At 29.1% G+C, this 63068-nt stretch overlaps 5 protein-coding genes across 5 annotated transcripts; 3 read left to right on the top strand and 2 right to left on the bottom strand.

Annotated features, from left to right (window-relative positions):
* Positions 1–3765: 3765 nt before the first annotated feature.
* LOC105790186 (uncharacterized) lies at positions 3766–7735 on the top strand. Its single transcript, XM_012617654.2, has 3 exons — positions 3766–4112; positions 6080–6220; positions 7123–7735. Exons 2-3 carry the CDS (start codon positions 6083–6085, stop codon positions 7627–7629), a joined length of 645 nt encoding a protein of 214 aa, XP_012473108.1. The 5' UTR covers positions 3766–4112; positions 6080–6082; the 3' UTR covers positions 7630–7735.
* A 2682-nt stretch (positions 7736–10417) lies between these two features.
* Positions 10418–16337, bottom strand: LOC105790185 (putative glucose-6-phosphate 1-epimerase). The gene is made up of 9 exons (XM_012617653.2): positions 15995–16337; positions 15710–15784; positions 14750–14806; positions 14509–14669; positions 14270–14410; positions 13080–13182; positions 12897–12996; positions 12118–12363; positions 10418–10727 (listed from the first exon to the last, which is right to left on the bottom strand). The coding sequence occupies exons 1-8, from the start codon at positions 16085–16087 to the stop codon at positions 12149–12151; spliced, it is 945 nt and encodes a 314-aa protein (XP_012473107.1). The 5' UTR covers positions 16088–16337; the 3' UTR covers positions 10418–10727; positions 12118–12148.
* Positions 16338–17570: 1233 nt separating this feature from the next.
* LOC105790184 (uncharacterized) lies at positions 17571–19565 on the top strand. Its single transcript, XM_012617651.2, has 2 exons — positions 17571–17751; positions 18646–19565. Exon 2 carries the CDS (start codon positions 18737–18739, stop codon positions 19334–19336), a length of 600 nt encoding a protein of 199 aa, XP_012473105.1. The 5' UTR covers positions 17571–17751; positions 18646–18736; the 3' UTR covers positions 19337–19565.
* A 948-nt stretch (positions 19566–20513) lies between these two features.
* Positions 20514–29602, bottom strand: LOC105790182 (villin-4). Its single transcript, XM_012617650.2, has 24 exons — positions 29374–29602; positions 28034–28162; positions 27698–27797; positions 27322–27390; positions 26963–27199; positions 26697–26874; positions 26453–26585; positions 26092–26254; positions 25860–26007; positions 25622–25722; positions 24827–24982; positions 24539–24607; positions 24374–24442; positions 24142–24279; positions 23671–23799; positions 23342–23489; positions 23185–23195; positions 22800–22940; positions 22462–22587; positions 22318–22383; positions 21674–21998; positions 21382–21590; positions 21133–21306; positions 20514–21030 (listed from the first exon to the last, which is right to left on the bottom strand). Exons 2-23 carry the CDS (start codon positions 28087–28089, stop codon positions 21193–21195), a joined length of 2886 nt encoding a protein of 961 aa, XP_012473104.1. The 5' UTR covers positions 28090–28162; positions 29374–29602; the 3' UTR covers positions 20514–21030; positions 21133–21192.
* Positions 29603–40342: 10740 nt separating this feature from the next.
* On the top strand, positions 40343–49102 carry LOC105790179 (GDSL esterase/lipase At1g29670). Its single transcript, XM_012617646.2, has 5 exons — positions 40343–40642; positions 42747–42871; positions 43827–44072; positions 45702–45936; positions 48781–49102. Exons 1-5 carry the CDS (start codon positions 40393–40395, stop codon positions 48990–48992), a joined length of 1068 nt encoding a protein of 355 aa, XP_012473100.1. The 5' UTR covers positions 40343–40392; the 3' UTR covers positions 48993–49102.
* The last annotated feature ends 13966 nt before the right edge of the window (positions 49103–63068 follow it).

Here is a 63068-nt window from a genome sequence, read left to right as displayed (position 1 = left end):
GGTTTGTTGTTAAATTAAAATAATCGAATATACATTTTATTTTATTTTATTGGTCAAGAAGTCATATTTGGAATCTGATGCAATGTGGTGAAGTGGATGCAACATGTTTTTAGCCCTTTTTTTGAAAGAATAATGTCTTTTTGAGTTTCAAGAATATTTCCCTTATTTGCTTATTTTGAACCGTAAAATAGATGAAAACACATTTAATTGTATTTAAAATTTAAGAAAAATATATATGATCATTTGGGTTTAGACCATTTCGTTTATAGGTAGTTCGACTTTGCTAGTCAATTTTTTGGGATGGGTTTTTTGAGTATCGGATTTGACACTTGAGTTTGGTCATTTCAAGTAACTTTTTTCGGGTCTAAGTCATTTTTTAATTTGTGCTGAGTGGGTTCTGGTTGTTGATTTATGATCAAATTGAATCATGTCAAATTCATATTTAAATTAATTAAGTTTAGTTTTTAAATTTAAACCTGCACATGTCAAAATTTATATAATATAAAATTTTAACGTATTAAAATCAATATAAAATACTTCAAACACATCGTAACACAGAAATAATATAAAATAAAAGACATTAATTATCATATCTAAGCTACAGTAACTTCAGCCCACCTTTATATATATATATATATGTTGGTGAATTATAAGAGGAGGACAAAACCCTAAGAGTAACGTGATTAATTGATATCTTTTACATCTTTTTAATTTTTAAATTTATTTTGATGAATAACTATGGCTTCATCACATCATAAGTTCTTTTTAATTGATAATAAAGTCTTAGCTAAGGTAATAACATGTTTGGAATTACTATTTTGAGCTATTTTATTGTTGATTTAAATTATATTTGAAAATTGATAAAGTAAATATAAAATATGACCAAATTAAATTAAGTATTTTAAATTTTTAAATATCGATTAAAACATACGATGATTTCTTAATTCCTTAATCTCGCCACTAATATTGTATACTTATTATTGATAGGTTGATCGGATATGGGTCACGCATCAATTAGGTCTCAATCCAATTGTACATTTATCAAAAATCTATTTTGTCGACAAAGCAATAAATATCATTTCAAATGTATTTATGTTTTTTTTTATATTTTGATAAATATTGAAAAAATACATGTATATAATGTTCAACCAAGACACATTTAATTTTTATAAATTTATTACATAATTTTTTTTCATCTACATTAGAATTGTGCCATAATTTAGTATTACATAATAATTATATTTGAAATAAATGGGGTTTATTGTTGATTGAGTCTTAGTTTGATTGGCATGAGTATTTTGTCAATACAGGAGGACGTGGGCTTGAGTGCGCTGAACCGCATTATCCTCTTATTTATGGGTTGGGAGGGGCTACAGGTAATTTTAGTATTGTGTAAAAAAAACAGATATAATCAGAAATTATTCAATAAATAAATAAATGGAGTTTACTTAATTAATATGGTTAAAGTATCCACTAATAGGTAACAAGAGACATTTGCTAACTTTTTATCTTTTGAAAAAAAGTTGATGCTTAAAAAGCTTGATAAGATTATATAATTTGTCAACTAATAAATAGTGCATTAGTGGGCTTTAAAACTCTAAATAAAGAAATAGGAAGTTTTAGTTTTTGGTGAACATAGGGGTGAATTTAGAAGTTGTTTTAGGGTTAAAATTGATTTATAATTTTAAAGGATTAAATTAAAATTTTATCATATTTAGGGAGTAAAGTACAATTTTATCTTTAATAATTTAAAATTTTAAAAAATTTAAAGGGCTAAAATAGAAAATAAAAAAATTTTCATTTTAGGGGGGCTGGCAGGGATTTGCCCCTGACTTTCATGGTGCTTAAAGAATTACATCCTGGCTTTGTGAAAACTTCACTAGATTCAAGTTTTGGAAAAAAAAATGCATTTTTTATTTAATTAAGAGTAAATTTATATTTTGGTCACTTAATTTTGAAAAATTACAAAATGATCATTGGATTATTTGAAAAAGTTACATCTTGGCTTTTGAAAATTTTCAAATGATTCAATGATCATTTTGTAATTTTTAAAATTAAATGGTCAAAAAGTAAACTTATTAATAATTTAATAACCTTGAATTTCATTTACCCTTTAATCCATCTTAAATTGAATATTTTATTTTATTTTTAAAAGAACTAAAAACCTTTCTTTTTTCAACTAAGGAGGCAAGCACTACAATGTAGATTCAATATTTTGTTTATACATTTGTACTAAAAAAGTTTATATATATAATTACAAGTACAAATTACAAATATAGAATAAGTATAAATAAAATTACATCAATTATAATATAAAATCTAATCAATACGCTACACAATGAACAAAAAAACTAAGTAAAAGTCGAAATAATCCGAATTTTTATTAAAATATTCACACAAAATGAAAAAGAGACCCACACATTATAATTATAAATAATATATTTATTAAAATATCCCATATTTTTATTTATTAAATGTATTATTTTAGACAAAACATGCTTATCTACTGGGCTGAATTGCTTGTTTAATCAGCAACCTTTTGAAGAATCTTAACTAATCTCCTTATCTCCATTAATGTCAAATCATGAACTGAAAACACTACATCAATCTTCACTTTGATGATTAAAATATAAAATAAATTTCATTTTTTAATGCAATTAAATTCAAAATTTATTGAATAAAATTATACAAAATCGAAATTATCTCTGCTCTCTAATTTCAATTTTAAAGCATGCGATCTTAGAGTGGGTATCCGGTTTTTTTAATCGATTTGGTCAATTTTTTAAACTTAATTGACTTAACCAACAATCTACAGCATTAAACCAAATTGATTGTCCAAACTATAGTTAACCTTTTTATTTCTCTTTCCCATAATTTCTAACCCTAAAATTAAAAGAAAATAACGTGTTTAAGCACATTTAAACTCACGTCTTCTTAATTGTTACAATAGCAACTGAGAGGCCACCTACTTATTTTTCATCTATTATAAAAAAATACATTTATATTATCTATTATATTATAAATACATTTTAAATAAATAAAATTATAATGTAGATAAAGTTGGTTAAATTGATAAGGTCAATTATGAATTTTAATAAGCGATAACGATCGACTTAACCATCTTAATCAAGATTATACCTGATTAAAACAATTAAATCAACTTAATAAAATAAATCGATTAAATTAATTTTCAACTGCTTACAAATATTTTAAAAATAGCAAATATTTGAAATTGTGGACCTAACTTATAATTTTCAGCTTTTATCAAGAATTTGCAAAAAAAATGTGGTTATAAATTTAGCAATGAATTAGGCCAAGTGATCCCTTTTAAACACAAAACACACATATATATATATATATATATATATATATATACTCATTGTCTAGAATGTCTTTATCATAGTCATAAACCCTTTCCTTATATTTGGGACTACCATTTGTTTCCATATATATAGATATGGCCTCCCATTCTTTGATATTCCTTCATAATGCAGTTTTACAACTTTATTATACAAATCCAAATTATAAAATACATAATATTTTTGTATAAAAGACATAAAAATAATTACTGATATATATTTTTATCTGTTCTTTTGATATAATATTTAAAATTACTCATAACCCTTTCAACCTTTTAATAAAAGAATAATACGCTTTAATACACTCAAACTTAATTTTTGATAGAAACTCCTAATTGCATGAACTAAGCTATGGAATATATATATATATATATATATGAATTCAGCTTTCTCTCTGAAAATATAATATTACTCTTATTTACAAACACATTTCTAGTCCAGTTTTATATTTTTATTTTTGCTTAGTTCTTGCTCTTGCCACCTTCTTTTCACAGCCTGTCAAAGCTTTTTGAAATTTATTAACATTTCCATGGCTTTAACAAAGAGAAGATTTGTTTGGGGGAGTGATGTTTTAGATAACTCCGTCCATTAAAAAAAAAAAAAGGGTTTCATGATCGTTGGCTGTTCTACTTTGGGTGTTGTTTGGATTTTGCATTTTGATTACAAGATACAAAGATCATCTATGCTCTTTTGAGCTTTGAAGAATATGTTGGATGAATATAAAGCCTCTTTGAAGAAACTTTTTTCTTTCAGGTAAAACAAATTTCAGTTCCTTCTGCTAATTTAGTTTCGATCTAATCTTGTAAATCTTTGTTAGATTTTCTCACGGGATAGTTTAGCTGATATCCAAAATTATGGTAGAATTTTCTTTTTGCAGTTTTTTGATTGATCCGTAAGTGTTTGATTAATTGCCTCTAAGGTGTTTGATTAAATGTTTGATAAAAATTTGCAGTTTAGCCTTAATACTGCAAATTACTGTATGAAACTGAATTTTCTCTACTTCAAATTATCATGTTCTTGGGTGAATTATTTAATGATTTTTATTGCCTTTGTGCTAAATTTCATCACATATTAGCTTCAATCTTCAGTGTAACATGACATCCCATTATGAGTTTTAGTAAATAAATAAAAAGACACTTTTTTAGAACAAACCAGATAGAGTTAGTGACTGAGAGATCCACAATCCATTTTTGGGTAGCTTTATTTGCTCATATCCCATCTTCTTTGCCTTCCTTCTTCATTGTTTGGATACTTTTTTTGAAGGTTAAAATATATGTTAGGTCTCTCAATGTATATATTTTTAAATTTGGAATTTAACTCTTATATTTTTTATTTTTAGAAATTTAATTTTATATACTTTTCAGATTTCAAAATTCAGATTTAATTGTTATTACAGTTAAATTTTTTCGCTTAAATTTATAGGAGTGGCATTTTGAATAATAATAATAATAATAATAACTGACTTGGTAGCAATGTAACTAGAAAAATGACGACATAATTAAGGCCAAAGCCAAAAATATTTTTAGGGTTGAGATTAAATTATATATTTTTATGAGAGTTAAAATGTAATTTCACCCTTTTTTGGCTTATATCTTGATAGTTTTTAAAGGAATAAATCAAAATACTAGCATTTTGGGGGGGCAAACTATAATTTTGTCATATATTAACTTTAAATTTTATAAATTCTGGGGATTAAAACAACAATTTTCCACTTTTGGGGGACCAAAGCCTTTGCCTACCCCTTACCTTCATCCCTAGTTGTAGTGAACTTGAATTTAACAAAATAATTTTAACAATATTATCAGTTAGACCTGAATATGGGATATAATCCCTATAGACTTTTTTATTTTGGTTAAAATGTGTTATTAGTCCTTGTAAGTCTCTCGAATTTGGGATATAATCCCTATATACTTTTTGTTTTGGTTAAAATGTGTTATTAGTCCTTGTAAGTCTCTCGAATTTGAGATATAATCTCAGACTTTAAAGTTAAAATTCAATCATCTTGTTTTCAATTTAAAATTCTAGTCCAATCATTATCATTGTTGATAATTTCCATCAAAATTTATCAACTTAACATGTTTATTTTCCGTCGATCATATGATTTAATCATGCCAAGTTGATAGATTTAGACGGAAAATTACTAATAATGATAATGATTGGACTAGAATTTTAAATTGAAAAACAAGATGATTGAATTTTAACTTTAAAGTACATGGACTAAATTTCAAAATTTGTCAAAGTACAAGGATTGATAACCCGTTTGAGTTTTTATTTTTCTTAAAGCATTTAAGTTTAACATCTTTTTCGATTAATATTCAAATATCCGTATATTCATATCCAAATCCAAGTAACATAGATCACTGCAAAAGAAGGTTGTAAGAATAAACAAAGTTCTCAAAGAAAATTATTGTCTTATGCTATAGGTCTAATTCTAATTTTAAACCCTCTATTATCGTAAAATTTAGAATTTAATCTCTTTACTTTAATTTACCGTAATTTGGGTTCTCTACTTTTTATCTGTTGCTGTTAAAGTATTTGCTGTAAATTGATAACATTGTTAATAGTACTAACGAATTCATATAGATTCATCCATGTCATAACTTATGCTAAATTAAAGTAAAAAAGATTTAACTCTCAACATAATAGAGGGACTAAAATCGTAATTAGACCTATATTTTGTGACCCTCCAAGCAATAATTTCTGGTTTAAACCATTTTCAGGCAATGGGAACCGAACTTGAGCACTGTGGTATAAACCCAATAATAGGAAGCTCAGAAAGTAATTCCATGGAAATTAGGGTTAATAACATGGAATCCATCAAAGAGACGATGCAAATGCATGAAGACATGTTCCAACACCAGGTATGGACTGTGAAAACATCAAGTCTTTTTTTTTTTTTTTGTTACAATTATTTTCATTAATGGTTAAAAAATGTTGTTAGTCCTTGTACTTATATAGAATTTGAGATTTAATCCATGCACTTTGAAAATTAAAAATCTACTCCTTCTACTATTTTAATTTAAAATCCCAATCCAATCCTTATTGTTGTTAGTAGTCTCTGTCAAAATTTGTCAATTTATTATGTTTATATTTTGTTAATCATATGACATATTATACGAGGATAATCTAATCAAAATTTTAAGTTGACAAATTTTGACAGAAAATATTTACGATTTTAATGATTGGATCGAGATTTTAAATAAAAAAAAAGTAAATGGACTAAATCTTAAATTTTGTCAAACCAAAATCATTCTCAAAACATTATATATATATATATATATATAACCAGGGCATATTCTAATATTAGTTACATTAAAATTTTATTTGGTAAAATTACATTTTGACCCTTTTAAAAGTGAAAAGCTTATAATCTAATCCTTTTGAAATTATAAATTCTTTTACATTATTACACTTTAGCTCTCTCAAAATTTATAATTCAAATCTTACCCTTCTAAAAAATTTCTAACTTCATCCCTATCTATATATGATATTCACCTTAAATCCGAGTAACATAGGTGCAAAGCTTAAAATTATCCGATGTGTATGAGAAAATGCAAATTTGTAGAGCTTTAATCAGAACACATATCTATATTCTATATTTCCGTCGTAACAAAATTCGATTAAAATCGAATTAATCAAAATAATTCGATTAATTCGATCTCGGTTTTGGATAATCTTGTAAATATTTAAATCAATAATTTTTTTTGAAAATTTCGATGGATTATTACTGTTTCTTTTTCAAAACTGAGAATTGAATTTGCAGGTACGGGAACTTCATCGGGTGTACAGCGTTCAAAAGGCACTAATGGAGGAACTGAAGAAGGGGATTAAATCAAACAGGTTGTGGGCAACTCCAATGGTTACCTCTTCTCATATCAGCCAATCCCAACTCATTAACCACCACCAGCATTCAACAACACCGCTGCAAATTACCTGTGGGTACAACCCCAATCTCGAAGCTGATCCGAGCTTAAGGGAAAGGACTAGCGGTTGCTCCGGCGATCACATTCACGCCATGAAATTGGCCAAGGGATTCGACCTGGAGAGACCGGCCGGGGAAAACTCGGATGAAGATAGTGAAGTTGAACTCACACTGAGTATCGGCGGTGCAAGCAAGAAGAAGAAGTCAAAAGGTGGGGAAATTAGTAATAGGGGTTCGTTTAAATCAGAGAGTGGAGATGATTTCATTGGTCCCAACACTCCTCCATTGTTGAGTTTTCCATGGCTTAAGCATAAACAGGACTTACACTTACCTCTGAACAATATTTAATTTTCCTTTTGTCTTTTTCACTTTCTCTTAATTAGTTTGTATTGTAAGTTTTGTATCATTCATAGATAAAATCCAATTAAATTTCTTCCTTTTTGGTACAATCAAAGCTACTTAAACTCCCAAGGTGCGAACGAGAATTGATCATGGAACTCCACTTGAAAAATAGGTTTAAAATTTAATCTAAGTTTGGTCTAGATTAAAAATACTAAATTTGAGTCCTATCCAGCATGTCTGTATTAATTTTTTAAAATTATTTTATAAAAAATAATTTTAAAAACATAATATATTAATATATTTCTAAAATAGTAGCAAAATTAACAATAAAATAAGTTATAGAATGTCTAAACAATAACAACAATATAATAACAATATAATATCGAAATGACAATAAAATAATAACAAAATGACAGCAAAAAAAAAGTTTAGGCTAATTTAAGTTGGGTCGAGGCCAAAATCCTACTTGAAGCCCAATCCATATTTTTATCCAAACACTCTCACTTTTCGAATAGGACTTCAAATTTGAATGGATGGCCTAACCTATGATCAAGTCTAATGCGAATACATAGTTTTAACAACTTTTTACATATAATTTTTTACACATGTTACAAATATTAAAAATTAAAAAAAAATTAAAATGTCTAAAAATTATTAATTTAAAAAAATAAAAATATATATTAAAATGATTAAAGATCAATGATCAAAAGTCAATGATAAACGACTGCTCAACCTTAGGTAAGGGTCGGTCACCTCTAATTAATGATCGATCATTAGTCAACCACACTATTGGTCAATGGTCGTATCACCAAAGACATGGAATGGAAAAAGGCACATGTGGTGTCATAATAGACATCGATAATGGTAATAAAATGACCACAAAATAAGAAAAATAAGAACACACAAATTTTACGTGGAAACCCTTTTAAGAAAAAAATCACAGGCAGAGGAGAATAAATTCATTAATGTTGAAAAACGAATGATACAAGAGGAGTTTCGACCACATCTATTTAAAGGTTGAAAAACCCTATTCTAATCAATGTCAAATAGAAGAAGTATAATTCTATACGGATTCTACTTGTTCAACTCACAGGTCCCTTATTTCTTTAACAATTGATAGGTTTCAAGTCATACAATTTTAATATGTGAATGTATTCTTTTGATTGTGTGTGTCACTTATTTTTTAACATCCTTAATGTTTTGAATAAAAGAAAACTATATCGAAAGAATAGTTTAAGTATCAAAATAATTAAAAAGTTTAAAAACGAAAATAAGAAAATTAATATAGCTCAGAAGTCAAATAGCAATGAAAACATTTTTCTTATATATTCATTAAATACCAAAATAAAAAATATTTAAAGAGCATTTTTTAAAACATAGATGACTCGTAAATCACATTAAACTTAAAATTAGAAGAAAAAAAGAGAGTAAAATCAATTATTTTGAAGCAATTCATTGCTTTCTAGTTTTATTTATTTATTGATATTAGAAGAGAATTTTTTAATAAGTACATATTTACAATTTAATATGTGTATTTTTTTAAACACTTTACTAGATTCAATTGGTATTTAATGTTTAAGTTGACAATTAAATTACGAAAAATTTGATTGATAAAATATTAATATTTAATGTGTAAATTGTGAATTTAGTCTCTATTAATTTGATCGCTTTTATCCTTGTACTTCTTAAATTTTGAAAATTTAATCTGATACAAACAATAGTTGTTAAATTTTGATGCTTTTAAAATCTTATACAACAAACATATTATCAAACGTAATGCGATGTGAGCTTATTATTTTTACGTAATACTCACAAAAAAAAGTCATTATTTTAAATAATAAAACTAACAACTACCATTTAAATTAGGACTGAATCCGAGAAATATAAAGATCAAATTAGATAACAAATACTCAATCCAACTTACTCATAGTACGTGGTAAATACCAAAGTTTTACCTAATAAATTTAATTGTTACTGTTTAAGTCGAGATTAAAATTTTAAAATCTAAAATATACAAAGACAAAATTTAATCAAATTAGAATACATTTACTACAAAAATAAAAATTAATTTTTTTATTTTTTATTTTTAAGGAAAATCTCAAAACTATAAATGAACTTTGATTTAATGTGCAATTTGATACATGAACTTTAATTTGGTACAATTATACACATGAAACTTTGAATGTGATTCAAATATATACATTAATCCTTCATTTTAATTAAGTTACATACATTTAAAGAAGTAAATATATCCAATTATTTTTATAGTGAATAAATATAATTATTTGTCTATGCAACTTATAAACTTAAAATGATGTATTAATAATCGTGTTAATATTTTGAGAGAATCAAATCATATCAAAATTTCATATATAAAATTATACCCTTTTATTTAACAATCAAAACTTACATTTTCTAAGAGAAAAGGGTTTCACAAAGAATTTAACCAACATACAAATTACCAATGTATTTTTTAAATCGGATCAATGATCAAATTAATCATGCCGCCAATTCGCCGATCAAATTAAAAAATATACATAAAAACTTGATTCAATCAATCTCTACTAATTCTCAATTTAACTGATTCAAAATCACTCTTTAGACCTAGACTGATACTCCAACTGGTTCTCAAACCACCCAACATTGCTAAACTAGTTGCTTGTTGATTTTAAATTCCAAAACAATTCAACCGTGCAACCTATCCATAAATTAGTTAATTCGTGGAAAGAAGATAATAGATGATGTTGGCTAATGAAATTTGAAATAGATTAAAACAAAAACAAAGTCGTAAAAATTAAAATAAAATATTTTTTGTTTAATTGAACAATAACCCAAATATAAATTCAAATTACAAAATATTTTATCCAAGTCCAATTCGTGAAGAAAATAAATCCCATATAGGACAAGGCATAATTTTGCACTATATGTAATTAATACAAAGCCCCTTTAACCCAAAATGAAATGAAAAGAAGATAAAAATAATCCAACTCAAATTGAATTAAGGAAATTCTTACAAAACGGGGAAGCTGGTGTTGAGAGAGAGAGGCTCTGAGAGACAATTCAAAGACAGCCCATAGACAAATAATAGCTCATCCATAGCATAGCTGAAAAATAACAGTGCTTCAACATATCAGCAAGTAACAATATTTATTGTTAATATAGTAGGGGTAAAAGTATCATAGAGGCTCCTATATTAGAAATCAATTTGCATTTTACCCATTTACTCAAAAACTGAACAAATTAATCTTTGTACGTTAGATCGAAGAGCAAATTAATCCTTTCTATTAAACATCGGCCTGGATGATGAAATAATCAAACAGGTAGACATACATGGACTATTTTTTAACAATAAAAATGGATAAAATTTTTATCAGAATGATTTAATGTACAAGGACTAACTTGTCCATTTTTTTAGTAAATGGGACAAAATACAATCCAACTCCTAGTACAAAAACTTCCATAGTCTGTTACCGTCTCTTATTTCATTAAATCCAAAAAAAAAAAAATCTAGGATTCACCCACATAACATGTTGCATCATGATACCAGTATGTTGCATTATAATTATAATTCGTAAAGACATGATTTGCAATGAGTAAGCAAAGTAGCATAAATTGCAAGCTAAAGGAAAGCAATCTATCGGTTGAGTAAAAAAATCGACTTAATTGAATAACTCCATATGTTAACAGACTAAACCGCCTAAGTTAAGTCAGTTCAGCCATTTTTCTTTTTCTCTCTTGTTTTCTTCCTAGTATGAAAAATAAAACACAAAATAAAGGTCAGTTCGGATTTTGGTTAAAATTTTATATGGTATATATATTTATTATGTATTATAAATATATTGAAGAAAATAATATACATCAGAAGTCGGTTAAATTGGTTATAAAAATTTAGACCTGATAACAAACCAACTTAACCTATTTTAACCTTACCCCAAAAAAAAAAAAAAAAACTAAACCTAGTTTAACTGCCCACAAAACCGAATTGACCATCATAAACTGCTTGGCTGAACCAACTTGACCGAAAGCTATCGGTTAAATTGGTTTGAACCAACTTTTCGTTTGGCCCTAATTGAAGGGAATAATAAACAACACCAGCTATACTAGTAAAACAAGATCACGGTTGTACAAAACTGTTCTTGAATCTACTTATACATAGCTGCAAAGAAAGAAACAAAAAGGATACTGGATGCAAACGACCAGAAAGCCAAAATTACAGCAGTATAAGAATCGTCATGTTATATATATCCTACAAAATTTTGTTTCTTTATGTGTGGTTGAGCAGTTTAAAGTTTGGGTTTGAAAATCAAGTTCAGGACCAGACACCAAAAAACAGAAAAGCATGGAAGCAGTAAGGCACATGTATCAGGCCTTCACGATAAATGCATGTAGATAACAGTAATGACCCAAACCATTCCATATAGGTCGATAAGCAACATGGTGATTACAAAATAAAGAGAACTTAAAGTATAGGTTTTAAACATTCAGCATAATTACCTGTACATATATTGACCACGGTAAAGGATCTTCAGCTACCCTGGAGGACTCTCCGAGGATCAAGTTGCCCACTGCAGTAACTGGAAGGAACAGCAGAAAGTTCTTGCCTTCCCCTCCATTCCTCACCGGGTTTCAATGTGATAGGTTTCTCGATGGCAGCAGCCTCCACACAGAGCATATGTTTGTATTCATCATCACCAAAGTCAGCCATAGCCTTTGCCTTTTTATCCCAGGGATTCCACACCACTACATGCAAAAGAAATAATATTAGGACAAAGAACAGCCTAGGAATATTAACATACGAGAAGGCATTTCAGAATACTCTTTGGTGGAATGTTTTTCTGCATTTCATACATGCAAATACTACCAGAAATCGCTATATCTACCTGGTAAAAATCTCAAGCCCGAGTTCAGAATACTTATCAAGCATATAGATCTTAGAAGAGAAAGAAAACGTAATTCACACTAATACTTGAAATCAACCAACAATAATCCATAATTCCATATAAACAGTTTTCATAGGTTGGTAGTGATTGGCGAAATGTCATATAGCTTGAGCAGATAACACAAAATTCAGAGTACGAAAAAAAGACAAAGGTAGCTCCTCTACTATTAAGCAGCAATGAAGAACATGATACTGTTTCCAAGTTCTAGCTAAATAGGAAACACTCTTGTTTGTGTGTTTCGGAGTATGAAGAGAAATCTTATACATAAAAGGTGTCAGGGTCCATATAAATAGCATGGACATTAATAAAAAAGTTGGAGAAAATAAACCTCACCAGCATCAGGGAGCCCATCTTTGCGTAATACAAGAGTTCTCTTCTTTTCATGATCCAGAATTGCAATTTTAGTCGGAGTACTGAGGTATATCTTGTCCACCTTTGTAAGCAGAAATAAAAATATGTCAACAGAACAAAATTTAGATATAAGCAGATTGAGAGAAAAAGTCATTATGCACTCACTTCAGCTTCAAATGTTATTGCATCTCCCTGTTCAGTAAACCGCTGCTTGTTCAGTAAATTATCCAGATAATCAAGTGTCTCTAATCCTTCAACACGAACTTCACTGAACACAAGGAACTAAAGTATTTTAAACCCTGATAATATATAATGGTATAATCATGATATGGGACAAAAATCGAGTGATTGACTAACATATTCTACCATGAATCAGCTTTACTAGTTGAGGTGCAAATATCATAGTAAAAGAGAAAAAGTAAGCGGCAATTCAGTTAGCACCCATATCAATAATTAGAAAACTGTTAAAAGTTAAGAACAAAATCAACAATTTTACAAATCCACAGTTTACTTCCAGAATATAAAATTTCAAAATAAAGGTTCAAGAAAACAAAACAAGCAAATAAAACTTATATCGCAAAATAGATTACAAAAATATTACTTTATTTCAGTTTACATGATCCAAACCTAAGATTTTTTTTGGATGACAACTAAGAATTGTTATTGTTACATTATCATATACCTTATTATTGAAACTAAGAATTGTGAGACAATTGATCATTGGAAAGTAAGTGGCTTTGATAAGCAGGCAGAAGAACATTCATTACTTTCACTACTGGAAATCACAATCAAGACCATCCAATCCAACACACAATTCAAAGGGGGTTGGGGCAAATTAGGTGAGGACAAACAAAGTTGCCCATCTCCTATACCATCAAGAACTAGCAGTTCAAACAAAATCCAAACCACTCATTAATAATGCTCAATTGCTCAAACACAAGACATGCTTGCAATAGTGAACAGAATTTCAGATCCAGACATCAACTAGAACTAGGAATAGGACAGATGTCACCAGAAATGATATTTTACTATGTTGAAGTAGAATACTTAAACTGTGTGGATGGGAGAAGACAAAGAAGCTACGCAAGTAAAAGGAAAAACCAAACCATGTTGTTATTGATAACATCTAGAAGCTAGTAGCATGAGAAGAGATTTAGCCACTTATTATAGCTTAGCTGTCAACATTTAATGTTAATAAACTGGGATATGCAAATGTAACAATGGAAGAAGATAGCGTGATCCGTGCATGTCAAAAGATTAACTCAAATGTATCCAACTATAAACCCAGAAGTAGCAGTACTACAGAACATCACATGACCGAAGAATTAAATATAAAACAAGTCCTTTTGAGTTACCTGATATCGGAAACGGAAAAATATGTGTGATATGCGAATGTGAATGTAAACGGCTTTCCATCAGTATTTGTATTCCTGATGCGAGATGTTAACATTAGATCCCCTCCAGGTCCCAAAGCTACCCTCAGGCGGAACTCATAACTGAGATAGAAGACAAAGCCACGAAGTCAAGTTAATTGGTCAATAAAATAATGTGGTGAAGATTCAGATATGAAAGTCTTTTTGTGAACTGACATTACCTGTGAGGCCAAATCTTCATATCTTCTTCAGAAGGCTTAAGGATCAAATCAATGTAAGCTTTGCTGGATGAGTTTGTCGGAAAAGCAGGAGGGTCAGTGTCAATGCTCCAAAGTTTATTTCTGGCAAACCCATGCGGCTCAAGAGGACCATGATTTGAAAACTGCAAACACAGAGCATGTTTTTCATGACCACAATGATCATCGTCTAAACAAGCTACGACAATAGAAGATCTGCACATACTTGGGGAAAACATATAGGAATTCCTCCACGAATTGCTTTTGGAGGCTTGAACAATGCCTGCAGAAGAAATATATCTAGTACGTTAGAAACAAAAATGCACATAACCTCTAAGTGTTATATTCTTAAACACTTGCATATACTAGTATTCACGTTAGAGATCAACTATAAAAAAAATGAATTCTAGTTACTTGTTAAGCAGATTCATCAGAATAATTCAGGTCATTTATCATTATAGACATCATAAACCAAAAAAATTCTTATTCTCCTTTACCTCGTATGACCACTGAATGGAACAAAAGAGAAAGATATGCGAAGAAAATCAGTTACCAAACAGCAATTTTTCCTACAAGTATCTGAAGTATTTCATTTAATAATAGTGTGCAGAGTTTCAAACAAAGTCTTACAAGTTTATTCAATTTCTTCAAACATGTCATTATTCTAAATTTGATTTTCTGGACGGTTAATCTATGGGTTCAAATTATTGCAAGTACTAACAAATCCGCTCTTTATCTTTCAAAAATGGTTCAGAAAGGTTTATGATCTATAAAACACATAATCTGTCGAACTTTTGCAACTGCTCACACTCAAAAGTCAAAACAGACAGATCTCAGGTTGACAAAGGAAACATGAGAAGCAAAACTGCTTCCATTGAAGATGAAAATTTATATCCATAAAGGCTCTCGTAAAATTTAAGTAATCGTAAGACACCTACGTCGTAGAACCATTTCAACCAAATCTAGTTTATTCACAAGCTATTCCATCATTCTGACATCTATGGGTTAATTAAAAGCATAAATCCACTGCTAAAAAGTAGCTTTTGCAATATCAGCTACTAGGCACTACATACAAAATTTCAGGGGAAATATTAGATTAGGTCTAAATGAACCATCAATTCAAAGGAATGTTCTAAGCAGTATATTTCACATCAAATCCAGAAAATCACTGTCACTGAAAAAGCACCTTACTACTGACGAAAAGCAACTCCTCTCCATGCTCATTCTTCCAAGATGTCACGTGTCCTCCATAAAAATACACCTAGGGAAAAAAAACAGAAATAAAATTAAATAGCCCGAAATCAAAGATCTATCGAAATAACAAGAAGAAAAGAAGAAGAATAACAAAAATCAAATCCAAAGAAACGAAAGAAAACTAACTCAGATCAGATTGAACAGATCGTGAAATGAAAATCTAAATTTCAAAAAAAATAAAACAAAAAAAAAGAAACTGAAAGCTTTATAAAATTACCTCGGCAGAGCTGCCTCGAGTCTCGCGGAGGATGATTTTTTCAAGGCCGTTAACGCCCTTGGATAACTCAACGGGAACTCTCTCGCTCGACATAGAATTTTCTCCCAAAAAAAACACTGAAAGTGATTGATTCTCAGTTATTGCTGCGAAATTCAAATTAAAAAAAGGAAAATCAAATGATTTTCCCCTCTTTTAAAACTAGTTTAATTTTTTAAGCACGGAAACTCAAAAGATTTTCAACTGTGTCAAATCTGTTTCTTTGTGCTTTACTCTTTTTCGCTCTTTCACTTTTTATTTTATTTTCTGTCTTTTTTTTTCTTTTTTAAATTTTACTCGATAAAGACGATGCGTTGAATCTACAACAACAATTGTAGTATGGCGAAATTGTTTAAATGGCCATAATTTGCTACACCACCATTGGCCCAATACCGTGTAGCCTACTCAATCCACACTGCCACGATATTTTTTTTAAAGAAATCATAATTTTTTTAATTAAATTGTTTTAATATTGAATTTAAAAATATATATAACAATAAATTCAACAATGTAAAATAATTAAAAAATTAATTAAATATTTGTAAAATAATTAAAGATTAATTAATATTAGATTTGTCCATAGGTCCCACTTGGCATGAAAGTTCGTTTGAAAAATAAGAAGTCTGGATAAAAATATAGACTCAAAAACTAGGTTTAGACAAAAAAAATCCATCTAGAAAACAAGTCAGGCCTTGGTTAAGGTTTTTTTGAAAAAAAATGATGTTTTGCTACTATTTTCTTATTGTTTTCTTGTCATTTTATTATTATATTGTTATTATTTTGTTGCTATTGTTTAAATATTGTATAACTCTTATTTTATTATTAATTTTGTTACTATTTTAAAGGTATTTGCTTGTTAAGTTACACCTATTTCAGTATTATTTAAGTATAAATATTTTTTAAATTTTTTTTAATTTGTTTGGAAATATTTATTTTAATATATTTAGTGTTTTTGATGTATTATATTTTTTATTTTATATAAAAAATAAAAAATTAATATGATCAGGCTTGAGTTTAGCATCTATAATTTAGGTCAAGCTTAGGCAAAAACACTTAATGGGCTTAGAATTTTGTTAGGACCTAACCTGACCCATGAACAAGTCTAATTTATACTTCCATGTTAGCATTTTTTTCATGTCAATTACCAAATCATCACTTTTTTCATACTATATCTTACATCAGCACTTAACAGTTCATTAAGAATATAGATGGAAACCCATATTCAATGGACTCAATTGATTGTACTTTTCAATAAGAGGCTCAATTGATTTTTTTTAATTATTTTTACTAGGGATATTTTAGTAGTTAAGTCAAAAAAAATATTTACTTGGTAGCCATGTGATTAAAAAATAATATTTTAAGAAATCTGAATTTACAAAATAATTTTATCGGTCTTAACGTTTGGACTTAAATTTTAAAATTTGAAAAGTAAAGGGACTGAAGTAGAGACACTTATGGCATATTTTAACCAATTTATACACATTGACAGAATTTAAGTTGAAAGAGCATTTTTCAAGGCAATTTCACATGCAATAAACTTAGTGCGTTTTTAACCAAAAAAAAAAATCCGTTTCATTCAAAAAAAGTGAGCTTTTGGGACTCTGTTTTTCAACTCCAAATCCATTATTGAAACCGAAGCTTGCGATCTTCCATTGATTTTTCGCAAGCGTTTTCGTGCTTTACAGATTCTTTCATAGCCATAGTTTCCTGCATCTAACCAGGTATATACTTCTTCGCTGCTTGCTTTCTCTTTTTAGCAATTTAATTTCAGCAATCGATTCTCAGCCTGAGTTTTGATCTCTTGTTTGAATACGATTTCCGGTTCTAAATCTGATGAAATAAAGAAACACTGATTGAAATGATTAGCTGTTTCGCATTTTTCTTAATTTTTTCTGTCATTGTTTTGATTCTTGAGAAAATAAAATATCATGTATTTCTTTAGTAGATTCAATTGAATTTCAGTTGGCTTTGATTTTGATTGAACCTTTTTTTTTTCAAATTCTCCGTGTCTGTAGATGCTGAATCGAACTTGATTATGTTTAATTTTAAAGTTCAAATCGCTACTCTTTCATCTATTCTTAAACCGGAACATCTAGGCTCTAGGATTTGAATAGCAAACTTTACATCATTTGTTACTGAGTTTGAATCAATTAAGTTAAACTCTAAGTTCATTGTAAATTTGTTGGTTTAATTCTCCATGTTTCCAACTTCATGTTTCGATTGATTTTTTTAAAGTATAGAATCGTATCATATCATTCCATCACTGCAGCTGTTAATCGTGTGTTAGATAAATTGGATCTCACTTGTTAAAAAATAGTTCTGTTAAATTTTTTGATAGTGTTTTTTAACAAGTTAGAATCAAGTTATGCATAAAATGAACACATTCGTGTTTACAAGTTGATATATATACTTTAAATATGTTTCACGTGAGATCTGTATTTACATTCGTGTTTACAATTAAGATACTTTGATAACTCGATTTAAAATAATTTGAGAATGATTAGTGCATATATATATATGAATTGTTCGTATTACTTGATAACATATTTTACGAGTCATTAAACTTTGAATTTTTTATATATTGATTTTATTTACTCTATGTTTCCAAATCCCAGATTTGAGTTTATTTTGGCAATGAAGTAAAATAGTGGGAGGAGAAAAAGTGCCCAAAATTCATTGCAACTAATGAATAATCTATAGAAGGAGATGAGGAGAAAGTTCTACTGCAAAAACTCAGTTGCTTTTATGTTCTTGGTAGTGTTCTTTTGTTGTATGTCGGTGTTGATCATTTCGATGCTCAAAGTTCCGGATGTCGACACTGGAAACGGAGCAATGTCCATTTATGATGACACGCCGCTTAAATCCTCAGGCAATGACAAATCGGTCGGTACATTCGGGAACATGATGATCGATATGTTACCTGAAGATCTCGCTTTCACCGTTTTCGTCCCTTCAGAAACCGCTTTCGAGCGCGATCTGAGGTTAAGCGCGAACGACAGTCTAGTCGAAGAAAAGATAAATGACACTTACGTGGTGATCTCTCGCGTGTTAGGTTTCTCGGCCATTCCTCGTGTTCTTGATACAGCTACGGTACCAATCAGCGGCGAAGAGGTGTCCTATGATTCATTGTCGGGGTTTGAGTTGTTTGTTTCGAAGTATGCCGGAGGAGTGTTGGTGGTTAATGGAGTGAAGTCAGAGAGTGTTGATATAAAGAGAGGGAAGCTTGTTGTGCATGTAATGGATGGTGTTATTATGGATGCAGAGTTTGAGCAGTCGATTCAGCCTGATTTTGATGGTGATGATTGAGGTAAATGAGTCATGTTACTCGAATTCGGATGTAAATGTTCTATATAAATACACGTCTTAACATGAATATGTTTGATTTTTTATTTCTATCTTCTATGTATTTAGATGTGAAAGTCATATTTATTCGTTGGAGTAAACTACAAAAATAATCACTTTTGTTTGCTTCAGATTATATATTAGTCACTTATATTTAAAATGTTACGTTTTAGTCACTTATGTTACCGTTTTATTATGAAATGGTCAATTTACCGGTAAGTTATGTTACCTCCCTAGCAGCGGTCTTGCATGGCAGTCTAAATGGGTTTTAAATGTCAATTTGGATATCCTACGTGATAGTCCAAATTAAATTTATTTAATTAAAACCCTATTTTCATCCCAACAACTAAACATCCAAGTTGACGTTTAAAACTTATTTAGATTGCCATGTATGACTACTGTTAGAGAGATAACAGAGTTTAACAGTAAAATGATCTCTTTGTAACAAAATAATAACATAAGTGACTAAAACAAAAAATACAACTTAAAGTAAACAAAAATGACTATTTTTATAGTTTATCTTATTCATTGTTCAAATATACGTTTAGAAGCTGAAATTAAGTTGTATATTCTTATAAGAATTAAAATAAATTTCATCATTTAATAACCTGTATTCTTATAATCTTTTCAATAGCTAAATCAAAATTATATCATTTAAAAAAACAAAATACAATTTTATCATATATTAGACCAGAAAGTTAAATATTTCATTTTATAGACCCAAAATAAAAATGAAAATGAGAATTCAAATATAAATTCTTTTATGTTCAGTTATTCAAATTTCTTATGATCATATTTATACCATTTCAAATTCAGATTATCTTAAATTTAAATTATTTTCATATTCAATTAAGCTAATCAAAACCAAATAAATAATGTATTAACGAAAAGAATTAAAACAATAAATATTTAGATGGACAGTACGTTTACCTGTCATGAAAAACAATGCAGTGAAATTAAACACTATAATAATACTAAAATAAAAACAAAAAACTAAACACATCGTACTAAAAGTAAACGCTCATCCTCAAAAATTTTAACATAATATATGTTAAAAAATATTTCCTATTAAAAGTTTAAAGATGGGAAATGTAAATACTAATAAAGATCAAATTTTTCTCTTTAAATTAAAAAGAAGAAGAAAACAGAAGATCACACTTTTATTATCCAAAACAAAAGGCAAAATGAACTAGTTCTTAGTTCTTACACTCAGCTGTACAAACTTTTCATCCTCAAAAGTTAAATACAAAATACACCTAAAATTGTCTGGCATTTTCAAGCTCCCAATATTTGTTCTAATTTTTTAATCATTTTGGAAAACCAAAATAAAAATAAATAAAAAATAAATTAAAAAAATGCAAAAATGCAAACCTCACAACAAAGCACTGTGACCATAACGAATACCAATAAAAAGAAAAAGCTAAAACTCAACCAGAAACAACAAAGAAAAGCCAAGAAGAAAAAGGAACAAATTTTCTAGACATCCAAACAACCAGATGAGAAAAAAAGGGGGAGGGGGTTGAAATCCAGATATTTGTCTATTAATGACCCCAAAAAGAGAAAAACCAAAAGCTTCTTAGGGGAGCAGAAGCAGCTAAATATGCACTGATGCTGTCCCTTTTTTTCGATCCTGAGAAAATGGGTTCGGGTTCTTCCCACTGCAGCCGAACAAAATGAATATAGTTAGAACGATTTGTGGATTCAATTTAAGATAAGAAAGAGGTAAACTTGTACGGATTTGGAAGCATGTTTTGTTCCACCTGCACTCTCATTTGAAAGGGGGTTTTGAATAAATAGCACAGATGAATCAAAGGGGGGACTTAGAACAGTTGAAGAGCCATTTTTAGCTTGTTTTGTTTCCACTTCGGCAATTTATAGAATGAGTCTTTTTTCATCCCGAATTTCTCCTTGAACTCCTCGGATGACAGGTATGTCTGCATTTTTTTCGGTTATAAGAGTCTTGAAGAACAAATGTAATACCATCTTAAAATCATAGTCTTAAATCATACCTCTCGTTTGGTCACATCTATCTCAGAAACCGGATCGGTTGATGTTATTTTGAGACGTTCGTAAGGGTATATTGGAAGGCCTTCCTCGTCTTCAGCTTCACCCTCTTTAGCATCTTCTTGTATAGTGAGGGATTCTAGTTTGCTACTCATGGAATTCTCCTTAGAGTTAGGATCTGGTGTCGGTGTTGTTTTGGGTGTCGGTGGGCTCACTTCATCAAGATACATGCTTCGGTTGTGAGTACAAATACGAAAATAACATAAAATTTGATCTTGAAACACGGAAAATGCATACCTTTCACAGATCTAGGTATGATGGTCTCTCGAGCTGGTGGTGGTTGTTTTTCGAACGATGCAGTAAGAGCTGCTATAGCTGCAGACTTTTTTGCAGAATCTGGAGTCACAGATTTTGGGTACAGTTTTTTAACCACAGGTGGCGGAGTAGAAAGGTTTCTAGCATTAGGGTTCTCAAATGCAGCTGCTAGTGCATTGAAAGCGGGAGACCTTCCCCTCACACGAACTCGCTCAGGGCTGAAGGACATACTTCTAGAACGTTGTGATCTGTCCGGCACACTACTAGACCTTCCACCATATGATACTGGCGTTCTCCGCTTGGGTTTCTAAACATACAATAAGATGTTAATCCGAAAATTAACTCTAAAGATAACCGATAAAGTGGTAACGAGAACACAAAAATGGACGCATGCTATGTTACTCGGACTCCAGCTTACAGGTATGCCTTTGAAAAGTTTTTCCATGTATTTTGAAAGTCTTTCGAGAGTCATATTCTCATATCCATACCCAGATATGTCTTAGGAATGGGTGTCAGACATGGATACTTCAAATAAAATGAAGAGTCCAAGCAACGTAGATAGTGATCACTCAATACCAAAAGCGGCAAAAGTTCAACTAATATGAGAGAGTTAAGTGAAGTCTTACATCGACTGTTGGTGTGCCCCCAGTTTTCACTATGGTAAGTTTCCTTTGAAACGAATTTCCGTGCATCTGCAAGCAAATAAAAACACTAAGATCCTTGCACAGATAAAGCAACCATGATTCCAATGCAGTGGTAGAGATACTTACAGAAGACTTTGCGGAGTCCCATGAGAAAAAGCGCGTGAAAAAGGGTGGCTCACTCCCTTCCATGACTATGTATATCGGAGCTTCACGAGATAATTTTTCTAAGAGAAAATCATGCTCAAGAAATTTCTGTCCAACAACAGATTGAAATGTAAGAACACACCTGGTGGAACAGACCGCAAACTATTCCTAATCCCTAATAGATATTGTACAAACCAACCAAGAACTAGTCCATTTACATGTGCACACTCGACATCCTTAATATGTTGACGAGTGAAGATAGTACCCTTAAAAAGTAGTGTGTAACTATAGTTTCCACCTATATAACCGGATGATCTTACCCGACCAATAGTCAAAGCCTGCAATTTATTCTTGGTATCGACTTGTTGTCCAACCCAGACAAAGATATCTGAGTGACAATCTAGGATAAATATATCTTCAGTCATCAAATCATCCTGAGTGAAGTTATAGATCTCCGTAACCTGCATAAGAACTTGCAGTTTAAGCCGATGATGCAGATAAAAGACGAGATTTTTCTTACTTTAGGCTTCTTTTTCTTTTCTTTTCTTTTTTTTTTTTTTGCAATATAGTAAAAAAATAAGTGCGCTTCACATTTGCGAGCGTGCTAACATGACCAATAAATGGATCATACATATAAAAGTCATGAACGCATTTGATAAAATCGTAGTTTTCAAATTTGGAAGTAGCTGATAAGTAAATACACACCTTAAGATTCCCTACAGATTGGAGTGAAATTTGCAATGAACCATGACAATGAAGAAAGATAAGGAATTAGAAAACTATAATTATGAATAAACATTTTACATTTGTAGAACGAAGACCATAAATTAAAAACCTATAACCATTAAAGAGTTATCAATACCTTTCGAGAACATGCAGGAGAATAGGTGAGGATCACCTTCAGGTTCCCTTGCTGTCTTTTGGCTTGGGTATTCGGATTTTCCTCCAAGCAACTCCCAAAACTGTTCAGATTCCGATCCTTCTTTTTGCGGCTTGGATTGTAAATTAGGCTGAAGATAATCAAAAGGGTATGAATGGAAGCTTAGAGAATCAAATCGGAAACTCAAATAGCTGTTTCTAAAGTGAACTAATTTTCAATACAACAGATGCAAACTATCCACTTAGCCATACTATTCCATCAAGCCTAAATCAAGTTTCGGGAAGGAAGCCTCTAGAAAATACAAATCGAACCTTTATGATATCTAGTTGTCTCTCAACAAGCTCATGGTCATCAGGGGAAGTTAGGTTTCCAGCCCATGTAAAGACAGTGGAACCGCTATGTAATATGTAGCAGTAAGAGGAGTTCAAAGATGATGCGACCTGATAGAAGTTAAGAAAAAAGGGAAAAGAGCATAAGTTCCATCTTGTAAACAATAAATGTACAGCGAAACAAATTTTAAGTCCATCTATTCATTTTATAAGTGGCATAGAGGTAAAAGTATTAGCAACTTTCTCAGGACTCGTGCTTTCAGATTGTCCAGTCATGGAAGGCAGAACATGGTCCAGTCACCTTTTTTCAGAAATCAAAAACAATAAAAACGAGTACCCGACTGCTATCACGTGGAAGATGTTAGACCTCTCGCAAAAAACTAGTTTTATAAGGATCATAATTGCTACGAGTTCTTAAGGAAACAAATATAGTAGATGAAATTTGGGACATACTGCTTCAACTTGTATCGCTTGCATATTATCAGGCCCAGAACCTTGTACTCGGAACAGTGCAAGACCATCTTCTGTGTATGTCCCTTCTGGGATCTCCTTCTCAGCAATGTAGTTCTTGTATCCATCACTAAGACCACCCTGATGAATTTTAAATGATTGAACCAGTTATCTAAGGAGAACTTGGACACATAGTATCCGTTGAAGTAAAATTTACAAATCAAATTCCTCAAACCTTAAACACAATAAAGCTCTGGAAGATCGAAAAGAATTGAATGGGTTCATTTCCTTCGTGGATGCAAGCCTGATGATCGGATAAAATACCATCAGAAGGGAAATACAAACATATACAAACAGTAACTTCAGAAAAAGAACAATGGTCTAGTTTAAAAAAAGCTACCTGGGTAGCCTGGAACTTCATAGATTCAACCATTTTGGTTGCCGAAGAGACTGCGGAAACTCTTTCATCCTGTTAAGCAAAAACTCATAATCAGTAAAGCAACAAAAATAATACACGCATTGTAAGAAAAGGTAGCATGATAAGGAGAAGTCACATCCATGGTACATATATGTGTTCCCTGTTTGGGACAAAAGACAGTTTTGTCATTGAAACTATGGTTGAAAGCTTAAGGAACTCAATAGTTTTCGGAACAGAGAGACCAAAGAGAGTCATAGAATGTTTAATCACCTCAACACTCTGCTTTCCAATCCATGTTCCTATAAGATACTCTTCTTTGTCTTCTCCAGGGTAAGAATATTGAAAAATGTAGCAATCCCCACTGTAAAATTTTGACTGATCAGAAGCTGGAAGGAGAACTTTTTCCTGGCCATTCACACGCCAAACCTGCACGGCCAAATTAATGCCATCATCAGTAAACTGGCTTCAGACCCAGAGACAGTATGTACCATATATTATGTCCAATGCATGAAGAGAAGAGCACCATTGCCACCTGCTACATAAGGACTAAGCTGGCTATATGTTTAAGCATGATAACAAGTCTAAAGATAGAACAAATGAAACTCTTAACAATAACATAAACCCATCATTAGAGCCACAAGGATGAGTTAGCAATATTCTTCAAGAAGCTTGGAATGGCTGCAGAATGCAGATATTCAGCCTACCAACCTAAAAGGTTTTATTGTGCGTGCACATTTGTTTACTATAACTAGCATTGCACATGGCCTTTTAACTCATCATGAATTTTTCTTTCCAATAAAATCAAATGAACAAATTGACAATATTTAGGCAACCAGTTTCTTAATGTGTTAATAACAGAAAAGGTTACCTTATATCTGAATTTAGTGTTTTCAGTTTTTACTTAATGCTTTAATCATATTCAAATATATATTACTTTAATGTCAGTGCGACATCCTCAAGATGAAATTTCTTGCTCCACTGTCTGGGAAGCATGGCAGTAAGGGAGCATGATACATTCAAAAATTCAGTACCTAGAAAAATATAGCTACACAAGTACAAATATACCTGCAAATTTCCGGTGCAATCAATATAAGGTTGGGGTTCTTCCTTTGCAGGAGCAGCTTTTGCAAGGCCCTTGACATTCAGCCCTTGACGTCGTAAAAGTGCTACAGAAACCATTGTAATATATTGATGTTTAAGGTGACAAATGATGATTATTTGATGGCTAAAATAGTATAAAGATTAAGAAAAGACAACTCATAAATCAAAAACAACAAAATTGCAAGATATTTCAGTTACTAACCAGCAACTTTGCTTCTACCATCCTCGGTAACAGCAACATTAGTGGTCTGGGGCCATGACTCAAACTTCGACTTAAATACAACAGTCTCAAACCCCTCAATTACACGAATTATTTGAGATTTTGGTCGATCAGAACCACGGATTAACTCCTGTTTGGTAACATCAACAATGCAAAAGGAGCAAATGAGAAATCCATATAAAAGTTGGTCTAAATCACCTTACAGAGCTATTACCTCAGCCGCTCCGCTTGCAGTCTTTCTTTCATCAAGAGAAGTATTTCTTCCCATCCAAACAAAGACTTCTAACCCACAATCCAATATATAGCATTTATTTGTGTCCAACAACTCCCTTGTCAAGGAATCAGCATCAACAGGCTTTGCCTGCCCCTTCTCAACACTTGAACAGCAAATATAATCCAATGAGAGCATTTCTCAAAGCACAAAATTATAGAACACAAAGAAGGCCTTTTACCAAATGCAAAAGCATTGTTCTTTTCACTCAAAGATGACTAATTGGTCTGTTTAGAGAAAGCGAAAATTGTATTTGCGTAAGCAATTGACCATCATCGCCATTGCCAAACCAAGATAAAATTACCTTAGTAGCTTGGCTGTATGAGACTGAACAGTCCTATCCTCATCACTGGCAGTCTTCCTAGGAAGTGGAGCAAAGCCACCAAAGAATCCCCAAAACTCTCCAGTTTCAGCATCGGCCATCAACTTTCCATCCTCTACATAGAGTAATAAAATAGAATCTATTAGTTTATAAACAATATCCACTTCTCACTCCATTTATCTTATTCTTCCCTTCCTTCATGATCTGTATCTGTTAGTTTACTCACCAATTGCAGCTACCTCACATTTCCCATCATGATAAGTATCTTTAATGTATTGAACAACTTCTAGGGCTTTTGCCCTCTCTTGAATGGATGAATTGGACCCATTAAATTGAAAGATTTTAGACTTTGTATCCAGTATAAAGATATCATCATGGTTAAGTGAGGATCGAGCAAAAGGAACCTGCCATGAAACATGTCATCAACTTCTTGAACGAAAAGTATTGAATCGCACTTGACATTGAGTATTGTTTGTCCTTAGAAAGACTTGCCTCTTTTACATGGACAACATGTTTGCCTCTACAGACAAACATACGTATCTTATGTTCCTCTTCCTGAACATGTTTGAATCCAGATGCTACTCCACCTTCCTGGGGTATGATACATGGCTTAAAATAGGAAAGGAACTTCTCAGTTTCATGGCCCTGCACTTCACGATATTGAACAGCACGCCCTCCAAGGGCAGCATCAAGTTCAACAGTCTTGACTGCAGCAGCACCTGCTTCATCCTATGTTAAAAAAGTTGTGGTCACAAAATTGATCTGATATCTTAGTTCAAAATTCAACCTATTACTTTCTCAAAGGTTAAGAATTGAACAAGTAAAAAGATTTTTGTCGGAACAAGGTTTACCTGGGATGTGTCTTTACCAAGCCAATAGTGTATATCATGACGCAAGGCACCACTTTTTAAGGCAGTTGTCTGAGCCAAAAAAAAAAAGTAATATTAAAGAACATTAAGCTGAGAAGGAAAACTTAGTTGCATCTTAGAGCCTCAAACTACAAGTATAATCTAGTAAATATATGAGTACTCAGTTTTTATAAATAACCCCAATGCAAAGAACAACAACAGCCAAGTGCTTACAACCTTGCAAAGATTATAAATAAAAGCCACAGCAGATCCTTTTCTCCATGGTAGCGATTGCATTAAAAATATTAATAACAAATCCACAAGCTTCAAATTTTGGTGCTAATACAACCAAGCAATATGTAAAATAGAAATGACTTGCCTTCAAAATAACATAGGAATCCCCTGTGAAAAATTTGCCATAAGATGACTTTGGAACTGGAACAGGGCGGAAGTTTTCAATGCGCCAGATTTCAATTCCACTGCGAACTATTAAGGAGAATAATTCATGAAGAAGAGCAACTCAAAAGCAGACATACCAAGATTGAAATGGCAGCAGATGCGATAGTTGTTCTCTTTCTACATTTGTTGTCACCCTACACTAAATGTACAACCTAAATTTACTATAAAAAATTTATTCGACTATCGATCTAAAGAACAGTAAACAATCAGAGTGATAATCCACATAACACTGCAAGTTTCAAAAAGTGAAGGATACGCTTTTTGCCCAGCTCCCTGAAAAGCTGGATCTAAATCTCTCATGGAAACCGCCATACTTCTTACACAGCTTTAAATTTAATGTTTTGATCTTCTAGGTCCCAAGCTTGAAGCAAGTAATAGAGTTAACCTGAAACATTATCAGCACCATCAATTGAATTATCAAATAGATAAATAAAATTACTGCAGGAAGAGAATCTAAAAAAATGAAAAAAGCAACGCTCTCTCACAACATCGTTCATGGTATTGCTGTCGACACAATGATTAAATTTGAGCATCACTTAAGTATGGAACCAGTAATTAGATTAGTTATTCATTAAGTAGAAGAATGTCTTGCACTAAACTCTACAAAGCCAATGCTTAGACCTACAAAATAGATCATTATTTTGCATTTTCACATCGAACACTTTATCAACATGAATAGAAACCACCTGCATCTCTAATTTAGGGTGTAGTTTTCACTTTTTTCCAGAAGCAATTGCCAGCAAAGGACAAGAGTTCAGTTTTATTTTTCTTTCTTTTTCTTTAATTATCTACAAATTTTCATTAAGGGTCCCAAAAAATTGCTACTAGCTGATAAGAGTACAAACAATTAGATCTTAAGTTAGAACTAGTACAGACATTATAGACTCATAACCCTGAGTTCTAACCGGCTATAATTGTTCTTTGCTTAATCAGCTCTCTTTGAAATTCTTAGTCCAATTTTAAGCTGTAGAGCTAATTTTATCAGTCAAATAAAAGACAAATTTCTAAAACTGCATACAGGTAAGCTGAATCAGCTAAGACCAAGCTTAGAATCTCATGAAATCCATTTGATAAAGCAGACTATTGATTTAGCTGTCCAGTCCTACTAGATCCATGTTTGCCATAACACAAAAAAGAATTTTTCTAAATTTATTGGAAATACAACATTCGATCAATGTGTTTTAGATTTTACAGTTTCCCAGATATCGAAATTCAATGTCATGAAAGTGACAAAAACACAATATTTTATTGAAAATTCATATCAAATGAACCCCCCAAAAAAAACATAGCTAAATCATGCTCCTTATAGTCAGTGCCTACTAAAATGAAGTTAAATTCATAAAACATGAGCTTGAAACTTTTAAAGCCCCAACACATCACCAACCAATAGATCAAATCTTTAAAAAAAAAATCAAAAACAAAGTCATAGCAAAATAATAATAATAATAACCCAATATTGTAAAGCTCAACAACCCAGAAAATATATACTTCAAGCTCTATAATCTTCTTTAATTTAGTAGATAGAACATTAGTTCAAAAAAACCCAGACACCAAAAATCCCCAAAAAGTAAAATTATGTTCAAAAAAAAGAATTACCTGGTTGTTGAAGATGATTATCAGAAAGCAAGCAGAACCCAGATCCAAAAAAAAAATAAAGAAAAAAATATATATGAGAGTGTTTTGAGAGTTAAAAAATAAAGGCTAAGAAGAACCCTCAAAAAAAGTAGATTGAAAGGAAAAAAATAGAATTGGAATGGAAGCTTTAGACAGCGAAACAAAGCATGAATTGTAGAGAGGGAAAAAGTTAGAGAGAGAAAGGAACAAAAGAGAGAAAAAAAAAGGGGTTTGAAGGAATTGAAAGGGAATGATGACTGCCAGTCGTGCTTATCACTAATGGCAACCCAAATTTTTTTTTTTTCTTTTGGAGAAAAAAAACTCAAAATGAACTGTAAAATCTCATTAATAATTAATTAAATTAAATTTATGCAGGTAGAAATATTTAAAGATCAATCAAAACTACAGTGAAAACAAAGTTGAAAAAAAAAAACATTTTATGGATGATGATGATGATGGGGTTGGTTGATTTTCCTTTGAAATCAATTAACTGATTACAAATTTGAAGTCAAATTTATTTCAAATGTTAAAAATAAAAAAATAAACTTTAAAATGGAATAATTATATCATATATATATATATATATATAAAAAGATTAAAAGGCTTATTGCCTTTCTTTACGGCTTTTAATCGTTTTACAAAGATTTCATCGTTTTGTTACTGTTGATGTCCCGGAATCTTTGTGTTTTGTAAGAAATTAAATAGCTTTTTTTCTTTTGATAATATAATATTATTAAACAAGTAATTTTATATTTTAAAAATAGTAATTTGTATAATAATTAAATTCTGGATTAATATGTCATTTTATTATTTTTTAATATTAATGTGAAATTATTATTGAACAATAAAATTTTAATTTAAATATTAATCCGTTTTAGTGGAAAAATTAAAACTTGTAATATAAAATAGTTTCGTATAGATAGTGTTTGATAAACAGAGTTTTGGGTCCTTTTTAATTGAATTGTAGGGTTTGGTAAATAGAGGTTTGCAAGAGCTTGTTGAATTAAAACCTCCAAAACTAAACAAAAAATGCTGAGGATGAACAACTTTTTTCACAGCTGATTGGGAATGAACATCTGATCATGCTTGTTAAAAAATTACTTCCTTAACCACATGTTCTTATTTGTGGCATGTTTTTATTTTTCATTTTACACTCATTAACTAAGTTCTACGAAATACTTTTAAATAATCAGTTAATAGAATCAATTGGTCAAATCAACTACTGCAGTCAACAATTAGCTATCAGCTAATTGCCAAACACGATCATAGTTTTTTTTTTTGGATTAGTTCATTTATAGAATATATTTTTACGAAATTATGAATTTGATAATTTTATTTATACTAGGAATTCGTGGCACTCTAAAAATATTATTATTTATGAAATTGAAATTGAAAAATAAATAAATATATATATGTGAAAGGAAAGGAAAAAATTAAAAAATTAAATAAGGGAAATTTTGAAGAAAATCAATAAAATATTTATTTTATGTTAAATAATATTTTTATATTTTTAACTTTTAGTTTTATTTAAATTTTAATGATATGATGAAGAATATATTTACAATCATTCTATATTTATTTTTGGGTTATAATTTTATATTTAATTTATTATATATAAAATATTTTTGAGAATATAAAATGTTAATTTTAAGCATGATATCTTAAAATAAAAAGTGAAAAATTAAACAATATTCAAATATGTTAATATTATGAATTTATGATATATAAAATATATAAACTTAAATTATAATAAAATATTTTAATGCAATTCATTGTTAATATGTTTATATATGAAATATAAATTAGAATTATTTTAAGTAATTGATATAAATTATTTATAAAACTAATTTGCTTATATTTTCAATAATTGTCAATGTCATACTTTTTGCCGTTAATATTAATATTATTGTCAATATAGGAGGGCGTGAGTTTAACTATAAATATTGATTATATACAAAAGAAGTCCAAAAAGAAATAATTTTTTACCAAAAATGAAGTGAAAGATTAATTATTTTTAATACATATTATCTATAAATCCTTGAAGTTCGAACTATTAATTTAACATGTTTAATCGTGTTTATGTATGACCTCAATCGAGTTAAGATTCGATTAACATTGAAAGAGTTAATTTTAATGTGAGAAAAATAATTAAAATATAATAATAGTCTAGAAAATAATATGAACATAGAAATGGATAAAAATTTATTTAAAATAAATTATTATATTTAAAATAATATAATATTATAGGTCTGTCACCGGCCATGATTCAGCATGTAAAGTTTGGTGGTGGGGGCTTTGATTATGCTAATTTCCTTCCCTTATTTATTTATTTTATTTTTTAGGCTTATTTAGGGTCGGATTATTCGTTTAATTTATACGAGTCGAATTTTAAATTAGAATATTTTAATTTTGATTTGTCAAAAATTCAAACTTTAATAATAGTTACATTTAAAATTATTAATAATTTTAAAATATTTTATTATTTTAAATAATAAATTTCGATTCAAATCAAATCGAAATATGACCCGACCCGGTCCATGTACTCCTCCCATTTTCTATTATTATTAGGTACCAACATTCAACACTTTTACCGACCATTTTCCATTTCTAGCCTAGCACATTGCTTTTTCCTTCCTTCAATCACTAACTATATTATATATTTTTATATAATATTGTATAATATTATATTACAATCATAATCAAATAAGTTGGCTAAATTTAATTTTTTTTTTAATGCCCACCTCGTGGCATTTGAATTGAAAGTGGTACATTGAATAAATATTGCGACCCAATCGAATATTTTGAACAATTTTAAGTTTGAATGTGTGTTTAGATTATTTTAAAGTATTTAAATACAATTTAAATTTAAATTATTAAAATATTTAACTCGTTTCGTTTAAATTATCAGTGGAATGGTAAAAGTATTTTTTTAATTTTCGATTGACGTAAGTCTCGATTCGATTATTGGACAAATATTATCCTTTTCTCTTATTAAAAATATTATATATTTAACCATAATATGGTAAAAAGATAAGTAAGAGGATATTTTAGTCTCTCTCAATTTCGATATCGAATAAATTGGTTTATCTAAAAAAAAGAGCAATTTAATCCTTAGATAATTGACCTCTCCGGTCCTTTTTAATTTTAATATTGAGCAAATTGGTTTCTCTCAATTTCGATTCGATCATTGGACAACTTTATCCTCTAAATTTGTTATTATATCAATCGTAATTATGTACAATTGACACAAGACATTAATGTTGTGATTAATTATCCTTAATTACTTGTTTCCAAAATTAGCAGGGATTAAATTACTCTAATTTTTTTTAGAGGGACTAATTTGTTCGATATTGAAATTGAGAGCGTTTGGAGATGTCTTATTACCTTAGAAAAACATGTCTGAACAGCTATAAAGTAGAATCAAACTAATACAAAGCATAAACAAACTAAGAATCGAAATAATCCATATTAAAATCGACCTACAAATTAAAACCCACACATGATAACTGCATATTGTATGACTCAAATTCGAGTACACAATTACTAAATCCTCCACTTTTATAAAAAAAATTCTAATGTCTCATTGGCAAAAAAAATAAACTATTTATTTTCAAAGTTAAATTAATTTTAAATTAAATCAAATTAGAATTCAATTAAACAAAAATTTCAAAGTTGGCTAACGTATGATATAATTTTTTATATTTAATAGAAATGAAATTAAAGTTCTTCATATAAATTCCAAGTTTTAATTTTAAAATAAAAATATATATATTGAATAATCTCATTATAGATTATGATCATATTTGCTATTTTTTACATAAAATCTAGAACTATCTATAACCTCTCATCAACCCATAAATAGGAGGATAGTATGCTTCAGCGCAACTAAACTCATATCCTCTTGTATTGACAACAATACATTAAATTAAAACTCAATTAACAAATAATATATAATTTGCTGAAAGAGAGGATTTTGTTTAATTTTATCGTCAACGTCAAATTCAGTAACCACCAACAAATTTCAAGTGTTTTTATTTATTTTTAATGTGAGAGAAAAAAATAAAATAAAAGGCTTCTATTAGGTGTCGTAATCTCGTGATACCCTTTTCTCAAGGAATATTCTTTTTTTTCTCACCTTACTTAAAAGGCAACATAAGGGTACAACGGTAATTTTCTAAATCTATTACGTGGACAATAGAACAAGAAATGGAAAAATACAAAATCCTAATTTTGCCGCCATTCTGTTGGTCCAGCGCCAACCACAACCGCCAGCGCCGTCAACACCTTCCACCACCGCCAACCCTGGACAGGGTGGCTAAGTAAAAAGTTTGATTCTAATATCTCGAAGGCAAAAGGCAAAATATTTGGGGGTTTCTTTAGTCCCCATTTAGCTAAATTTAAGTATTCCTCTAGTTTACAAAGGTTGAGTCTCCATACTCGAGTTTGAGTTCTACTTTTTACATTTGTAAATGTGCGGAGACGAAGCTAGAAGTTTATATTTGGGAGTTAAAATTAAAATTTAAAATTTTAAAGTGATTAAAGTATAATTTTATTTTTGTATATGTTTGTTATTTTAGAATGTTAAAAGGATTAAATTGAGCTTTTTCGTGGGATCCAAGTAAACTAGCTTATAATTTTAAAATCTTTAAGGGACTAAAAATATAAATTTGCCATTTTGGGGCTAGGGCGCCTGCTTTTAAAAATGTCACTTAACTATGTCTTTTTTTTCGATTTTGATCACCCAACTATTTTTTATTTATTTAGTCATTAAACTTTTTGAAGTTAAATATTTTAATCACTCACCCATTAGTTGTCATAAGATGAGTGACGAAAAGCTAACACGAGCTTTTTTTATTTATTGGTCTAATAGTAAATTTAACATCTATTATTTACATATTCTATCAATTTGATCTTAAGTATAAAAAATACAATAAATTTAGCCCTCAAAATTTACAAAATTCATCAATTTAGTTCTAGTACTAAAAAAATTAAAATATATATTTACAAAAATCATTTTTAATCCTTTATCAACTCTTTAATGAGCCACATTCATTTCCTTTCTCTGCCTACGATACTCATGTGTTTTTTAGCCTTCAAAATTTTCGAATCAATGGGAATATGAAGCTTAGCAAAGGAGGAATTTGAAGCTTCTTGAAGCTAGACTCCTTTGAAATCGGTAAAAATAATGAACCGATGCAAGCTCTTTGTAGCATCTTCTCGTTTCTTGCTTATAGAACTTTTAATGAGTCTAACCATCAGCCTAACCATTAGCTTAGGTTTGAAGTTGAGTATATTTAGAGCACATGAATCAAATTATCATAGATAGCTTCGATCTGGCATGTTTTTAAAAAAATAAACATAGCCTTCCTAGATTTATATATGTTTTTTTTTAATTCATCATGTAATGACTCGATTTTCAGTAATGTCAAAAAAATGTGATTTCGGGACTTTGTTTCTGTAAACTAAGCCTGTAAATATTTACGAAGTTGTTTTATAGATGAATTGAATGTTGGACAAGTAATTTAGTCGAATTGGGGCTTAATTGAGGTTCAGGGACTAAATCGTAAAATCCAATCACTATAGATTTTTAATTAGAAACTGAATTGAGGACTTAAGGTGTAATTAATCAAAGGTACAAAATAGCAATTAGACCCTATTAAATTGATATTAGGGGACGGTATAATATTAATATGCTTAATAGGTAAAATTTTGATTAATTAAAGTAAAACATAATTAATTAAGCTAAAATATAAATTAATCCAAGTATATATATCATTTTTGGGTGGAAGGAAAGAGATTATCATCTCTTTCAACCAAATTTGGAGAAGAAGAAAGCTCTTGACGCCATAGCCAAGGGTTTCAAACTTTTGGTCTTCAATTGGTTAGTTCAATTTAGTCTTTTATTGTAATTTTTATGTTTTTGAGGTTATGGGAGTTTGATTTAGCTAGCCCATGTACCAATTTGTAAAATCGATAAAGTTTTGAAGATGCCATTGTTGACAATTGAAAGTTTTAGGTGTTAAATTGATAGATTTTAAGCTTAGATGTGAAAAAAAACTATATTGTAAAGCTAATTGATAGTTTTGTACATTAGGGACCAAAGTGAATGAAATTTAAAATTGACTGTATAAATAAGAAATAGGAGGTCCCTAATGGGTATTAGTGAAATCATATTTCATTTTGGAATTTTAAATCTAAAGTTAGGTTAGTATCGGTTTTAGGGACTAAATTGAATAAATTTTAAAATATGTATTACTTTGTAATTAATTGAGATTTGAGCTAGAATTTAATATTATGTATTGTCAAATTATGATTCGTAGCTAAAACGACACGGGAACGTCGAGAGGGAAAGGAAATATGATAGCCGACGACGAGTAGCTCGAGTGTTCGATTTGTATTACCTTCATATGATATCATTGATTCCTTTGACTTAAATCTGTCCACTTAATACAGTCATATTTTATCTCATTGTCACAATTGTGTCTTTTTAATGATTAATACGATCACTGTCAACAAATGGCTGCGATAAATTGCTTGTTCGAGAACAAGCAACCTATAGCCACATTCCATATTTATCAATCCACAAAATGCCAATAAGAGGATATCATTAACTCTTTAATTGAGCTATGAATTCCACTGTTGCTAGTAAAGCCATGCCATATACAAGTCATGTACCTAATATACTGGCTATGGGCTCGATCATCTTTAGAGCATAAGCCTCAACTAATATCAAAGCACATGAGTTGCATACGCGTGGTAGTGACTAACTCAAGATGTAGGTAAATCACACCATGAACGTCACAAGTGAATTAATTCACAAACGGATTCAAAATTAATTCATATTGGGTCCAGTCCAATGTATCATTCCACCAATGAATACATCTATGTCTCTACCTGTGGAGTCAGCTGCTCCAATAGCCAAGACTAGGCATGTCCCCAATTGGAATTGTAAACGACATAATAATCCTTCTCAGTATTTGAATAAAATGTTCACTTAGATTCTTTTACAATATTACATACTTATTTAGATTATCTACTGAAGTAAGTTGTCTTTCTTGCAATGTAAACGTTCTTACAGTGCCACTTATCCTCAATTTGAACGTAGACAATCAATTAGCTAATATTTCCTTGTCACAATTTAACATGGATTTGGAGCTTTGATTGTGTTATGTGATGATTTTTTAAAGTGATTTTGTTAAATATTAATTTTAGGATTAAATTGTGAAAATGTCAAAATATTAGGGTTTGATAGTGAATTTTAGGTTTATTAGGGGCTGTATGAGGGCCTAGAATATTTTGATAGATTATTTATTTGAGAAAATTAGTTAATTTGATATATTAACTAATTAATGGATTAAATTGTAAAAATTGTAAAAGTTTGGAGTAGTTGCATAAATTTAAAAATAAAAGGGTATTAATTGTAAAATGGATTGGAAATGAAATACATGCTAATAAATGAGTAATTTTATATTTTTGATCAAGATCCGTTGATACTTGTGGAAAAGGAAAAATAGTAGAATAGTGTCTGAACTTCTGCAATTACTACAATTCAGTCTAGGTAAGTTCGTACAGATAAAATTTAACATTTGTATAAATTGATGATTGGTATTATGTATATATTCTATTGTTGGAAATGAATTATTGTTTGAATTATAATATTGAATTGAATATTTTGTTTTAATTGAACGTGGGATTTGAGTACATTCATGATTTGGTGTATGACGGTGGTTTGGAGTGGATATGGTATTGGAGAGAGATATCAGCATTTTACCCAAGTAAATCGAGGTTCAACATTTGTTGCGAACTATCATGTTTAACTTTCTATTTGGCGTGATTGGGTGAATCAGCTCTTACGAGCTTCTATTCAGTTCTTATGAACTTCTGTTCAACTTTGAGCTTCTGTTGGTGTATTCGGGAGGACTAGCTCTTACGAGCTTCTATTAACGATGTACTATTATCCGTAAGTTGTTCTTCAAATGGAAAAATCTAGGTAAGGTGATTTATTTAATGAATTTGAAAGATGGGTTATTTATTTTTGTATTGATCTGAATACAGATGTATTTATCGATTGAAGTTGTGAATGGCAGGTAGTTGTCATGGATAACTTTTTTATTTGATTTATTATAGTTAATTCGGTAAGATTTTTGTTTATCTCGTCGAACTTACTAAGCTGCATTAAGCTTACTTGTGTTGTTTAATGTCATTATAGATTTTTGGAAGATTGGACAATCGGATCGGCACTCAAGTCACACTATCCAGTTTATCTCGGTAGTTTTTGAAACGTTAAATTCAGATTATATGGCATGTATACGCTCTTGTGCTATTTTGGTTAATGTTTGGATTATGTAACTGTTATGAATGATATTTTATGCAAATAACCAATTTGCAAAGGGTATGAGAATGAGGTATAGTTGTTATGCTAGTATGTGTGGCTTACATATATTTGATTTGTTGTGGTTGTGGTAACTTTGTTAGGTATTTTGATTTAGTATTGCTTGAATGAGTTGATGAATTGAATTAATGTGTACTTTGAGATTAAATTGTATATAATTATGGTACAAATGAGAGTACATTAGTTAGGCACATATTAAGTTGGTTTTGATGTGTTTTTGACCCGATTAATTGTCATTTTGATTTTGTATTTTGGTTTGTATTTGAGTTTCTTAAGGTCCAAGCAATTTGATTATGTTTGTATTAATGTATGATTTGAATGATTTACTATTCTATTGTCCTGTAATATTTCGTAACCCTATTTCGGTGACGGATACGGATTAGGGGTATTATAGTTAAATTGGTCAACGACATTTTGCATTAATAGAGAAATTAAATAGATTTAAATTTATTTGATAAGGGATTAATTGGGTGCAAATTAATTAAGTAACTTTAAATGATTTTTTTATTTTTATTATTTTTTACTCTTTAACCTAAATAGTACCCTTTTTTTCAATTTAAAATTTTTCTAAACTCGAACTTTTGTATATATATCATTTAAATTATAGATGACTTATGAAGTAATCTCAATTCAAAATTTGATGTTCATGGATTAAGCTATTCCAACCTAATCCAACATTTAACCATTTTCATTCAAATGAAAAAGGGTGAACAATTTAAGAAAATTAAAATTTAAAAAATCATATAAACAATTAATATGCAATATGCGTATTAATAAATGATTGTCTAATCACGGGAGTTAGGTGAGATTGTAAGGGTCTTTCCTACCTTAATCAGTAGTCAAGAGTTCAATCCTCGCCCTGTGTATAGAGTAACTTTAAAACTCGTGACCAGCATCTACCCCTTAATGGGCCCACAAAATACGAAAGATTATTTACTGGCCTCGTTCGGATAGATACAATGAGAAATAAAAAAATAAAAAAAGAGAGTCAAATTCTAATAGTCTCCAAATTTTCAAAATTTATCAATTTATACAATAAAATTATATTGAAAATAAATATTTTACTAGAAAAATAAAGGAAGGTTTGATTACTTAAATCGTTAAGCATGTATAAAAAATAAAATAAAATAAAATTTGTTAAGCATTAATATCTCGTGCCTAATTTATTTATTTACTTGCCAAACATTTAAGTTGGAGCCCTAACCTATATAGCACGATTTAGATTTACAAGGTTAAATTATAGTTTTGGTCTGTTTACTATACTTAAATTTATGATTTGGTCCTTCTACTTTAATTTGATATAATGTGATTCTTTTATTTTAATTAATCATATTAGCATAATGAGTTTAAAAATCAAAACTGAAAATAGTTAATGGTGTTAATTATTCAGATTAATTAATTCTGATATGAGAATCAAATTATATCAAATTAAAATATAAAATTAAATCTAAAATTTGAATATAGTAGAAGGAGTAAAACTTAATTTGACCATTTTACAATTTTTGTTTTACAGATCTCATTAATCGGTATTTATAGTCATCGTTTAAAAGTTATTTAAATTATTATTTTTTATTTTTCTCAAATGAAGAAAGAAATAACATATTACGTAATTTTGTATATTTTTGTACGATTAATATTTTAACGATCTAATCGTTTAATTTATTAATATAATTGTATTTTTCATATATGTAAACTTTCTAATTGATTAGATATCTCTATCATATCGATTTGAAATATTGTATATGTTAATATTTATTGAACATTGGGTTTTTTTACTTAAAACAAATAGTCGAAAATTTTAATTTACGATAAATTTGACATGCATTATCTATATAAGAAGGAATATGGAAAATGGCGATTGAGTTATTAAAATATTAATCTAAGAAATACGTAAGGGTTTAAAACCATATATAGGTTAAAATATATCATAAGTCCATGTACTCTTCAAAAATTTGGAAATTAGTCCTGTACTTTTATTTTCGAAATTTAATCTCAACTTTTCTTTTGATAATAGTTGGTGGTGAATGGGGTTATTTAGGATTGAACCGAATATCTTATGCATATAACATAATTCAAAATACAAGTTCAATTGTTAATACAACTATTTTATTTTTCAATTTATTGATTTGACATTTAAAAAAAAACTAATACTGACTTAATAGCTATGTAACTAAAAACCAAAATTATAATAAATCAAAATTTAAAAACGAGAGTAAATTCTAAATTTATGAAGAGTACGTGAACTTATAACATATTTTAACCATATATATATATAACACTTTAATCAATACTACGAGATACCGTTAATGTTTCAACTTTATAAATAAAACTCGATCGTGACTTTTAAAATTCTTATATTATCCAAAATTTTCATTTTTTTAATTTTAATTTTGGATATTTATATCTAACACGAGTTAATTTTTTTTCAATTTATAGAAAAAAGGTTAAAAATATTACACATTAAATTTACATTTATTTCAAACAGTCATTCATATCTACATAGCGTAATCCCTTTCTCCCTCATTTCTTCCCTATATATATAGTTCCCAATCCAGTCCCCCCTCAAGTAGTCATTTATTTTAAATTTCATTGCTTTTTAAATATCATCCATGGCATATAAGCTTCTTAAGTCATTGGAGGTGGTGGCGATTTCAGTGTTGTTTGTAATATTGCAAAACTGGGCAAATGCAAAGCCCCAAGTGCCATGCTATTTCATTTTTGGGGACTCCTTATCCGATAATGGCAACAACAATAACCTTAGCACCTTGGCCAAAGTCAACTATTCACCCTATGGCATTGATTTTCCCGTAGGACCAACAGGAAGGTTCAGCAATGGCAGAACCGTGGTGGATTTTATTGGTTTGCCCTTCTCTCTCTTCTCCATCTACTCATATTATATATATGTATTATCGAGGAGCCCCTTTGGGAGGAGACTTTGAAGTGTTATTCAACGGGTAGTCATCTGGTTTCTCAGTAACCGAAGATATTGTCTTTGTGTCGAGGTCTTGTCCCCAACTTTAATAGAGAGCCATATATAGTTCACAGAGAGGGGTGCTTCAGTTGATGGTAACTACAAGATTCGGGCCCGGGGGGCTGTTAATATTGTGTGTGAAAATATTTATGGAGCTACCTAAGTGGGGGGCGGCTCAAATCACTAACTTGAGGCTTATATGACCCTTACTTGCTATGTAGTCCAAGTGGTACCATGGTTGCACGTAAGGGGGGTGTAAGCCTCAGGTTAGTGGTTCAAGTCACCTCGCACTCAACTATTTTCATAATTATTCTCATGCACAATATTAACACCTCTCTTAAGTCTTGTAGATACCACTAATCAAGATACACGACTCTCCGCAAAGGTTGGGGACAAAATCCCATGGGGACAATGCTTTTTATTATTGAGGGGTCAATCAACTGCCCTGCGAACGGCACTTTAAAGACTTCTCTATAAAGACTTGGTCCCCTCAACATGTACACAATGGTTTATTGATCTCATTTAGCAGATTACATTCAATGGTTTATTAATCTCGATTAGCATTGTTGTTGATGTAGTGGAATTAGGGATGATGATTGGTAAGGCAAGTTGCTTTTTACTCATCTTGATTCTAACTAAAGGTGAAGTTAGATTTTTTTTTTTTAGGAGGGAGGGAGCAAGTTAGATTATAAATTTTCAAATGAGCCCAAAATATAATTTTACCATTATCTTAACTTAAAGTTTTTATAGTTTTTAAAAGGACTAAAATATAAATATTTTATTTCTAAGGGTAAAAATTGAATTATAAAATCTGGGGACAAAGTGAAATTTTACTATTGTATTGGCTTATTTTTTTTTCAATTTTTAAAGGGACTAAAAATAAATAGAATTTTGGGGAGGGGGATCTCCTTGCTTGCCCCTAGTGCTACCTAGACCTGCTCATAGGCTAGACCACCCATCCAAGCCCGAAGGCCTGTAGAAAAAATAGGAGGGTTTGGATAAAATACGAGGTTTGAAAAATAGGTTTGGATAAAATTTAAAACCCATTTTCTAAAGGGTCAAGCTTAGGCAATATATATTTGGCCAAGGCCTAGCCATAATATATTATGTTATAAAAAATATTATATTAATTATATATGTTAAATAATTATTATATATATTTATATTTATAATAAATCACTAACTCAACAACAATTAAATCCATTGTTCAAAACCTAAAAAAATTTACCTAACTAAATAACCCATCCAAAAATATAAAATTTTAAAATTATATTTAATACAATAAAATATTTTTTTATATTTATTTGTGTTTTGTAATATAATAAAATTTTATTATATTTATGGTAATTTTTAATAAAAATAACTTTTAATGTATTTTAATGTGTTAGAAAACTTTTATTTTTGCGTTTTTTAGTGCATTATAATTTTGGAGATAAATCTCAAAATTATACATGAACTTTGATATAATGTGCAACTATATACATGAACTTTAATTTTGATTTAATCATGCACATTTAATGAAATAAATACATCAATTTATTTTTATTTTGGATAAATATAATTATTTATGCATGCAATACATAAACATAAAATAATGTTATATCAATAATTGTGTTAATAATTTACAAGAATTGGATCAAATCGAAATTTTATGTATACAATTGCATATTAAACCATAATTAATGTATAGTTTTGGGATTTATCCCTATTTTTTAAAATTTTATCTTAAAATAAAACCTAATCTAAAAGAAATCAAATATGGGTAAGTCACATCGGAGCCGGATTTATCTTTCTTAAATTGAGTCAGGTTTGGATAAAAAAATAAACATATTTTTCGGGTCAAACCCAAGCTTAAAAATTTAATCTAAATATCCTGTATGGGTCCGACCCGTATTAAAATTACTTAGAATTAATCTTAAATTTTTATACATACAACATAATACTTTTGCTAAATCCGTAGCTAACATTTAATTTTTTTATATTATATGTTAGTTGAGAATTTGGGGTTCACAAGTTCTATGCCTCCTTTCGCCGAATCACAAGGGGAAAACATTTTGAATGGTGTGAACTATGCGTCTGGTGCTGCCGGCATTCGTGACGAAACTGGAAAACATCTGGTAATTATGAAAATTGTTTTCTTTTATGTCAAATTCTGATTTTGGTCTTTCTATTATGTTAAAATTGAGGATTTAGTCCTTACACTATTTTGCATAATTTAATTTCTCTACTTTTTATAACGGGTCAAATTTTATTATCAGTCAATATATTATGCGTAATTTGCGAATTTGATCTTTATACTCTCACTTGGTTAATTTTAGTCTTTGCACTATTTGAATTTTGAAATTTCATTCCTAGCCCAAGTACTGGTAGTTGATACATTAGTTGCATAATCAGAGTGTATTTATAAAACTCATAACTTATGCATAATACAGGGACTAATAGCAAAATTTAACTTTTATAATATCATCATACATTAGTTAGTCCAATTAGTTAGCACCGACAACCAATTTCAATTAAATGGTTGAAGACAAATAAATCCATGTCATCATGATAAATTGGAAAAGTGTTTTTAGGGGAGGTGGGATGCCCCCAAAAATGATTTTTTTTATTAGTCCCTTTAATATTTAGGAAAAGTACAAATTAGTATAATGTTAAAATTACATTTTTGTCCCCCAATTATTATTATTATTTTTGGACCCATAAACAATTTTCTAGCTTCACCCTTAAGTGTTTTTAAGAAAAATCAGTGCTAGCATTTTAATCTAAATATGTAACTATATAAACTATTGAGAGTAATAAATAATATTATAAAAGTAGAGAGACCAAATTATGAGCTAAATCTTAAATTTGAGCATAATAAAATGCTGTTTCAATATCGAATACGTATTCAACATTGATACATCTATCATATAACAAAGCATGCATGTAGTCTTAAACCATATCGAGCGTTTAATCACACAATGAAAACTTCAATACTATATATTAAATCATGTTTAATCTAAACCTTAAACACATTTTTGTGCGAACCCACAACATTACATAACGAAATACACTTATTGATGTGATGTGCAGGGTGATCGAATATCTTTGAACAGGCAGATACAAAATCACAAAATTATAATATTGAGACTTCTTAGGTTAATGCGAAATAATACAGAGACTAGATTGCTCTTAAATCAATGTATTTATTCAATTCAAATCGGAAGCAATGACTACATCAACAATTATTTCAAGCCAGAGTTCTACGGCACTAGTCGACTCTTTACTCAGATGCAATATGCGACATTGCTCGTTCACCAACTCTCGAACCAACTTAAGGTGATCGACACTTCTTTTGTCTCAATAAAAATGTTATAAATGATTTTTTGTCTAAGTTTTTTAAACTTTTGAATTACTTTAAATAATTTAATCAATTTTGTAAAAAAATAAAAATAAAAATTATTTTAAATTATAAAATTTTTCGATAATAAATTTAAAATAATAATATGCGAAAGTTGAAATTTTTACCACTAAAAATCAAAATGTTATAATTTTATCGGCATAATAATAAATTGAGCCCTTAATATTTATATTTTTTGTTAATTTGGCCATTATTATTGTTATTTAAGCTAAGTTTGGCCCTCAACATTTTAAAATGAGTTGAATTTGATCATTAACTTTTAAAAAGAGCCAAATTGCTATTTTTTAATGAAAATATTGACTAAAATGTTAAATTTTTAACATGGCAAACCATATGACAATCCTAGTATACTTCACGCCTTTTTAATATTTATGAGCTTTATATATTTTTGAATTTTAAATATATTATTTTTGAATATTTTATAATTTTATATTATTTGTCGATATAGTATATAAGACAAATAGTGTCACGTCAACATGAAACATACATGGGTTACCACACGGGTTGTCATACCAACATTGTTACAAAATTAATGTTTTAGTTAATATTTTCGTTAAAAAATGATTTGACTCTTTTGGAAAGATTAATGGCCAAATTGACAAAAGATATAAACGTTGAGAGCTAAATTTATTATTATGCCATTTTCTTATCATTTCTTTTGAGATGATTGATTGATAAATTAATGGCATAATGATAAAATTAGCCCACAATGTTTACATCTTTTGTCAATGCGGTCTTTATTCTTTTTGTTTTGAGCTAAATTTGGCCATTAATTTTTTAAAAAGAGTCAAACCACTTTTTTTAATGAAAATGTTGTCTAAAACATTTATTTTTTAACGGTTTTTGTGTGGCAATCTGCATGGGAGTCCAATGTACTTTATGTTGACATTTCATTGTTTGTCTTATATGGCGTCCACAAATAATTTACAAATTATAAAATATTCATAAAAATTCAAAAATTAACATGAAGTACACGTGGATTATCATTTGAGTTGTTGTGTTTAAAAATTTAACGTTTTAGCAAGTATTTCTGTTAAAAAAACAACAATTCAACTCTTTTTAAAAGGATTATAGTCAAATTCAACTTTCGTTGATGGCCAAATTTAACTAAAAAAAAGGGTCAAATTAACAAAATATTTAAACATTAAAAACTAAATTTATTATTATACCCAATGGGGAGCCAAAAAATTATTTTGGGGCCAAAATTAAATTGTATATTTTACTCGTAAAAATATAATTTCACTATTTTAATAGTCTATATCTTATAATTTTAAGAGATTAAATCAAATTTTATCATTTTAGGAGTCAAAGTATAATTTTACCATTGTTAATTTAAAATTTTTATAAATTATAAAAATATAAATAAAAAAATTTCATTTTAGAGGGGCGATACTCCTACCAACCTTTGGCTCCGTCACTGATTATACTTAAATTAATTCACGTTAACACCCATTTTTTAAATGAATTTTATTTTTTAAATTTAATATTTTTATTTAACCTAACCGTATTTTCTCAACTAATTCTTGTATAACAATAGTATACCACAGACTTTGTACAACACTGGCGCAAGGAAATTTGCGGTGTATGGACTGTCGCTTATTGGTTGCGCCCCATTCGCAATTTTGGAGTACGGAACCAATGGATCACTTTGTGTCGATAAATTAAACAACGCTGCTGCACATTTCAACGAGAGGCTTATGCCATTGGTAGATCAACTTAACAATGATCTACCCAATGCTCAATTTACTTATCTTGCTCCTGCTCCTGATTCGACCACATTCGGTAAATAACTAATCTCATATAGATTCATTTAATAATGTTCATAGTTTGGTTAAAATTAAATTAACCGACTAAATTAATCTAATTCCGTTAATCGGTCGGTGGTTAAATTTAGTTCGGTCGGAGGTCGATTAATGATTTTTTAGAAATTTCGTTATCGGTTAATTTAGTTCGAAATTGGATAATTAATCGAATTAACCAATTAACGAAAATAATATATATAGTTGTTAACTTTTAAGATTTATGTAGTGTTTCTAATGTCTTATTTTCTATTTTCACCTAATTCAAAGTTTTTTGAACTATTAAAAAAAAAGGAGAAAAGGAACATTAGCAATATATTTTTATATGTTTTATATTTATTTTAACCAAAAGACAGTATATGTAAATTTTAGTTAATTCGGCTAACCAACTAAATTAACCGAAATATTTCGGTTCGGTTAATATATTTGAAAAAAACTTCAGTTCGGTTAACGGTTAAAGAATTTTACATTTCAGGTAATTCGATTAATGATAATTCAATTTGAGTATTAACCGAACTAACCGTTTAAACACCTTTAGATCCATTCATGAATTGGGTAATTTATTCAGTTTTGATGGAGTTTAGAAAAAAAAAATTGACATTTATTTTGAATTGATTCAACTATAATTCAAATTAAATATAATTTTTAGATTTGATTTTAATTACAAAAATATATAAGAATATTTTTTTAATATTTTATAATATATGAAGTTTTTAGAATTGGGTTGATACATAGATAGGTTTAGGTTAGACATGCTCATGGGTCAGGTCACCTGCTTCAGCTCGAAGGCCCACCAAAACAAGAAGAATTGAACAAAATACAAGGCTTAAAAATGGGCTTGGATAAAACTTAAGACCCATTTTCTATATCGGCTGAGCCTTGGGCAATAAGCTTTTGGCTTGAGTCTGGCCCGACTCAAATATATTATGTTATGAAAAATATTATATTAATTATATATGTTAAGTAATAATTATATATATTTATATTAAATCACTAACCTAATAATAATTTAACTCATTACCCAAAACCTAAAAAAAACCTTTCCCAACTAAATAACCCAACCCAAAAATATATTTTTAAAATTAAATTTAATACAATAAAATATTTTTTAATTTTAATAAAATAAAATATTTATTATATTTATGGTAGTGTCGTTTAATATAAATACTTTCTAATGTATTTTTAATATATTAAAAAACTTTTATTTTAGCGTTTTCAGTGCATTTAGTGCATTATATTTTTTAAAATATATTTTAAATAAAAACTAAATCTAAAAGAAATCAAATATGGGTGGGCCGGTTTGGTCCTAAGTTGACCTTTCTTAAATTAGATCAGGCTTGGGAGTAAAAAAAGTAAGATCATTTTTTAAATTGAGATAGGCTCATACTTAAAAAAAAATTGATCTAAATATCTTGCATGGACCCAAACCTGTCTCAGCCCATAAGCACCTCTAATTCAGGTTTAACTACAATAGATTTAGGCTAAAAAAAAAACGCCCATTCTAATAGTAATGTTTGATTAGCTTTATTATTAGGGTAAACTACAAAAATAGTCACTTTTGTTTGCCTCATGTTACATTTTAGTCACTTATGTTTGAAATGTTACGTTTTAGTCACTTATGTTATTATTTTGTTACGAAGTGATCACTCTTCCGTTAAGTTCCGTTATCTCCCTAACGGTAATCCTACGTGACAGTCCAACTAGATTTTAAGTGCCAATTTGGATTTCCTAATGGGATGAGAATAGATTTTTAATTAAATAAATTTAATTAATTAAAAATTTTAAACTCTAAATCTTAGTTAAAAAACCGTTCATCTCTCCCTTTTTTTTTAGTTTTCTTTTTCAGGTGGCTAAGAAAGCTATTATCATCAGAATTTTTTATTCACCTACAAAAACAAATTGTTTTGGCTTTTCATTCTAGGATGTTAACTGGAACACCATTTTTTCACATGTTGCAGTCATTGCAGTTCATCTTATTACATAAATTTGTCGACAACCACTTGATTTGAAGTCTTAGAACATAAATTTGTCAGTGAAGAAGACATACATGGACCCTTCATTGAATCCTCTTTTGTTTTTGTAGGTGAATAAAAAATTCTGATGATAATAGCTTTCTTAGTCAACTGAAAAAGAAAACTAAAAAAAAGGGGGAGATGAACGGTTTTTTAACTAAGATTTAGAGTTTAAAAATTTTAATTAATTAAATTTATTTAAATAAAAATCTATTCTCATCCCATTAGGAAATCCAAGTTGTCACTTAAAATCTAGTTGGACTGCCACGTAGGATTACTGTTAGGGAGATAACGGAACTTAAAAGAGTGATCACTTCGTAACAAAATAATAACATAAGTGACTAAAACGTAACATTTCAAACATAAGTGACTAAAATGTAACCTGAGGTAAACAAAAGTGACTACTTTTGTAGTTTACCCTTATTATTATTATTATTATTATTATTATTATTATTATTATAGATTTTAGCCCTTTCTCATTCAAAACGTGTACACCATCCAATAAATTCTTATTAATTAATATTGCTCTTTGGGTAAATAAAGATAAATTTGAAAGTTTAGGTATTATTTTTAATTAGAAAAATTCAAGTACCAATCCGAGAATTATGATATAATTCAAGGGTTAATATTCTTATAAAAGCATGAGGAAAATAATAATTTAATTTTGTCGAAATAGTTTAGTCAATAAAACTCTTCGTGTTATCGAATTTGAATTTATTACAAGAATTTAACATATGATACATAAACTTTGATTTGTGAATAATATTGTTGTTGAACAAAAGCTAATTTAAATGTGTTGTGTTATTGTTGAATAGTGACGAATGGTTCGTGTTGCACAATTGGCGGTGGCGGCGGAGAGCTTTGTCTCAAAAATTCGAAGCCGTGCAGTAATCGACGGCGATTCATATTTTGGGACGGTTACCATCCTACCGAGGCTTGGAACGAGAAGGTTGCCGAAAGGGCTTATAGCTCCGAATCTTCTCTCGAAGCTAATCCGTTTAACATTCATAAATTAGCAAAACTCTAAAGCTTCATAAGAATAATAATGAAGATGATGATGATTCAAATAAAGTTTGTTTGGGAGATAATGAAGTAATCATGTTGTTTAATGAAATCTGGATTTAATGTTTGACTTGATATTTTAGTTTTTTTGTCTTAATTTATGTCCGAATAGTAGGTCAGTTTTGTTACCCAATACTTTCACACCTTTGCTTGCGTGATAGTGGAACATATAGTTGGTGGTTTTTTTCAGGGAACTATTGCTATAAATACCAACGAAACTTAAGGTCCTTAATCACTGGAAAAAAAAATTCATCTAGTGAGGTTTTCGAATGTTGAGAAAACTTTAGCAGTTTTTAGTTTTTCGTACAATTAAATTTGACATCCTCGCCGGTAGTATGACATGCTCGTCAATGGTGTCTGTTGACACCATTTTTTGACAAAACGGGGTCGACTTGGTTCAGGCAACATTTAGATTTTGACATTTGGTTCAGGCAATGGTTGAAAGTATTTATGTTCGATCTTTTCTTGCTCTATATTGTAAACCGTTATTTATGCTACCATGATTTCAATGCTTAATTTACTATCTAGATCAAAAGATACTGCGAGGTCCAATGAACATTTGACACATGTACTCCAATAAAAAAAATATAGGTACTTAATTGGGACAAGAAAAAAATTAATGTATCACATTGAACGTTAAAGCTAAATTTACTTGCTTAATTGGGACAAAAAGAACCACTCAAGTAACCAATTAAAAAAACTCAGGTACCAAATTATAATTAAAAAAAACTACGATACCAAATTAAACAAGCGTCCAAGCCAAACTTAAGTTCCAAATAGAGTACATTAACCTAACACCAACGGGTTAATGACGTCCAGATAATCCATCAAGCTATAGACAAGTCTATATCCAATCCCATTGGTCGAGCGATTAACCAAATCAATCACTCAGTCCAAAAACCTCTTCAATGACTCGACCATACAAAAACAAAGTCCAAAAGGCTAACTGTTAAGTTTGTTTACAATAGCAAAGCAATCCTACTCTACTATGGTTCTAAATTTATTTAATTATTATTAAATCCACAATTAAACTGATCAAACCAATTAAATTAAGAATTAGTGATTTGATTAATTAAATCACGGATCAAATTTTTAAAACATTAGCAGCAGTCAAAATTGCTTATAGCTTTGAATTTCCTTCGAAAGCTGGTCCGTTTAATTTAGTATTTGATATATTATCACTAGTATTTTAGCTTCACAGATAGGTTGGGTTAATATTTAGTACATTGACCGTCAACTTTTAAAATTTCACAAACAAAATTAAAAATTATTACGTACGTGTTACGTTTTATATATATATATATTTAATATTTTATTATATCCAATTGGACACTTATCTTCACTTTAGCTCAATTTTTGGAATCTAAAATTTCACTTGAGTACTAAATATTTTTATACACCCTAAATGAAAATAATAACTTTTTTTTAACAATATGACTATGAGTTCTGATCATATCTGCTCTTTTTAAAACAATACCTAGAACTATTAATAACTCCTCCCTAACCCATAAAAAGGAGGATAATGTGCTTCAGCGTACTCAAACTCATGTCTTCCTAAATTGACAACAATGTCCATACTAATTTAGCTAAAACTAAATCCACAAATCATAACTTTTAAATCAAAATATATAAAAAAAGTGAAATATAATTAAGGTATACAGATTACTCTCCTTGTATACACCAATATTAAATGCTCCTTGTCCTATTTGACAAGGCTACATAAAATTTACCAAAAATAGTAGATACCAATTAAAAATTAAATTACTTAAATTGGACCACAGTATTTTTGCATTTATAAACAGATCCTCCACCCAGAATTTTCAAAACAAAATAGAATAAAATTCTAATTTTTTTTTGAAATTTCTAGGAAAATTATTAAATTCTTCGAAGTATTTTTAATTTTATCTCCACGTATTCACTTCAGTTACTATTTTTCTACTTTGACTATGCAATTTTATTGAAATTTTAATTTCAAATCATTCTAACTACACCCCTAAACTATTGAGGTTATATCAATTTGGTCATTTCGTTACTAAAAGCTGTTAAATGACGATCGATCTTCACGTGACATGATTTAAATGAAAATTTTATATGAATACTGTAAAATAGATTTTAAAAAAAATATTTATTTTGAGGTTCCCAAAACTTTTATTGAAGTTTTATCGTTCACTCTTCTTCTTCTTTTTTCAGTTTACTTTATTTTAATTTTTACTTTTAAAAGTTATGTGACGAAAATATATTTTCTTAAAATTTTTATTTTAAATTTAGCTATATAAGATATGGTGTGTCATTTAATGATTAAATTAATAATTTTAATATTTGGTACTTTGATAATATACTTTTAAATTCCACAAGCAAAGTTAAAATTGTCACGTACATGTCACATTTTATTTATATATTTAATATTTTACTATACCCAATTGGACACTCATCATCACTTTAACCCAACTTCTATCTCAGGGGTACAGATCCATAATAGGCATATAGAAATTATTGTACGTCAAATAACATCAAAAGTATTGGTTTCAGAAGATGGAATGTCGAATGTTTTTTTTACTCGAGGAACTGATTGGATTATTGCGAGCGGAACGAACGGAGCGTGCTTTAGAAGAAGCAATTTGTTATCGAGCCGTTTTATTTGGAATACTGAGAGCATCTCTGAACACTAAAAGTTTCATATCTGAAGCAAGTTTTCAAGAAGAGTCAAAAAATTACACTAACATTGTACCAAATATTTTTACTATTTTTCATACACCCTAAATGAGACACATGTCACATCTTGAATCATGTTTGTAAAGTTTAAAAGCTTCATTGGCAACTTATTATTTCTTTATATATTTATACTATTATTTGAACACGGCTTTAATTGGGTCACCAACTCAATAATAAAATTACAAAATACCCTTTCCTTTAAATTATGACACTTTTTGCCTTCTTTCATATTTTTATATCATCTTTAAATAAAATTATTATAAATTATAAATCTAAAAATTAAATATGTATTTAATAATATTAAAATACAAATTTATTACCACTCATTTTACATTAATATACATGGTTAATACATGGTTAATATTAAATGCTCCTTGCCCTATTTGGCAACAAGGCTAGATAAAATTTACCAAAAATAATAGATACCAAATAAAAATATATTTCTTAAATAGGTCCACAGTATTTCTTGCATATATAAACAGATCCTCTACCCAAAATTTTCAAAACAATAAAATTCTAGAAAAGAAAATTGAAATTTCTAGGAAAATGATTACACTCTTCAAAGTATTTTTCATTTTGGCCCTCCTAGTATTCACTTCAGGTACTATTTTTCTACTTTAACTATGCATTTTTATTTAATTTTTAAATTTAATTCTCTATTAACTTTTTAAACATCTTAATTAAAAATTTAGTTTTAGATTTCATTTCTTATATAAATTCTAACAATGGAATGTGTAGATTATATATAAAATAGTTATGATTCAACCTTTTAGTTCTAGTGATTAGGGATCAAATTGTAATAACCTTGAATATGTATATACTAGTTTGCATATCTTTACCATGCATAAATAATAATGTAATTTTAATATTAACATAAAAATTCGATAATACATATTAGTAGCATATAAAATGTATGTTTTATTATTAAGGTTGGAAAATTTATATTAAAATAATTATAATAAATAGAGGTGTGAATTGTTAAAATAAATTGAAAAAGATTATATTAAAATATTATATTAAAATGGTTATAAGAAATAGATGTGTAAATGTTTTATTATAAAGTTGAGCGCTAATAAATTAATTAATTTATGAAAATAATTATAATTAATGATAAAAATAATTTTATTATAAAATTTTGCAGTGTGAAAATGAAACAAAATTAAAGTTTGATGTATAAAATGCACCAAATTAAAGTTGATGTATAACATTGTAAATTATATCAAAGTTTATGTATAAATTTTGCATTTATCCCTATAAAAAACAATAACAATAAAACTATGAGTTAATTGCACCAAACACCCCCGAATTATGACCCTTATTCTAATTACACCCTTAAACTGTCGAGGTTATATCAATTAGGTCCTCTTGTTACTAAAACTGTTAAATGACACATCAGATCTTACATGACATGCTTTAAAATTAAATTTTTATATGAATGTTGTAAAAATAGATTTAAAAAAAATATATATATTTTGAGGTTCCCAAAACTTTTATAGAAGTTTTATTGTTCACTCTTTTTTTTTTCAGTTTGTATTATTTTAATTTTTACTTTTAAAAGTTATGTGACAAAAATATATTGCCTTAAAATTTCATTTTAAATTTAGCTATATAAGATATGGCGCATCATTTAATGATTAAATTAATAATTTTTATAATAAAAGAACTTGATTGATATAACACCGATAGTTTGGGGAAGTGATTAGATGTTTTGAAGTTTAGGGACCAATTAGTATAAGGGTCATAGTTTGGAGATGTCTAGTGTAATTAACTCTAAGAATAATTTAAAACAGAGTCCTGTAAATTGTAATATACTGAATAATTTAAAACAGAGTCCTATAATTTATTTCCGTTGTTAGATAGAGCATTGTAATGATATATATATATAATATTTGAAAAGTACAAGTGCATAGATTTTGAGTTCACAAATATTTATATGTTTATCAAATTCACAATAAAAATGCTTCCAAGAATCTCTGAATTTGAAAAATGTCATAAATGTTACATTCATACATGTTTTATTGCACAGTTTTACACTATATTCTAAAATAAAAAGTTTTGAATGTGTCCTTATAATAATTTTATTTTTGCTGTTGTAAAAATAGCCAAAGTGAATGGTGCACAATGTGAAGAAGAATGGGGCCTTGTGATGAAAATTGTAGTTCAAGATGTGAAGCATCAAAGAATGGGAAAAGAATATGTGTGAAATCGTCACTAAATGGTATCAGAACATGCAAATGCTTGTATGAATGTAGTGGCAATGGTAACAACAACGACAATGATGACAATACAGAAGAGCATGAAAATCAAGAATGCAACATGGGAATCGGACGATGCGGTGTGTTTTGCAATGATGATTGTTGTAACCATAATTGCGTAAAAAGGTTCAAAGATGGGTATGGCACTTGCATTGGTGATATTGGTACACCAAGTGCGTATAATTGTGTTTGCTATTATCATTGTCATTAAACATGGCATATTTACCATTTGTATGCAGTCTATTTATAATGAAATAAAGAAAAGTGTTCAATGAATTATTCGTAAAAAAAATGATTTATTTACTTTTATTTATTTTTATTTATCTAAGCTAAATGAAAATGAATGAGAATTTAAGATTAAGCTATTATACGAACAAAATAATGAACTAAATATACATAGTTCAAAATTTTTTTTTTGGTATAATATTTAAATCTTAGATTGTAACGACCTAAAAGTTAGAGGTACAAAAAAATGTGATTTCGGGATCCCGTTTTTGTAAATTGAGCCCATAACTATTTATGGACTTATGTTGTAGGTGGATTAAATTTTTTATAAGTAATTTAGTCAAAATTGCGGTTAATTAGGGTTCAGGTACTAAATTGTAAAGTCCAATCGCTATAGATTTTTAATTAGAAAATGGATTCAGGATTTAAATAGCAATTAACCAAAGATGCAAAATAGTAAGTAGACAGTAAATAAACATAAGTTAGTGGACAATATAATATCATTAAGCTTAAAGGGTAAAAACATTGATTAATTAAAGATAATCATAATTAATTAAGTTAAAAACCTAAATTAATCTATGTATATATATAATTTTTAGTGGAAGGAAAGAGGCTATCATCTTTTCCAACCGAAATTGAAGAAGAAGAAACCTTGGACGCCATTGAAGGAGGGTTTCAAAGCTTTTAATAAAAATTTGGCTAGTGCAATTTAGTCTTTTTCTTACAATTTTTTTATGTTTTTTGAGATCATGAGAGCTTAATCTAGGTATTTCGTGTATCAATTTGTAAAACTGTTAAATTTTTGAAAGTTGTCTTTGTTGAGAATTGAAAGTTTTAGGTGTTAAATTGATAGATTTTAAGCTCGATGTAAAAAAAGACTAAATTGTAATGCTTAATTGATAGTTTCATACACTAGGGACCAAACTGAAAAATTATAAAATTAACTATAGAAATAAGAAATAAGAGGTCCATAATAGAAAATAGTGAAATCAAATTTCAATTTGGAGTTTTAAATTGAAAGTTATGTTAGTCCCGGTTTTAAAAACTAAATTGGATAAAATAATAAAATTGTAAATAACAATTAATTGTGAATTTGGTTGATTATTGATGGTTTTGTATGTTTATGTTAACCCATAACCAACGTTGACTTGAATTCCTCGAGAGGAAAATGAAAAGCTAAAGTTGTCGATGAATAGCTCGAAGTTTAGATTTGTATTTCTACAATTAGAATCGCTTAAATTTTTGCAAATTTGTATTGTATAGCATGGTAACATATTGATGTAAGTTGAGATTGATTAGTTGGATTGAATTGGAATGGAAATGATTGGTTTTAGAGATGGAGGACTAAATTAAAAATAGTGCAAATTGATGAAAGTGTGAAATTGACTTTGAATTTTATTGATTCATGTTATGATACATAGAAATTGAATAATTATTACCCTATTAACTATTCGGGTAGAGTCGAATATAATTGGCATACCATAGGATAAATCGAGTACGAGTTACTTTGACTACGTGTCAATGAGTGTTGGGCACAACTTTTACTTCGATTATACAGATGAGCACTAGGCACAATCTATTTACTTCAAAATTGTCTGATAAGGCATTGGGTGTCAAACTGGTGTATTGGTTAGACCCACATATCCATTCAAGTCTGATTTAGGGTAATAGGGACTTAAAATGTAAAATTTGAAAATGATATTTGAAATGAACTACTATTGTGAAATACTATGTGAATTGGATTATAAACCCCAAAGATTGATATGAGTTTGGACAAATCAATTGATTCGATTTCGAAATATGATACACTATTACTGTTGCTCCTAACTTAATCTGTTGAACATGTTAAATTGAACCATATGGCAGGATTGGTACATTTAACAATATGTTTTGCATTTTATAAGATGACATGAGTATTGAATTGCATACATTAGCTTAACTTGCATTTGATATTTGAATTGTAGAAATACCACTGAGTTTATTACTCAGTGTACGATTTTATTTTCCGTGCGCAGGTTAGGTTAAATACGAGATCCTGAGCATCAACTTCAACATCCAGATAGAATCCCAAATTCAATGAAGTTGGTGAATTTCCTTTGTTAGTTAAATGGCGTATAACTAGTAGAGTCCTTTTCTATTTTGCTATGTTTGGAATGGCTGAATTGGAAATTGATAAATGTGTATATTTGGATATATGCAAGTTTGGTATGGAAATGTGGTATAATTGGTTAATGCTTTGTTGATAATGGCATGTTGTGATCATGGTTGGAATGCTTATAATGTATGTGAAATGGTACCTTTAGGGATATGAATTGCTTTGGATAATCTAGTAGTTGGTTAAGGTTTATCATGTATTATTGGTAAAGAATGTTGGTTAAATGAATTATGAAATGTTGATATTGGTAGCGAGGATGCATATCGTTGTTTGTATGTGTTTTGGATACGCTTTTGGTATGTATCATGTTAATATGTGGTTAGTATTTGATTTGTGGTTCTTGATAGGTAAAGATGGTATGTTTGATGAGTGTCTGAAGCTGTAGCTGTTAGGAGTAGGGGTGAGCATTCGATCGAATCGAATCGAATAAAAAATTTTCGAGTTAACCAAGTTTTCGAATCTCATTTTATCATCCTAACTTTATTTGAAGTTTTCTCAAATCGAGTCGAGTGAGATGGAATTCGAATCAAATCAAATCGAATATATTTGTTCGAATTAAATTTTAAAAAACAATTTTGGGTCATTGTAACCATTGTCACCCATCGTAATAAAATTTGTCCACCTTAATCAAATTTTTTATTAACTTTCATCACTTCATAATTTATTTATTAATTTTTTATATATTGGTTAGCTTCTTTGCTTGCTTAGTTGTTTCAATTATCTTGATTCTTGTCACTATGTATTTTAGAATTAAAAATATATTAAATGTAAAAATATGATTTTTAATAAAAGTTATTTTAAAAATAAAATGTGAAATTGATACCAATATAAAATTTTAACACAGATATTTTATGGCATAATTAATAATTCAATTTTAATATAAATATTCAATATGACTAAACAATTCAATAATATAAATAATATAAAATGTGAAATTTAATTTAATATATAAAATGTGAAATTTAATTTAATAATATTAATAGTAGATATAAATAAAATTATTATTGTTTATGTTTAGTGATTTTTTTTGAATAATTTTGATTTTTTATTTGAGAGTAAAGGGTGAGAAGTAAAAGTTTGAGGAAAAGTAAATACGGGGAGTAAAATTTTGGAGGGAAAATATTAAAAAAAATTGGAGGGGGAGGGTTTGGGATAGATGGGAGGTGGGATGGGAAGGGAATAAAAGTTTTAGGGGAAAAGTAGGAAGGAGTAAAAATTTTGGGGGAAAATAAAAGGTTTTGAGGGTTTTTGGGAGTAAAATTTTGAGAAAAAATAAATGGGAGAGTAAAATTTTGGTGGGAAATGGATTTTGGGTAGATTGGGGGGTTGGGAGTGGAGGGGAGTAAAAGTTTTGGGGGGAAAGTGGGAAGGAGTAAAAGTTTTGGGGGGAAAGTGGGAAGGAGTAAAAGTTTTGAGAGAAAAGTAAAAAGGTTTGGGAGTTTGGGGTAAAAATGTAAAATATTATAGTTTGATATTCGAATTATTCGAATTATTCGAATTCGAAAACTCAACTCGATTCGAACTCAAAATTCGAAAAAAAAATTCGAGTTGATTCGAATAACTTGATTAACTCGATTCGTTTAACTCGAAATTCGAATTTTTTTCGATTTTTTCGAGTCGAATCGAGTTTTGCTCACCCCTAGTTAGGAGGATGAATGTGATCATCTATGCATGTTTGAGTTGTGTTTTTGAAGTGTTTATTGTAGGTAAAAATGTTTGACTTAAGCATGAATTGAGGGAATGAAATGTTGGCTTGGCATTAAGTACCAATTGTTACATTTTTTTGCCAAAACAGTATGTCACGTCGCGACAAGCTTGAACTCCAAGTCACGGCGCGACGTGAAAATCCATTGTCGTAACATGAATCTTTTACAAAATAGTTCTTATTCGATTTCGAGTTAATTTTAGAGCATTTGTTTGCTCATATAAAGCCTGAAGAAGGTTGTATATGATGTTAAATGTATGTAATGTTGTTCTTTGCCTGGTATGAGGATTTGTAATTATTATTTTATGGTGAATTTAATATAAGTTGCTCCGACAAAGAATGTGACATCTCATAACTTGAACTTGGTGATCATTTCAGGTAATGGAGTGTTACATAGATTCTTATTCATTGTCATTTAGCCTAGATAAATGAAAATAAAAATACAATGTAAGTCATTGTATCAGGAGTTGAGTTGCATATTGTCATCTTTACTCAAAAAATAGGTAAATTAGTCATTATATGTCAGATGAAGGAGAAAACAAGTCATTTTGTTAAAAAAATCCATTGATTTCTATTGTTGAGTGATGATATATCACTGTCTAGTTGCTCGAATTAGTCCATCCACATAAAAAATTACATTCATTGCACTATCCGTTAAAAATTCTATGCATTTTGCTTGAATTAGTTTCTCTATTTCAACATGAGGTACATGTGGCACGCCATTTGTTAATATCTGATTGCTCCGTTAGCCACATTAGCACTTAATAATAGAAATAGACTAAATTTTTAATAGAATAAATAATTTACTCTTCGATCTGATGTACAAAGATTAATTTACTTATTTTATTAATAGAAAAGATAAATTATAATTTGAATCCTGTTAAACATGCTTTACCATTCTTTCCATCAATTATTGTACAGTGGAGTGATTTTCTCGCATTAGTAGTCCAAAATATTTTGGAGTTTTTCTTATAAAAATATTGTAAAATAAAAATTATTTAAAGAAACAGGGTAATTTTTCATTAATTAGAAAATAATATAGTTATTCTCTCTCCAAAAATATCTTATTATGCCAGATTTATTGTGTTAACACGTGTCATGTAGTTTAATTTTTTAAAAATAAGTTAAAATTTCACAGCTTAAAAAATCAGGGTAAACATTATGTTAAGGGATTTGAAAGTTAATTAAAAAAAATTGTTGTCTCTCATTATATATGATTATGGGTCGGGTCACTTACCCAGAATTGAAGGCCAGCTTGAAAAGTGAAAAGGTTTCGGTAAAAATATAAGACCGAAATATGGGTTTAGACATAAGAATAAAGCTTGTTTACTAAACGAGTCAGGCTTCAAGCATACTTTTTTAGCTCCGGCCCGACCCAAATAACATGGCTATACTTTTTTTTTGTATTTTCAATTTATTGAAAAATATTTATTTTAATATTTTTAGTGTATTTGATGTATTATATTTTTTAAAATTTATTTTTATATAAAAATAATTTAAAAAATTATTACGATCAGGTTCGAGTTTTGCATTGTTAATATGGATTAAGATTGGGCATAATTTTAAGCCCATTTCTTGAACTAAACCAAACCTAAACCTAAAAAACGGGGCTAAAATTCTTTATCAACTCAATCCGACCCATGATGAAGTATATATGCGAATTAACTTAAAAAAGTAAGTTACAATCAATATTCAGAATAAAAAATCTCATTGTAAAATCCAAAATTAAATGCTCCTAATTAATTTGACAAAAGTATGCCTCATTTTAATTATTATTATGCTAAATAAAGATTATTCAATATTAATTTCTCACATTAGACCACCTTTTTTTTCATATATAAAAGATATTCTACCAATTTTTTTCCCAAATCAAAACCAAAACAAAATAATTGAAAATTCTTTAAAAAATGATTAAATTCTCCCTCTATTTCATATTTTTGCCATTCTTCTCATACTCACCACCTCAGGTATTATCTTTTCCACTTTAATTTGCATTTTATATTTATCTGCCTTTTTTTTTAATAAATCTATTTGAAAGTTGATTTTGGATGCGCGGTGCATTTCCTTCTAATAAGGTTAAAAATAACGATAACTATAAGATTAGTTACTGTAACTGTGAGGTAAAATATTCTACCACAACACAATCACTACCCATCCAAAGGGCGTGTTTCCCTTTAGACGCTAAATTACTTCTCTTTTAGAATGGAATGTATATATATTAGATATAAAATACGGTTTAATGCATCATTTAATCCTTAAAGTACATTAATTTTTTTAATTTAATCCTTAAAAGTTTTTTTTGTTCCAAATCAAGTCCTAATGTTTTCAACCATTCAGTGGCCATGAAACCATGGTAGACTCAAATATATATATTTATTATTATAATATTTTTAATTGACTTAATTTCTCAAGTTAATCAATATCAATTTGGTTGAAAAATGAGTTTAAAACTAATTTTAAGAGAAGTAATAAGTATTATTATAATGATATTTTTATCTTTTAATATTTTTATATAAACTCTTAAAACCCAAGGATCAAATATGATTCAATTGATGACCAAATTTGTATTCTATGTGTGATTATATATTTAAATGTTGTAAAAATATAGATTTTAAATTTCTAAATTTTTATACGTATTTCAAATTCGCTTCCAAAAATATGTGAATTCGAAAGACGTCATAAGTATTAAGTTTGTTAGAGTTGTGTGACCTAAATCCTTGATAAAGACCATGCAATACAAGTAAAATCCGTATAGAATTACTTTTCTTCTATTTGACATTAATTAGAATAATGTTTTTCGACATTTAAATAGATGCAGTCAAAACTTCTCTTGTATCATTCGTTTTTCAACATTAATGAATTTTTTCTCCTCTACGGTTTTTTCCCAAAAAGGTTTCTACGTAAAATCTGTGTTTTCTTATTTTTCTTTATTTTTGCAATCATCCTATTACCATTATCAACATCTATTTTAACAAAGTTCACAAATGTTTTATTAAACAATTAAATCCAAAATCCCAAACACAGCTCTATAATATATATTTTTTCTTTGTGAAAATAGCAAAAGTGAATGGTGCACAATGTGAAGCGGAACTAGGGATTTGCGATGACAAGTGCGATTCAACATGTGAAGCTTCAAAGAATGGGAAAGGAAAATGTGAGAAACTATCACCAAATGAAGTCGGAACATGCAAATGCTTGTATGAATGCGGTAGCAACACCGACGGAAACGGAAAATCGAGGCCGGAAAATAAAAAATGCAGTGTTGGAATTGGACCATGTAGTGTGAAATGCAATGATATTTGTTGCCGGTTTAAATGTGCATTTAAATACCCAGGGCCTCTAGAGGGGACTGGGATGTGCTTGAACATAATTGGTTTACCTAGTACAAATGAATGTATTTGCTATTTTAATTGTTAGAGAGCAATGCATATTTACCAGTCCTTTGCATTGACTATTTATAATGAAATAAAAAAAATGTTTATTTATTTTCATTTATCAAGTTAAATAAATGATTATAAATGAAAATTTAAAACTCATTTATTATACGAATTAAAATAAAAGTCTAATTGATTCAAGATTGACCGAGGCAAATGGATCACTGGTTACAGTAGAAACATAGGCATATGTTCTGTATTTGCTGCGGAACTAAGGGCTATTATGGATTGTCTAGATATAACATGGAGGAGAGGGATTAAGCAAATGTTGGTGGAGAGTCTGAGTTTGATTGCGGTTAATACACTTAATGGGCAAGCAAAGGGAGTCAGGTCGAGTTTGGTGCAAATTATCAGACAACATATAAAAAGGGATTGGAATATTAAGGTATTGTACGTTCCACGTTCAGCTAATATGGTTGCGGACAATATGACAACTTTAGGCGAACATGACCCACTTGAATTGCGTATTTACGAAGGTCCACCCAAACAAATTGCTATTGGATTACGACAAGAAACTGTTGGTGAACTTTGTTAAGGGTTGTTATGGCTAATTGTAATTAGCTTCTTCTTCGATTAAAGATTCAAGTTAAGTAGACTTCTTAGGTTCGTTCTTAAGTGATAGTCGGTTTCTTCAATTTCTTATCCCTAAACTTAGATCCTTGTCACATTGTTATGCCATCTAAAATGAGTAGATAGGAAGCATGGTTGAATTTAGACTTATTCATGGGTTGGGTTACCAATCGGGTCCGAAATTTGGGAGAGTTTGGGTAGGAATATTAGGCTCATTTAAAATATGGGTTAGACTCAAGCTCGAATATTCAAGGCCCAAACTCAACTCGATCTAGCTCATTTTTTATGTTTTTAATATATCATATTATGTTATTTATATATATTATATAATTTATAGCACATAAACACTAAATCTATAGTAATATATAATACTATAATATAAACATTAACAAAAGTTAAAATGCCTACATATAAAATTAAAAATAATATAAATATTTTTTAAAATTCAAAAAAATAATATAGGCATGCCTAAAATAGGTTTGGGTTAGTTATTCACAAATATAGGTAGACTTGAATAAAAATTAGGCTCATATTTCGGGTCGAGCCAGGGTAGGGAATGCATAAAGTGTGTTAATATCATGCTTAAACTCGGTTCATGAACACGTTTAGTTGAATCCAACAAATACTGTACTAATTAAAATTAAAATGTCTATCGACCAAAATTGTAATAGGCAATGTCGTGTCCAAGACTTGTGCAAACCTGCAAAATTAAATAAAGAGGGGTTTAAACTGATAAAAAAAATAGTAAATAAGAATTAATTGACAATTAAACAAAATATAAAATAGTAATTCGATATAAAATAGATTTAGCCAAATTAATAAAATCTCTAACCTCATGTACGATGTTAGTTTCGGAATTAATCATATATTATAAATACTTTCTCACTCGATAATAAGTCAGTTAAAGTAATTGAGGAACAACTTTAGATCACTAATCCTTTGCTGTAAATTAATTGTGAGAAAAACCTAACAATCAACTCTTGTC

Source organism: Gossypium raimondii, chromosome 8 (genome assembly GCF_025698545.1).
Source record: "Gossypium raimondii isolate GPD5lz chromosome 8, ASM2569854v1, whole genome shotgun sequence".
Classification (NCBI taxonomy): domain Eukaryota; kingdom Viridiplantae; phylum Streptophyta; class Magnoliopsida; order Malvales; family Malvaceae; genus Gossypium; species Gossypium raimondii.
The sequence above is the reverse complement of the archived record's forward strand: the minus strand, read 5'-3'. Positions and strand labels throughout refer to the sequence as shown.

Coding starts and splice junctions, on each gene's coding strand:
- LOC105790184 (XM_012617651.2), top strand. CDS start 18,737: ATGAGGAGAAAGTTCTACTGCAAAAACTCAGTTGCTTTTATGTTCTTG.
- LOC105790186 (XM_012617654.2), top strand. CDS start 6,083: ATGGGAACCGAACTTGAGCACTGTGGTATAAACCCAATAATAGGAAGC. Junction 6,221..7,122: donor AAGACATGTTCCAACACCAG/GTATGGACTGTG, acceptor TTGAATTTGCAG/GTACGGGAACTTCATCGGGT.
- LOC105790179 (XM_012617646.2), top strand. CDS start 40,393: ATGGCATATAAGCTTCTTAAGTCATTGGAGGTGGTGGCGATTTCAGTG. Junction 40,643..42,746: donor AACCGTGGTGGATTTTATTG/GTTTGCCCTTCT, acceptor ATTATATGTTAG/TTGAGAATTTGGGGTTCACA. Junction 45,937..48,780: donor TCCTGATTCGACCACATTCG/GTAAATAACTAA, acceptor ATTGTTGAATAG/TGACGAATGGTTCGTGTTGC.
- LOC105790182 (XM_012617650.2), bottom strand. CDS start 28,089: ATGGCGGTTTCCATGAGAGATTTAGATCCAGCTTTTCAGGGAGCTGGG. Junction 26,008..26,091: donor CTGCAAGCGGAGCGGCTGAG/GTAATAGCTCTG, acceptor GTTACCAAACAG/GAGTTAATCCGTGGTTCTGA. Junction 22,384..22,461: donor GGGACTCCGCAAAGTCTTCT/GTAAGTATCTCT, acceptor ATTTGCTTGCAG/ATGCACGGAAATTCGTTTCA.
- LOC105790185 (XM_012617653.2), bottom strand. CDS start 16,087: ATGTCGAGCGAGAGAGTTCCCGTTGAGTTATCCAAGGGCGTTAACGGC. Junction 14,411..14,508: donor ATGAAGATTTGGCCTCACAG/GTAATGTCAGTT, acceptor CTTCTATCTCAG/TTATGAGTTCCGCCTGAGGG. Junction 12,364..12,896: donor AGATGGGCTCCCTGATGCTG/GTGAGGTTTATT, acceptor TTTTGCATGTAG/TGGTGTGGAATCCCTGGGAT.